General features: G+C 40.7%; 4 protein-coding genes and 1 long non-coding RNA gene across 10 annotated transcripts; 1 reads left to right on the top strand and 4 right to left on the bottom strand.

Moving 5' to 3' along the window:
- Positions 1-9,689: 9,689 nt before the first annotated feature.
- LOC103978364 (3-ketoacyl-CoA synthase 20) lies at positions 9,690-11,519 on the bottom strand. The gene is given in 2 exon segments (XM_009394134.3): positions 9,690-10,582; positions 10,663-11,519. Coding segments are annotated over 2 exon segments (1,524 nt in total). The 5' UTR covers positions 11,404-11,519; the 3' UTR covers positions 9,690-9,799.
- A 680-nt stretch (positions 11,520-12,199) lies between these two features.
- LOC135633462 (uncharacterized) lies at positions 12,200-15,037 on the bottom strand. Its single transcript, XR_010495013.1, has 3 exons — positions 13,916-15,037; positions 13,182-13,292; positions 12,200-12,648 (listed from the first exon to the last, which is right to left on the bottom strand). It is a non-coding gene; the product is annotated as an uncharacterized LOC135633462 (long non-coding RNA).
- A 15,930-nt stretch (positions 15,038-30,967) lies between these two features.
- Positions 30,968-34,768, bottom strand: LOC135583714 (uncharacterized protein At4g28440-like). 2 transcript variants are annotated; one of them, XM_065143526.1, is made up of 3 exons: positions 34,654-34,768; positions 33,875-34,100; positions 30,968-31,464 (listed from the first exon to the last, which is right to left on the bottom strand). In XM_065143526.1, exons 2-3 carry the CDS (start codon positions 34,095-34,097, stop codon positions 31,274-31,276), a joined length of 414 nt encoding a protein of 137 aa, XP_064999598.1. In that variant the 5' UTR covers positions 34,098-34,100; positions 34,654-34,768; the 3' UTR covers positions 30,968-31,273. The 2 variants fall into 2 exon arrangements, with proteins under 2 accessions (XP_064999598.1, XP_064999599.1); XM_065143527.1 differs by having other exon boundaries at positions 34,555-34,695.
- Positions 34,769-35,049: 281 nt separating this feature from the next.
- On the top strand, positions 35,050-57,624 carry LOC103978359 (protein farnesyltransferase subunit beta). Of its 5 annotated transcripts, none has more exons than XM_009394126.3 (14): positions 35,050-35,289; positions 36,531-36,617; positions 36,755-36,860; positions 47,867-47,902; positions 49,966-50,048; positions 50,143-50,196; positions 52,606-52,657; positions 52,736-52,800; positions 53,683-53,739; positions 53,858-53,930; positions 54,964-55,050; positions 55,115-55,295; positions 56,314-56,417; positions 57,056-57,624. In XM_009394126.3, exons 1-14 carry the CDS (start codon positions 35,072-35,074, stop codon positions 57,290-57,292), a joined length of 1,440 nt encoding a protein of 479 aa, XP_009392401.2. In that variant the 5' UTR covers positions 35,050-35,071; the 3' UTR covers positions 57,293-57,624. The 5 variants fall into 5 exon arrangements, with proteins under 5 accessions (XP_009392401.2, XP_064999287.1, XP_064999289.1 ...); XM_065143217.1 differs by having other exon boundaries at positions 35,152-35,289; positions 36,473-36,617; positions 36,755-36,879; XM_018824145.2 differs by having other exon boundaries at positions 35,152-35,289; positions 36,486-36,617; positions 36,755-36,879.
- A 910-nt stretch (positions 57,625-58,534) lies between these two features.
- Positions 58,535-59,875, bottom strand: LOC135633000 (uncharacterized). The gene has a single exon (XM_065141985.1). The coding sequence runs from the start codon at positions 59,535-59,537 to the stop codon at positions 58,689-58,691; it is 849 nt and encodes a 282-aa protein (XP_064998057.1). The 5' UTR covers positions 59,538-59,875; the 3' UTR covers positions 58,535-58,688.
- Positions 59,876-72,089: the final 12,214 nt, after the last annotated feature.

Below are 72,089 nucleotides of genomic sequence, written 5' to 3' on the forward strand. Positions count from 1 at the left end.
AATTAGAAATAAGCTAAGTCTCTTATACCAAGCCCTTAGGGCTTGTTTCAATCCATAGAGAGTTTTAGTCAATTTAAACACATGATTAGGGAAATCATCATTCTCAAATCTGGGCGGTTGTTCAACGTAAACTTTTTTGAAAATAAAGCCATTAAGAAAAGTACTTTTAACATCCATTTGAAATAATTTAAAATTATTACTACTAGCATATGTAAGGAGCATCCTTATGGCTTCTAATCAAGCCATAGGAGCGAAGGTTTTTTCGTAATCAATACTTTCTTCTTGATTGAAACTTTTGGTCACTAATCTAGCCTTGTTTCTAACCATGATACTAAATTCATCTTGCTTGTTTCTAAAGACCCATTTAGTACCAATAACTAAATGGTCATTTGGCCTAGAAACAAGTTTCTACACCTTATTTCTCTCAAATTGATTTAACTCATCTTACATTGCGATGACCCATGAATCATCTTTCAATGCCTCGTCAATGCATTTAAGTTCAATTTGGGAGAGAAAAGTGGTGTTTGCATAAAAATTCTTAAGAGAGGAACGAGTTTGAACCTCTTTAGATATGTCTCCTATGATTAGCTCCTTAGGATGAGCATCTACATACTTCCAATCCTTGGGTAAGGATGTTTTGGAAGTAGATGCATCCAAGTTACTAGATAGAGAAAGGGTTTCATTTAAATTCAAGGCATCAAAATTAATATTATCATCAAAATCATTTTTCTTAACTTCGGAAACTTCATTAAAAACAACATGAATAGATTCTTCTATAATGAAAGTTCTTTAATTAAAGATACAAGATACTTTAGAAATAAAAGAATATCCAAGAAAAATTCCTTCATCAGATTTAGCATCAAATTTTCCTAAGGCATCTTTTTCATTCAGGATAAAACACTTACACCCAAAAACTTTAAAATATGAAACATTGGGTTTTTTGTTGTTCCATAACTCATAATGAGTTTTGATGAGTAAGGGTCTTACTATAACTCTATTCATGACATAGCATGTCGTGTTTATGGCTTCATCCCAAAAATATTTGGGTAGGCTATGTTCATTTAACATGGTTCTTGTCATTTCTTATAAATTTCTATTCTTTATTTCTACTACTCTATTTTGTTGAGGATTTCTTGGAGTAGAGAAGTTATAGTTATATCCATTAGATTCCCAAAATTATTGAAAATCATGGTTTTGAAATTCACCACCATGATCACTTCAAATTGACGAAATTATAAAACCCTTTTCATTTTGAACAAGTTTACAAAACTGGGAGAAGTACCTAAAGCATTCACTTTTATGTCAAAAAATAAGTCCATGTATATCTACTATGATCATCCATGATGATAAATGCATATTTGCTACCTCATAGGCTTGATGTATAAATTGGTCCGAACAAGTCCATATGGATCAATTGCAAAAGTCTAGAGGTGCTTATTTGGTTCTTAGGTTTGAAGCTACCTTTTATTTGTTTTCCTAGTTGACATGCATCACACATATTATCTTTGACGAACTTGATGTGAGGAATTTCTCTTACAAGTTCTTTAGATGAAATTTGATAGATATGACCTAATCTCCTATGCCAAAGCCAAGCATCGTCATTTAAAACCAAAAAATATATTTCATTATAAAGATCATTAATGTCGATAGTGTATATATTATTTTATTTTAGAATAATCATAGATGTGTTTTTGTATGATTTTCTATAATACAAGCATTAGATTCAAATCTAACAATATATCCTTTATCACACAATTGATTAATGCTCAAAAGATTATGCTTTAAGCCATCAACTAATAACACATCTTCAATAAAAAAGTTTGATGTGTTACCTATAGTTCCTTTGCCAATGATTTTACCCTTCTAAACTATTATTATGCTCAACTTTTAATCTATTATAATCACTAACAAGAGAATCATGCTCTTTTTTTAATAATTTATATTTTTTTTACTAATTGATTTGCCTTCATCAAATAAATTATAAAAAGCATTTGATAGTTCATCAAATGATAAAATTGCACCAATTGAACTTGTTACCTCATCTCCAATGGTCATTAGTGCATGGTAAACAACTTGCTCGGTGTTGGTTGGCTCCTCTTCTTCAGATGCACTTGAGTCATCCTATATTGCTTTGAGAGCTTTCTTCTTTGGTGTCCTCTTCTTAGCTTGGGGACAATCGCTCTTTTAGTGTCCTTTGCCAATGATTTTACCCTTGTTGTTATCTCCGAAGGTGACATATCATTTGTTTAGGCTAGTGAGCTTAAAGAATTGAGATAGATCTCCGGTCATATGCCTTGAGCATCCACTATCAAGATACCATCTCTTACTCCTAGCTTGTGATGGTATATGTTTCTACAAAAGAAGATGATTTTTAGGTACTCATTTAACCTTGGGTGCCTCAAAAATCGATCGGCTTAACTTATCATTTTGCATGGAATCCTTTACGGTTCCTTTAGGAACCCAAATCAATTTGTGTGGACTATACTTCTTAAATGGACAATGATAAGCTACATGTCAAAGTTTGCAACAAAAGTTGCATTTGTTTTAGGGTGAAATATACAAGATAGGACCTTTAACAAAGGTGGTTGGATTTTGGTGAGAGCTACTCATAAATCTGATTCCACTTCTTTTATGAATGCGACCCTTATTAGCAAGGATCATGTTCAAGGACTTACTACCAACCTCAAATTTTTCTAAGGTTTCTTTGAGTAGCAAGTTTTCCTTTCTAAGTATTTTTTACTTCATAGCATTTTATACATGGATCTAAACTATTATTATGCTCAACTTTTAATCTATTATAATCACTAACAAGAGAATCATGCTCTTTTTTTAATAATTTATATTTTTTTTACTAATTGATTTGCATTCATCAAATAAATTATGAAAAGCATTTGATAGTTCATCAAATGATAAAATTGCACCAATTGAATTTGTTACCTCATCTCCAATGATCATTAGTGCATGGTAAACAACTTGCTCGGTGTTGGTTGGCTCCTCTTCTTCGGATGCACTTGAGTCATCCTATATTGCTTTGAGAGCTTTCTTCTTTGGTGTCATCTTCTTAGCTTAGGGACAATCGCTCTTTTAGTGTCTCGACTTCTTGCATTTGTAGCATATTACTTAATTTTTCTTGGATTCAAATTTATTTTTATGTCATTTTTAAATTTATTCCTTCTTATAAATTTTTTAAATTTCCTTGTTAAAAGTGGCAAGTCTTCATCAAGGTCCTCATCACTTGAGTTTTCTTTCAAGACCACTTCTTAGGTTCTTAGTGTCATATTCTTCCTGTTCTTTGGAAGGGTGTCCTCAAGCTCTTCATGAGCTTTACAAGTCATCTCATAGGTCATTAGTGACCCAATTAGTTCTTCGAGAGGAAAATTATTTAAATCTTTGGCCTTTTGAATTGCCATGACTTTACGGTCCCAACTCTTTGGAATGGATCTTAAAACTTTATTAACGAGTTCAAAATCTGAGAAACCTTTACCAAGTCCTTTTAGACCATTGATGATATCTGTAAATCGGGTGTATATATCTCTAATAGTCTCACTCGGTTCATTTGAAATAACCCATAAGCGTGCACTAAAAGATTAATTTTTGACTCCTTCACTCTACTAGTGCCTTCATAAGTCACTTCGAGTGTGTGCCAAATATCAAAAGTCGTTTCACAAATTCAAACTCGATTAAACTCGTTTTTATCTAATGCACAAAATAAGACATTTATAGCCTTGGCATTTAAAGTAAAACTCTTCTTCTCCAACTCATTCCAATCGTTCATCGGAAGTGAAGACTTTCGAAAATCATTTTCGACAACATTCCAAAGCTCAAAATCCATTGAAATTAGGAAGATCTTTATTCTAGTCTTCCAATATGTGTAATTCGTTCCATTGAACATGGGCAAACGTGTAATTAAATGACCCTCTTGGTTGCCAACAATTGTCATCTCTCTTAGGTTTTAAACCAAACAAGAGTGAACCTTGCTCTGATACCCATTGTTAGGATCAAGAGTGGCACTATGGGGGGGGGGGGGAGGGGGGGGGGGGAGGTGGGGGGTGAATTAGTGCAGGGAAAAACTTTCACGATTTCAAAAGTCTTCGTTTCGATTAAAACTGATTTCGACAAAAATCGTTTCGTAAGGAGTTTAACTTGAAAGCATATGTGAGTGTAGAGAAGGCAGTAAGAAGGTAATGTAGCTTGCAGTAATGAAACTTGCACAAATTGAAAAGCAAACCAGAATTTAGAGTGGTTCGGTCCTTGTGACCTACATCCACTTTCGGATTCCTCCTCCGTCGAGGTCATTGATATCCACTAAAGGTCTTCCTTCAATAGGTGAAGACCAACCACCTCTTACAGCGCTTTCTCCTTTTCACGGGTTTAGAAAAGAACCCTGACAAGTCTCACACCTCTCTTGAATGATCTCGAAACTTAGAAAGGGAGGAGGAGAACTCTAGCACTTGTTTACAATACTTTTACACCCCAACAACTTAAGATTATCTCAATAGTTTTGTACCCTTTAATGCAGAAAAGGGTGAGATCTTTATAGGTCTCAATGGCTTCAAAAATAGAGCCAAAAAGTGTCTAATCTTAGATTTCTGGGGTCCTGGCGGTACCACCGCCTGATAGAGCTTGGAGATCGAGCTCTAGTGGTACCATCGCCTGACAGGGGCAGTACCACCATTGGTAGCAATAATTACTGGCGGTACCACCACCTAGTCTAGGTGGACCACCGCCCAAAAATCCTAGGTGGCACTGCTTTCCAAGTAGTGTCACCACTGGCTAGGAATTCAGGATCTGAATTGGGTGCTCAATTTGGCCCAATTTAGCCCTATTAAAGGCCCAGTTGGCCTCTAATTAAGTTAGTGGGATCACCTCCCAATCCTAACTTAATTTACGCTCTAACTATGATAACTAAGACATGATTACAGTGCTGCTTGTTCCTGTGTGTCAATTGCTCTTCTGGAGTACTTCTGGTGAACATCCGATGAACTTTCGGCAATGTTCCGGTGGACCCCCGATAAGCTCCTGGACTTTACGACGATCTTCTTAGCGAGTTCTGACGAGCTTCTTTGGTAAGCTCCTAGACTTCTCAGTTGGTTTCGGTAGAACTTCCGATGAACGTTTGGATTTCCGTCGAACTCTCGAACTCCCAATGAGATCTCAATCTTGACTTTGGCATAAACCCTGCTTTATGTCTTACTACTATCATAGTTAATCCTGTACACTTTTTTCAATATATAGATTAGATCAAACAATTTACAATTGACTTCATCATCAAAATCCGAGATTCAACAAGAAAGAGTTTTTTGGGAGAATTCGATTAGAGAGAGACTCGAGTAGAAACTGTATGGGCCTGACAATACCATGCCCGATATATAGTCTCTAGGGTATTAGATAGATGAGGGACTATATATACATGGTAATTGAGGACGGATAGATCCAAATGATTGGATTCCCCTATATCGTCTAGGGACAGTGACATAGTGGCCTAGTACGTCCGCAATCAATGAATTGAGTGAATTATTATGAAGATAATAATTCACTAAGCCAAAAGGAGTTCTAATAGGTATAACTCACTACCAACTCGATATTGGACCTAGAGGGTCACACATATATGGTTAGCATTGCGGCGAGTAGATATTCAAATATGAGATATCCGCCGGACCCCCCCCTATCTTATTAAATATTCAGTAAGCTCCTAAATTATTAGATCATATGGATGAGATTCAATAGGAACCAATGAGAGATTATTGGATAGAGATCCACTAATCTAAGAGGTTTGGGTAGTTGGATGGAGATCCAATACCCAATAAGGCAGGATCCATTATGGTTAAATTGATAGGGAGCCTCTATAAATAGGAGAGAACCAAACACTCATAAGCTAGAAGTTTTCTTGGTTGCCTCCTCCTATTCTTCCCTTCCCTTCTCCTTCTCAGATAGTAGGCTTGGAAATTGAGGAGTGTCGTTGTAGCCTTGTTGTGTAGATCACCACTAGAGAGGAGGACGTTTGACCTCCTTCATCCTCTCCTACAGATCTGTATAGATTCGAGGATACACAATCTCCCTAGGTAACACAACTATCTCACTCATAGTTTTCAGTTTTACAAATTTTATGTATTAATTTTTGCATGATGACGAACACATTTTTGAAAAATATGGGGATTTTCTGTTCTTTCGCTGGACATGTGATGTCGCCCCTAGATTTCCCTACAAATTGGCCACTTCAAGAGATGCCCAGTAGCGTTGGGCTTTGATAGGATTTGTCACATTGGCTGATCCATCATCATAATTTTATAATTAGATTAGAAGAATGGGCAGAGATTCCTAGCAAATAGAACAAGGCATATGCAAGCTTTTCAAAGTTTGAGTACCGAGTCTTCGTGTCTTGTAAGACATGACTTATATAATACATTGGCCTCTAGATTTTCTCCTACTCCTTGATTAAAATGGAGCTAACCACCATTGGTGTTACAAAGAGGTATATGCACAGTTCTTCCCTAAGGGCGACACTAGACAATTGGGGTTGTGCTGCCGAGTGCTCCTTGAGTTGCTCGAATGCAGCGTAATATTACTCAGTCCACTAGAAATTCTTTGGCCATTGTAACGTCTTGAAGAATGGTAAACATCAATAATCAGTTTTTAAGAGAAAGCGAATCAAAGTTGCAATCCATTTGGTCAATTGTTGGACCTCTTATATAGATGTCGAAGGCTTCATGTTAATGATAGCTTGTATTTTCTTCGAGTCCTAAAGGCACACTTCATTGGGTTGAGTCGCATCTGAAACATCTTGAGTATGGCAAAAGTCTTAGTCAAGTCGATTAGATGAGTGTTAGATATTCGACTCTTGACCAACATGTTATCGAGATATAAAAAAACTTTCATGTTTCTTTCAATCTATGTTTGAAATATCTTATTTACCATTCTTTAGTATGTTGTCTTAGTATTCTTAAGTCTAAAAGGCATAACCTTGTAGCAATACAAGCCTGTTCATCTTCAAGCCTTGGCCCAAGGTTGCATCGACCAACTAGTCGATCCAAAGCAAAGGATAACTATTATTCTAGACAAACTTTATTATGATTAATGTAGTCAACATATATGCACCATTTTTCATTAATATTTTTTATATGAACTATATTAGCGAGTCACTTTGTGTAGTGGAACTTACGGATTAAATCAGCATACAATAGTTTATTAACTTCCTCCTCAATAACAACTTGTCAATCTAGGGTGAACCTTCGGGGCTTCTATTGGATGGACTAGTGTTCCAAATTGATGTTAAGGTGATGTTGAGCCATGGTTTGATCAATCCTCAACATATCACCAAGGGTCCAAGCGAAGACCTCTGCATTGTGGCATAGAAATTAATGAGCTTGATTTTCTTCTCTTTGGGAAGGGTTAAACAAATCTTAGTAGTTCAGTCCAACCCAGAAAAGTCCAATAAAATCTCCATAAGTGACTCCTCAACTTTGGGATGTCTTTGGGATGAGTGACTTGAGGAGCTACTTCTTTTGAGTCCAATTGTTGGATGGAGAGATAACTTCCGATTGTTGGATGGAGAGAGAAGTTATCTTCGAAAGTGAAGCTGATTTAAGGTAGCATTGTTGGAACTCATGCTAGTCACTCTTGAGCTCCGCTACCCCTGCACTAATTGAGAACTTCAGGGTCACATAGTAGGTTAAAACGATCATGCATAAATGATTGAGGGTTGGACGGCCAATGATAGCGTTATAAGCAAACAATATGTTCACTATCAGAAACTTAGTCATAATCGTCTTTGAACAGTCACTTGATCTAAAAGTGATATACAAGTTTGTCATCCCTAAGAGGGTGATCAAATCTCGTGAAGCTAATAAGTGTGGAAGAGATGAGCTATAGGTCCTTTGTACTTAATCTAAATTTTTAAAACACTTTATAGTATAAAATGTCGGTAGAACTTCTTGTATCCATCGAGACTCTCTTCACTAATACATTGACAATTCTAAAAGAGATGACTAGAGAATTATCATGGTCTAGATTTAGGTGTTTAGACTCCTCCCTAAATATAATGTGAGAGCCCAGTTAGGTGAAGTCTCTTGGCACGAGGCTCACACACAACCTTTTGTGGGAGGATGAGCTGTTACCTCCTAACACAGGCCCCCACAATTATGTCTACATATCGTTCGATGAGTCCTTGTGGTCTTGAAGATGTCTCCCAAACTCTATGGAGCTAGCAATTGAGATGCCCTTTCTGAATGAACTCCTCTATTTGTTGCTTCAAGTCATGGAAATATTCTATGTCATGCCCATGATCCTGATGGAAGTAGTAGAATTTGGATCAACGTCGCCTAGTGGGGGGAGTCTGAAGAGGTTGAGGTGCACGAAGTAAACCCTTCTCCCTTATTTGCATAAACACCTCAGTGTGAGAAGTGTTCAGTAGGAAAATTTTCTTGTGAGGGGCGAGCCCGATCCCCTCAAGGTTTGTCGTTGCGATGCCATTTTGAATTATTCGACTATGAGCTTTTTTTCCTCTCTTGCAACCTTTCTTAGACTCAACTTCTCTTTTCAATAATCATTGACTTCGATACTATATTTTGATTAGTCTCTTATAGCAACTCAAAAATATAGTAGAGGGTTGCATGATGATCGAGTAGAAGACTTTTGAAGGCTGGAGGTGTCGATATAAGTGTTGATCAAGGCGGTTGAACTTGGATCCACCACCAATCTGATTTTATTATTGAAACATTTGGTATAACTATCTAGAGATTCTTTATCCCTTATGGTTAGTAGAGAGATGGTAGGTTTCTTTGGCAAATTATAGTTGATAAAAGTGAAATCAAACTCCTTGGCTAGTTGCCCCAAATGATAAAATTGATTCACGAGGGAGTTTGAGAATCATTCCCTTGCTACCATTCTAAGAGTTGTCGGAAAGATATGACATAAGAGAAATTGTTGTCCCGAATAATATTATTTGTGATGTAAAAGTTGCTATATACTTGGTGGGGTCATAGCTCAATTGGTAGAGCTTTAAGGTTGGCATTTTGAATATACGAGGAATTGATTCCTCCGTAATGTTTTTAACAAATGAGACCTTTCGGTAGCGTTCGGTTTCAGTTTTTTTTCCCTTTTTTTTTTTTTTTGGATATTCTCTAACGATTAACCCATCTTAAATGGACTTACACATTAGGGAGAGTTGAATATACTAGATAATTAACCCTTTAGGTCCCCCTAGTTGTTAAAGAAGATTAGGTGGACCTAGAGAGGAGTGATGTGGAAAGTTATTTTCCTAAGGGAACATAACTCTTCATTAGGGTAGGGGCTAGAGCTGGTGGTGGAGTTGAAGCTAGAAAATGGTCCGCAAACCTATTGTATTTTTTCTGTTTTGGTTGGGATATTGACATCTCCAAACACTTGCGATTTTGGGACTTTCTAAAACATCAAGTCAAATAATAAAAAACTCATGTAACAAAGTCAAAATTACATGTCGACCGTGGACTCGTTAAAAGATACAACATTATAATGTGTGTATGATATGACATAACCAGATCGATCGAAGTTAAGATCGTAAAAGCAACATTCTCTTGCTTAAAGTGAGCAAAACGCATCCTCATACTACATCGATGGAGAAGCCATCTCTCCATATCAATTGCTCGAAGATGACGCTGCATTCACTTGAACTAATCAGCACTCAGAAGCCACTCGGCACTTGGAATGCAAAATACTCAAATCAATTTTATTTTTATTTTCTTTGAGATGGTTTGCATGAGAAATATTTTATTCAGATTCACAGTACAATTTGGGTCTCCTTAACTATGAATTGTTTCTTCTTCTACGTCCTAATAGCTTCCACCCTGGGCACACGCACCGGGAACTCATGAATCTCCTCCATCCACGGATTCTTCTCCTTGGCCGGATTGATGGTCCTCAATGCACGCCACACCGCGCTGTTACACTTGAACCCCGAGCCGAAGGCGATCTGCCATGTCCGGTCCCCTTTCTTTATCCTCCCTTTGGCCTCCGAGTAAGCCAGCTCGTACCACAGCGAGCTGCTCGACGTGTTGCCGAACCGGTACAGCGTCATCCTCGACGGTTCCATGTGCCGGTCCGTCAACTCCAGACTCTTCTCCACCTCGTCCAGCACCGCCCTCCCTCCCGCGTGCACGCAGAAGTGTTCGAACGCGAGCTTAAAGTCCGGAATGTACGAAGGGATCCTCATCCTCAATGCACGTCTCGCCACCAGATTGAAGACGAAGAGTAGCTGCTCCGACAACGGCAGGACCAGCGGCCCGAGGGCGGTGATGTTGGCCTTCAGAGCATCGCCGGCCACCTTCATGAGGTCCTTGGAGAGCGCGACGCCGACTTTGCCCTCGTCGTCCTCGTGCTGGAAGACGCAGTTGTAGGAGCTTTCGTCCGCGCCTTTGTGGGTGCGGACGGTGTGTATGAGCTGGTACTTGGAGCGGCGGTGGCCGGCGCTGCGGTTGGTGAGGAGGACGGCGGCGCAGCCGACGCGGAACAGGCAGTTGGGCACGAGCATGGAGCGATTGTTCCCGAAGTACCAGTTGAGGGTGATGTTCTCCGTGCTCACGACCAAGGCGTTGGAATTCCTGTGTACCTGTTGGATTCGGATGCGCATATTAGCTCTGCAAGCTGCGAATTCAGAGGAGCTCAGCAGAGTCGGGAGACTAACTAAACCTGGAGGAGTTGCTTCGCGAGATCCATGGAGATGAGTCCTGCGCTGCAACCCATCCCACCGAGGTTGTAGCTTTGGATGTTGCCCCTGAGCTTGTAGTGGTTGACCACCATGGCGGATAGGGAGGGCGTGGGATTGAAGAGGCTGCAATTCACGATCAGGATGTCGATGTCCTTCGCCTACACGCCGGTCTTCTGCAGCAGCTCGTCGATGGCCCCGAACATCACCATCTCGGCCTCCTTCCTCGCCTCCGCCATGCACAGCTTGGGCGGCGTCTCGAACATCGCCTCCGGGAAGTACGTCGACTGCCCCAGCCCCGACCTCTCCAGTATCTTCTTCTGGAACGCCAGGTTGTCGTCGGTGAAGATGCCGGTGCGCGCCGAGTGCTCCACGAAGAACTCGCGGGTGCACTTGAGGGCGCAGCTGGGCTTGTAGCACGCGAAGTCGACGAGGTAGACAGGGCGGGGCCGCTTCATGAAGAGGAGGGTGGCGAGGAACACCATAAGGGCGTAGCAGAGGACGAGGGTCGCCGGGTTGCTCCGAAGGGAGTTCCGGAGCAGGAGCAGGTCACCGAAGGTGAGGCTGGCGAGGCGTGTGGAGACGACGGCGAGGGCGGGGAACAGGAGAAGATACAGGGAGTAGGAGATGAGGTAATGGTATCCCAGCTTGACGAGCTTGAGATTGACGGTGTGCTGCAGGGGAGCTGCTGAGACTTGTGGGGAGTCGGAGTTTTCGCCCGACATGACTGCAAATTTTGCCCAGCTCGGCAGAAGCGCAAATAGCAGATCAGGTTTGAGGTAGAAGAAGAGTCTAGGAGGAGAAAGCTTTGATGGGAGGTGGGGAATGGAATGCCACTACAAACGATATGGCTTGAGAGATTTAAAGCAGAGAGAGAGAGAAGGTTAGAGGATGCAACTGCCCCAGCGACTTACTTGCATTCAACCATGTAGATCTGACGGCTAAAGCGAGGCATTCATTTCCACAGTTGGATGTCGATATAGCGGTCACAAATCGCAATAGTGACAAAAGTACCGCCAGATCAATTCAGAGCGGACAAGTTATGGCGGCCACCATTTCTATCTTCAATTTTAAGATAATGAAGTTTCATCTACTTTAATTTATTTTTTTTCTTTTGAAATAAATTAATTATATATATATATATATATATATATATATATATATCAAAAGTAATCCGTCACATAAAGCTTTTAACATAACATATCTCAAACATTGATCGGATAATATTATGTATATATATATATATATATATATATATATATATATACATATATATATATATATATATATATATATATATAATCATTAGACACTCATGTTAAAAATTTTACTTACATAAAAATGTTCAACAAGCTTATCACATTTTGATCTCAAAGCTGCACATATTGGTTGGATCAGGTAAAATTAGAAAACTTAATGATACATCTTAGTCTAATTTTGATGGTTTATATGTTACACCAAGACAAATTATAGAAACTAATTAACCAGAAATTCAATCAAAATCATTGTACTCAAAAGAAATTTTCAACAATTTCACACTGCCTCTTTTTTCCTTTTTATAATAATAGAGGGTTTGTTTCTCTGGAAAAAATAGTCCTTGATTTAACCATACAACACAACAACAAGATTGCAACCATACACAACAATAAGATCATTCCTTAACGACCATATGTTTACTAGTAAACTCGATCCCTTTCTTCCATTATTCGATCGGAGCGTTGGAGGTCGCCAAGAATTGAAGCATACAAGCTATGTGGAGAAGGCGTGCATGCAGGGGATTAAGCTGGCTTCTCTTGTCTTCCTCTCAGAATTGGTTGGTTGGGTGGTTGTTCTCCCCCAACAACACTTTCTATTGCCCTCACCGTGTCTGAATCATTTCTCTTGCTGCTCCAACCCATTCCAGTTTTGTATGCCGGCAATGTATTTCTTGGTTGGTAGAGTGTTCTTTGACACACATGCTGTGCATTTCCCTGGAAACAATTATAATCTTTTGTAAATTGATAGTTATAGGCAAAAACAGATACTGTAGGTACAACTGTTGGGATACTTGCATGTATAATTGCTACCTAACTATAACTAAGTTAGAGCAGAGATGACTAATGGTCAAGGACAAGGCAATATATGATTGAAAAAGAGGTATTGTAAGTCCAGCAGCATAAGAGTTTAGTTGCATGTACACATGCCGCAAATGACTTGCATGCCATAATCAAGCATTTACACATGGACTAAAAGACTGCCAAGAACTCCCAAAATGAACCAAGAACTGAAAGTGACAAGTGTCATGAGATATGATTCACGTTGGGCATCCTACCTTTCTGATCAACTAAGTCCTTTCTTGTGATAATTGTGTGATCGATGTGTTTAACAGAGTCATTGAAGAGGTTTTTGACATCCAACATATAGTAGTGTATCTTCTTCATAAGAGGGAGAATAATAAGAACAGGTTTTGACCAACATCTCTCTGGTAAGCTTTCTTGTAATTCCAGAATCGTTGAAGTCATACCTTAAATGAGAACAGATGGCACCTTTGGTGGGAGCAAAAGATGGTCAGCTGTGCATGCTTGGTCTCCAAGGTGTTCTGCGGATGGTTCAACTACTTCCATACAAAAATAACCTGCACCAATTCAACAGGGATTGGAAGAAAAATTAGGATTTCAAAGCAGCGGCTGGATGATCAAATCTCTTGTAAGGAGAGGCATTAACATCTGGATTATCTTCCAATACTCTTAAAAGCTAATATGTTGCTTGTGGTTCTCTCACGATTGAAAAGCCACAATTTAAGTTCAGAGTAAAGCCAACCGAATATTTAAAAAGATTTTATTAGAAACTATAATATTAGCGGTATAAGGATCTAGTGAGTGTCTCAGATTAATGCTAGTGGTACGATGAGAGGTAGAAAAAAACCTAAAATGACTTTAATAAAAACTATGAATAAAGATCAAAGTACTCTGAACTTAAGTAAACATATGACTCTTTATAAATCTTAATGGGGGCAAAAGATCCACATAGTCGATCCCAAATAGTTGAGACTTACGACTTTGTTATTGTTACCTAGAGTAAAACCAGTAATCTTCACTGAATTAACATATTTCACTTCATGAACATTTTCAACTTATGTAAATGCATTTTTAAGAGCGGAATGAACAACGGTATCAGGTTGAATCTTAAAGCTAACATTTTGTTAAAATGATCTTCTGCCATTTGTAATTTGCCAAGCTTAGCAAAGCTAGTCATTACCTGAATACAGAATGCAGCCACTTTGCAAACCTCCCTCTTGCAGTTTTTTTGATATAGCTCACTGCTCTATGAGGTAGTTCAGCAGTGATATCGTCTGTATTAAAGAACCATAAGTCCACTTTTTTGACACAATTGCCATGCCATCAAACTTTTCACCAGCCTTAATGCAGTCCACTCGTGTCCTTTAAGCCTTTATCATCAAATTTATTTAACACACAACAGTCAGCTTTTGCCTGGATAAGCAACAAGAAGAAGCTTTTTTACAATCATTTGTCATGAACTTTTCAAACCAAGACCACCATTTGTCAATCATATCCACATTTATGTACATCGTAGTCAAAGCTGGTTGTGTGTACTCATCCAGCAAACTTCCTTGCTTGTAGAGATCACTCAACCAAACATCAGTCACGCCTTCTTTTGCAGTAAGCACTAACAAACATACCATAAGTGGAGTTCATGAGCATTATCCTGTTGGATCGCATCTCCAGGCTGACCCAACAAGATCCAATTTTTGAGCTTCCTCGTGACAATAAACGTGACATTGTAGTATAATCACGTCGAGTTCATAATATCCCTTTCTCTTTAAACCGATTAAAGATCTCTAGAGCCCTTTTCCCACACCGTATGCGCTTTTAGAATCATAGTCATCGTCCTCTCCTCGCTGTTGAGGCCCTCTTCCCAAGGCCTCATCAAGATCTTCAGAAGTTTCCAGCGTTGCAAGACCGACCTGATGAACCTGCCGTAGGAAACCGACTTCGACAATTTCTTGACTTTCGTTTTCACACGCAAAGCTTCGCCATCAACACTTGAATCCACGCTTTGTTGCTGATGGAGGAACAAAGTTACCAAAAAACTCGGCTTCCGCCTTTCCTATGGCTCAGAAACCCCAGCAGCGTTCGGCGTTGCTAAAATCCGACTCCCCAACATGCCAGGTCTACTGGCCCGATTTCAGCAAAACGTACAGATACGGAGGAAGATAACAACAAAACAAATCGATTCTTCAGCTATGAACATCGCCTTCTGAACCCGAACAAAAAGTGCAGAACCCCGAAGCCGAAGAAGACTCACCGTACTCTTCCAATCGCGGGATTCCAAGGCCGTTACCCCTGCAACCCTCGTCTTCCCGGAGGAGCCGTCGAAGTGCACTGCAATTTATCGTGCCTGATCCGAGATCGACCAAACTAATAACGGGCTCAGCCCGTTTTAGGGCCCAGTTAATTACAAGCCCTTATCGGATTGGATTTGAACGCGACGGAGTTAATAGCGAGCCCGTCTCCGGCCTAACTAATCACAAGTCTTCACAGGATCTTTTGCGGTTCACCAAACCCCAACCGATCTTAGTTGGTCGAGCCGCTTAGGAGGTATTTGGGCGGGTCACGAAACCCAAATTGGGCCTGTTCGTCTCGAATTGGTTCCTAGCTTGATCTCGGCTTGATTGTAGATTCCCGGCTTCACCAAACCCAATCGGTCTGTGGTGCCTGTTCGCCTAGAATCGGATCCATGCCCGATTTCGTTAATAACGGGCTGGACCCGTTTCGAAGCCTAGTTAAGTACGAGCGCCCCGTCAGATATTGGACTTCGACCCTGGGCGCCGGGTAACCGAAGTGGCCAACCGTTCTCCGACGGACGCTGTAGCCGGCGGGTGCTAGCAGCAGCTCTCCTTCTCACCCTCGTGCGCCGTCTTGTAGTGCTTTATCTTAGCTTCTCCAGAGACCCTCACTGGTAGAGTCACGGTCGGCGGAGGAGGATTCTAGTCGCCAGTGTGTGGAGTAGGGTGAGTGCGGCGAAGAGCCCCCGCGACAGAGAAGTAGACGAGGACGAAGGTTTCGACGGTGAGTGGATCCTTCCTTAGTGGTGGAGTATATGGTTTTGTCCCTCTGATTTCGGCAAATAATAACCTTCCTCGTCTGCGCTGTAGGCGCGGCTCATTTAGGGTTTCTCTAGCGACTGCTGAGTTATTACTGAAATCATATAGTATCGAGTGTCACTTAGTGTGAGATATAATGTTTAGACATGATTTTGATGGAGAAGGAATGAAACAAAACATGGGGACTATGTGAGTGGAGAACCTTTCTGTTCTAGTCTGAATTTTCTGTCATCTTCTTTAATGATCCAGAGATGATTAAGAAACAAAGTGAAGGAATTTAGAACAAGGATAACAATGTAAATCTGAGACGGAAAAGCAGACATCATTTGGTGTTAGGTGTATTTTTTAATATCTTGCTGCTGAGTCAAACATAGAAAGGATAATTTCAAGTTTGAAAATGATATGTTGAGTTCAACTTAATTTTACTACAAATTGCAATACTTATATGACTCCAGGATAAGAAGTTATAGGACATGGAACTCAACATTGATCTTCCATAGCTTAACAAATTTGGACCTTGACAAAACTGGCTGCTGATCATGTAACTATCTTGACTTCACGTTGATGTCAAATCTGATATCAGTGTGTTTAGGATAAGTTTTTAAGTACAACTAGATGCATATGGTTTGGTTTTTCTGTATTTGCTTGAACTCCAAACTATGCTAGAAAGAGTATCGGAAATTGGGTTGTCAAATTATGTGCTCTAATCAATGTCTTTATAATATATAGCAAGCTTTGAAGTTTTGGATACAAGACCCATACCAGGACAGGTCCAGTTTGTAATGACACACGGTAAGGCCGAGGCAGAGTCAGAAGAGGAAGACAAGTATCAAAACTAGGCAAGCAGTCTGATAATGGCTGAGGCGAGTGATGGCGTGAGGCACAAGAAAGTAAACAAGGCTGCGGACATGTCACCCTAAGCCTGCTGTCAGTTTAAAAAAAAGAGGGGAGACCAGACCACCCAAAAAGGGTGGTCCATGTGCCAGTTCCAATTAGGACCGGAATATACCATCAAATACATGCCAATCCAGGTGAAATTAGAAACCGTAATTTGTAGTATATGTTGGTCAATTAGCAGTGTTATTTATCATGAGGAGCCTGTCATATAATCTCATACAATTTGCCATAAAGAATTCCTCTAGGATATTATGCTTCTTGAAGACGTGGCCAGAATGTCTATTCTTTTGATGCCACTGACTACATTTGACACTGCTACAGAAGAAATAAGTGGAACCTTGCTTTTCTAACTTGATACTCGAGTTCCTTGCACTCATATTATGAAGTTCTGCTATCACTTCTTTAAGTTCTTTATATGTAGGAATCTAAATTTAATGTGTGACACTGTATTCAGCAAAATATTCTCTATAAGAATTGTGCACTTTACCAGAAGTCCTTGGTGCTGGGTGACACATTCTATATTGGTATAATACTAACTACATGCATAATTCATCACAAAGGCCAAGCCAACACAACATTACACTGGCATGATACTTGTAGCAGCCAACACACCTCCTGTTGTAACCGACTTGCACCATGCTGGCACATAACCCATACCCACACGAGCAATGCCATGAAACAAATATGTGTAGCTAAGAAGAAAGGATATGAGCTTCATTAAAACTATTACTATTCTCTATTATAGTGACTGTGTATTCTTTTGACTCATTCTATACCTGCATGCCATCATGAACACTATTCGATGCATGTCATTGTTTTGCTGAGCTTTGCTTAAGCCATGTTTTCTATGGCACAATGATTCCCCATATCCGAGGAATCAACATGGTCGTACAAAATTGATTTTCATCCAATAGGATATTATTTAATTAAAGGATGTAATTCTTTTTTATTATTTCCTTTTGCAACATCATTATAATATTTGACATTTTTAGGCCTTCAAGTTGTTGTTTTTCAGTAGTGTTATGTTCATGAAGCTAGATACTAGGTCTTCATGTTGAAACACATTGAGGAAGGAGAAACGGTCTTCTATATTCTCACTCAGGAGATCGACTCTGTGAATGAACAACATGAAACCTTGTGCTTCCTCTTCATATAATGTCATTTCTCTCTTAATCTCATTCAACTATTTCCACTAGGATGAGATTTGGTTAGGACATCATAGGTTGTCAATCATTGCCAGCTGCATTGTGTATCTTATATAGTTTACTGTGCTGAATCTTGTGCCATGACTTAATCATATGGCTTTGTGATTTGAGTACTGTTATTTTAAACTTTGCAGATGATGTTTGTATATCTAACATAACCCATATATTTGACCAAAGGGATCAAACTTGGAATTAGTTTGGTCTATCAGAAGGTCAAGAATAATTATACCATTATAGATCACACATGATGTTCAAACTAAAACTTAAAGGTAGGGAAGCTTGCTTAGCCAATTAATTGGCATTTAGACACAATACTGTGGCAGCATAGTATTAGGATCCCTTTATTTTATGAGCTTTAAAAAATATTTTATTGAATTTGTTTAGTTCAATAAGAGTTGGATAGGGGTTTATTTGATATTTATTTATTATTAAGAGTCCAAGTCCTGGTGGACTCTCGGTAGAACTCTATAAATAGGGATGTATTTGTTTCTTTTCAACAAGCAATGAAATATAATTTCAGTCTTTTGACAAACCCTAGGAGGTCGATCCTCTTGAAGTGATCATCCCCTTTTCTCCCCTTCCTTCTATGATAAAACCCTAGGGTCTTATCATTTGATATCAGAGTAGCGATCCTCGGCGTTCTCACTGCAATTTCTCACAACACCTGTCGCAGTTATCATTATCTCAAAAAAGAAAAAAAGGAAAGAAAGAAAGAAGTTGTAGCATCCCATTAGTCCCTCATCGTAAGTGGGCAATGTATATGATTGGCTTATATGGGTCTGATGAGTGTACTACGTTAACTCCTACTTAAGCATTTTGGTCCGTGGTTGAAGGACCAAAATGAAGTTATTAGCCAGTTGGCTCATCAGACTCGGGTCGCGACAGAAGTCGGCAACCACATCAATCTCGAGTGAGAAAGAAGCCCAGCCAAAGTCCCTGCTGTCACGAACGGTCGTCGCGCACCCGCAACAACTCCGTTCAACGAACCGTTCGTCGCTCACACCTGCATGTACAGCTGCTTGACAGCAGGTTTTCTCTTGATTTTGGGTCATTTTGCTTGTAAATATGTAAGTTCGAACAAGCTGCAGCGTTGCAAAGCGATCGCTCACCGAACCGAGCAAAACAGCCCCAAAACAGCCCAAAACAGCTCCGTTTTCGCGTGTCGCGAGAGGTGAGCGGAGAACTGCCTCCGCTCACCAAAATGTCAGCCATCTCAGACCCCAGGAACCCCCCGGGTGGCACAGGGCTGGATGGGGCTTCGGTTATATACCGGGCGTTGAGATCTCTTTCATAAGTTCACACGTGACCTTTACGAGAACTTGTCTTTGCGCCCGGGACCAGGTGAGCGGCTGTTTGTGGGCTTGTAGCTGTTCGTTCATCCTTGAAAACCTTGTTTTTCTCCCTCTCCCTCTTTTCTCTTGTGCACACAGGGTGTTCGTCGAATTGCTTGTAAAGCTTTCCTTTTTGCGAGACTTCGGGACTTGTCCGTTGCTCGTTCTTTCGAACTAACTTCTTTCTCTTTTACAGGTCCTTCGGGACCTGCGAGAGGTTACAAAGTGGGCTGATCCTTGCGGAGCAAGATCGCAAGGGCGAAGCGCGACTTAGGCAACGCAAGCTAAGTTCGCGTCTTTGCCACAAGGGTAACTCGCGACTTAGGCAACGCAAGCTAAGTTCGCGTCTTTGGCTGCAAGGGTGCCTCACGCCTTAGGCAATTCCAGCTAAGGTCGTGACATTGTGGTATCAGAGCGGGCAAGCTCTTCGATCGAATAGCGAACGAACTTCGCAACTTCGCCATGGCAAAGCATCGTGGCAAATCAAGCAAGACGGGGCAAGCCGGACCCTTGCCCCAAGCAGCCGCAAGTGGGCTGCACGTGCACACTCGCTCTCATGCTGTTGGAGCTGCTCAAGAGGAGCGCGGCAGCGAACAGGATGAGCGAGAAGTTGGCCACTCTCCGCGAGCGGAGGAAGCGCAATCTGGTGCGCTAACTGGAAAAAAGAGTCATAAGGAGAGACTCACGATGGCGGAAACCCGCCTGGATGTTCTTGAAGCGAGCATGGAGGGACTCTACCATGACCAACAAAGACTTGTTGGGGTAGAGAGCTCGCAAGAGGAAGCGGAGTCTAGGATCGACAAGGTCGAGGCCCTAGTCGACCGACTGTCGGATGACACCAAAGACTCCGTGCAACACTTACAGGATGTTGTGGCGGAACTCACTGCAAAGGTGGCTATGCTCACAAGAACACTAAATGCGGGAGGAGGCAACACCCGCGTTGCACCGCCACAAAATTTAAGGGCACCTAAGCCTCATGGATATGGAGGGGCCAGAGATGCCAAGGAGCTCAAGAACTTTCTGTTCGACATGGAGCAATACTTCCGAGCTACGAGGCCCGATTCTGAAGATACCAAAGTTTCTATAGCAACGATGTATCTGAACGGAGATGCGAAACTTTGGTGGCGAACTCGTTGGGAAGAGATCCAACAAGGTCGGTGTCGAGTCGACACATGGGAGGACTTGAAGCGGGAGTTGAGAACTCAGTTCCTACCGGAGAACACAGAGTTCGTCGCAAGAAGGAAGTTGAGACAACTCCGCCAAAGCACCACCATCCGAGACTATGTGAAACAGTTTTCTGCACTAATGCTGGACATACAGGACATGTCCGAGAAGGACAAGTTGTTCAGCTTCCTCGATGGTTTGAAACCATGGGCTCAGTAGGAGCTAAATCGAAGGAATGTTACCGATGTAGTCGGGGCAATTGCTACTGCAGAAAGGCTCACCGACTTTGTTTCCTCTGAAGACCCAGCGAGAAGGAAACAATCTTCAAGCAATCGCCCTCCAAAACATTCTCGAGGGAAGGAGCTCGGGGGCGAACAAAAGAAGAAGAGCTCCCACAAAGGGCCGAACCCAAAAGGCAAGGCCTCAAAACCTGGAGGATGCTTCTTGTGCGGAGGACCGCACATGGTAAGGGAGTGCCCATAGAAACAGGCACTCAATGCTTTGACGGCTTCCATCCACCCTCCCCGATCGGACAAGGGCAAAGCTGTTGCTCTTAGTTTGACCAGTTCAGAATCCAGCAGCGACGATGAGGAGTCGCAAGGACCCCGAATGGGAGCAATGCGTCTGTTGAACGCTATGCGGGGTCAAGTGGGGGAGAACATGAAGACGAAGGCACAAAAAGCAGGAAGTAGCGAGCTGATGTATGTGGACATTAAGCTAAATGGCCAAACGACCCGTGCGATGGTGGATACGGGCGCTACCCACAACTTCATAGCTGATCGTGAAGCACAGCGACTTGGGTTGACCTTGGAGAAGAGCCCAAGCCGAATGAAGGCGGTGAACTCGGAGGCCAGGCGAATCTCCGGGTTGGCGAAGTGTGTTCCTATCAAAATCGGGACTTGGAGCGGAAACACCAACATGATGGCCGTGCCACTGGACGACTTCCAAGTTATTCTCGGAATAGAGTTTATGCACGCGGCAAAGTTGGTGCCGATGCCGTTCTTGAACTCCCTATGTATGATGGGAGGCGATGACCCCTGCGTGGTTCCCGTCTCTCGGAGAGGAACTAAGGAGCCCCAACACATTTCGGCATTACAATTGAAGAAAGGGGTGCGAAAAGGCGAGTTGACATTTCTGGCTGCTATGAAGCTAGAGCCACTCAACGAGGAGGTCATTCAAGAACCTGCTGCTGTGGCGAACGTCCTAAAAGAGTTCAAAGATGTTATGCCACTCGAGTTGCCGAAGAATCTTCCACCACGCAGAGGCGTGGATCACAGTATCGAGCTGGAGCCAGGAGTGAAGCCTCCAGCGAGACCACCCTACCGCATGCCCCCGCCAGAGTTGGCAGAACTCAGGAAGCAGTTAGGTGAACTGCTAAGCGGTGGTCTCATCCGCAGCTCTAAAGCACCTTTCGGAGCTCCAGTTCTCTTACAGAAGAAACAAGATGGGAGCCTCCGATTATGCGTCGACTATCGAGCCCTTAACAAAGTGACAGTGAAGAACAAGTATCCCATCCCGCTCATTGCGGACTTGTTCGATCAATTGGGCAAGGCAAAGTATTTCTCAAAACTCGACCTTCGGTCGGGGTATTGTTATGTGCGCATTACTGAAGGCGACGAAGCAAAGACTACCTGTGTGACCAGGTATGGAGCGTTTGAGTTCTTGGTGATGCCTTTCGGCTTAACCAACGCTCCGGCCACATTCTGTACTCTCATGAACCAGCTATTCAACGAGTATTTGGATAAGTTCGTAGTCGTCTATTTGGACGATATCGTCGTCTATAGCCAAACGCTCGAGGAGCACATCAAGCACCTGCGGACGATTTTCAAGGTTCTCAGGGAGAACACTTTGTTCGTAAAAAGGGAGAAATGCTACTTTGCTCAAACTGAGATTCTATTCTTGGGACATCGAATCGGTGATGGCTCCATCCGGATGGATAAGTCGAAGGTACAAGCAGTTGCGGAATGGTGAACTCCAAAGAAGGTGCCAGAGTTGAGATCCTTCCTTGGTTTCGTCAACTACTATCGACGCTTCATTGCGGGATATTCGAAGCGGGCAACTCCACTGACGGAGTTGCTGAAGAAGGAGCAGCCTTGGAAGTGGTCGGACAAATGTGAGATAGCATTCCAAGATCTGAAGGCTTCTGTTCTGGAAGAACCGGTGCTCAAATTGCCGAATTATGGAGAGCCCTTTGAAGTCCATACAGATGCTTCGGACTTCGCTATTGGGGGAGTACTCATGCAGGAGGGTTATCCGGTGGCCTATGAGAGCTGCAAACTCAACGAGACCGAGCGGCGGTATCCAGTGTATGAGAAGGAGATGACAGCAGTGATCCACTGTCTACGAGTTTGGCGACACTACCTCCTCGGGTCGCGATTTGTGCTGAGGACAGACAACATCGCCCTGAGCTATTTCCAAACTCAGAAGAAGCTCTCCCCAAAGCAGGCGCGATGGCAGGACTTCCTGGCTGAATTCGATATGGCAATGGAGTACAAGCCCGGGAAGGCGAACGTCGTGGCCGATGCACTAAGTCGGAAAGTGGAAAGTGTGAATGCCGTACAACTGGAGGGCAGAGGCCAAGCAAGTCAGTTGCACTCCAACTTTCTTTCCCGAATCAGGGATGGGTTGTATAGTGATCCCCAGGCAGTTATCCTTATGCAGCTCATCAAAGAAGGCAAGACACGACGATTTTGGGTCTAGGAGGGACTTGTTTACACAAAAGGGAATAGGGTTTATGTTCCCCGAGTAGACAATTTAAGGCGTGAGCTCTTAAAAGAGTGTCACGATTCCCTTTGGGGTGGACACCCAGGCATTCACAGAACATTGGCTCTCGTGGAGAGGGCCTTCTACTGGCCGAAAATGGGGATTGATGTGGAAGAATTTGTTCGAACATCCCTTACTTGCCAACAAGACAAGGTGGAGCAGCGGAAGCCGGTGGGACTTTTGGAGTCGTTGCCCGTACCAGAAAGGCCGTGGGAGAGCATTTCCTTAGACTTCATATCAAGCTTACCACCTGTAGGGGGACTCGGATCGATACTCGTAGTGGTCGATCGGTTTTCAAAGTATGCAACTTTCATTGCTGCTCCCCTACACTGTTCAGCAAAGGACGCGGCCAAGCTGATGATGAAGAATGTAGTGAAGTATTGGGGAGTCCCGCACAATATCATTAGCGATCGAGACGCTCGGTTCCTGGGACGATTTTGGACCGAGCTGTTCAAATTGTTGGGGTCAAAGTTATACTTCTCTACAAGCCTCCACCCCCAGACGGATGGCCAGACTGAAAGAATAAATTCGCTCTTGGAGCAATATCTTCGGCACTACGTGAGTGCCAATCAACGAGATTGGGTGAAGCTGTTGGACATTGCCCAATTCTCCTACAACTTGCAGCGGAGCTCTGCATCCAACAAGAGCCCATTCGAGATTATCACAGGACAACAACCGTCGACTCCGCATACCATGGCAATTGGGTATACTGGGAGTAGTCCATCAGCCTATCATTTCGCAAAGGAGTGGCATCGAAATGCCGATATTACGCGGGCTTACTTGGAGAAGGCGGCAAAAAGGATGAAGAAGTGGGCAGACTTGGGAAGGCGACCGCAAGAGTTCAAAGTTGGCGATTTGGTGTTGGTAAAGCTCCAACCAGCATCACTCCAATTCTTTAGGAACAGAGTCCACAAAGGATTGGTGCGCAAGTATGAAGGACCCTTCCCAATTATCAGCAGGGTAGGCAACGTCTCTTACAAGTTGCAGCTGCCGGCGTGGTTCAAAATTCACAACGTCATTCATGCCAGCAACCTAAAAGCCTACCACTCGGATCCGCAAGATGCTTCCCGAAGTGTTCCAACTCGGCTACCTCCCATCACAGCCTCCTACGAGAAGCGAGTGGAAACCATTCTAGCGGATGGCAAGATAAAGCTACCCAACGGAGCTGAGCAAACAGAGTACTTGGTGAAGTGGCGAAAGCTTCCTCGAACTGAAGCTAGTTGGGAGCCTGAAGACGCCCTGCGACATGAAGAAGAAGTCATCAACAACTACCAACAAGCGTCGACGAGGGCGTCGACAGTTTAAGTGGGGGAGAATGTCACGAACGGTCGTCGCGCACCCGCAACAACTCCGTTCAACGAACCGTTCGTCGCTCACACCTGCATGTACAACTGCTTGACAGCAGGTTTTCTCTTGGTTTTGGGTCATTTTGCTTGTAAATATGTAAGTTCGAACAAGCTGCAGCGTTGCAAAGCGACCACTCACCGAACCGAGCAAAACAGCCCCAAAACAGCCCAAAACAGCTCCGTTTTCGCATGCCGCGGGAGGTGAGCGGAGAACTACCTCCGCTCACCAAAATGTCAGCCATCTCAGACCCCAGGAACCCCCCGGGTGGCACAGGGCTGGATGGGGCTTCGGTTATATACCGGGCGTTGAGATCTCTTTCGCAAGTTCGCACGTGACCTTTACGGGAACTTGTCTTTGCGCCCGGGACCAGGTGAGCGGCTGTTTGTGGGCTTGCAGCTGTTCGTTCATCCTTGAAAGCCTTGTTTTTCTCCCTCTCCCTCTTTTCTCTTGTGCACACAGGGTGTTCGTCGAATTGCTTGTAAAGCTTCCCTTTTCGCGATACTTCGGGACTTGTCCGTTGCTCGTTCTTTCGAACTAACTTCTTTCTCTTTTACAGGTCCTTCGGGACCTGCGAGAGGTTACAAAGTGGGCTGATCCTTGCGAAGAAAGATCGCAAGGGCGAAGCGCGACTTAGGCAACGCAAGCTAAGTTCGCGTCTTTGCCACAAGGGTAACTCGCGACTTAGGCAACGCAAGCTAAGTTTGCGTCTTTGGCCGCAAGGGTGCCTCACGCCTTAGGCAATTCCAGCTAAGGTCGTGACACTGCGGCCACCACAGTCGCTGTAGCCACCGCGACTGCCAATTGCCACCATCGCCACTGCTGCTTCCCAGCTAGCGAGCCAAAAAAAAGTCCCCTTCTGCGATACGGTAGAAACAAAGCACTCTCTACTATCGCAGTCGTCGATTGCCATCACCTCTTCCTCTTCTCCACCGACATCAACAACAACCGCCGATTGCCATCACCACTTCCTCTCCTCCATCGGCATTGACAACAGAGCATCCTCTGCTACCACAGTTGTCTGACCCCACACAGCAACAGAAATAGAGCAACAACCTTTCCTCCTTGTAGCGACCACAGCAAGCCTTCACGTTGCCCTCAGCGTCCGCTTCCTTGGCAACCTCGCGTTCCCTTACGCCCTCAACGTTGCCCCGGGCCAAATTTCACAACAGCTGCACCGAATAGTACAGTACTGATGCCCTTGACCTGACACCGAAAACAGGAGTTGGAGATTACAGATCTGCAGTCTTACACAATGGCTACTGACAACTCAGTGAAAGCCCGATTAGAAGCCTTAGAAACTAGAATTGAGAGCCAACTGTAAGAAACCCATAACGATTTTAAAAAGAGTCTATTAGAGAGCTTTTGCAAGTTTCAACAAGATGTAAGTTCAAGTCTTACATTGAATCGATATGGAAACACAGGAAAAAGGAACCAAGAACAGGACACAAGCTACCCATGCTTGAAGGTGGAATTCCCAAGATAGGAAAATGAAGATCCGACCATCTGGATTTCTAGAGCAGAGAAATTTTTCCATTTTCACAGAACTCCAAAAGAATCCAAGGTGGAAATAGCTTCAATCCAACTAGATGGGGATGCAATAAAATGGTATGATTGGTACGAAACTTGCTATGGGGTTCTCTCGTGGGAGCAATTCAAGAGAGGGCTTCTCGTTCACTTTGGACCATTTGAATATGAGAATGTTGATGGGTAGCTTGCTAAAATTCATCAGATTTCTACAGTGCTAGAATATCAGAACAGATTTGATCGATTGTCAAATCAAGCCAGAGACTAGTCCGAACGATAACTAGTGGGAACATTTATTGAATGACTTAATCTAGATATCCGATGTGAAGTCAAAGCTCACCAATCCTGCACTCTGACAGCTACAATCTCATTTGCATGTTTGCATGAGAAAAAAATCAGTAGGGAAAATCGTCAAAACAGAAGTGACAACAAACAGATGATCCGCAAGCCACCCCCCTCATCTATTCCCAACCGAAACCCTAACACTCAAAGACTAACCCGAGAAGAACTCAAGGAAAGATCAACGAAGGGTTTGTGTTGGCACTGTAATGAAAAGTGGAGTAAGGAGCACCGATGTAAACAAGGGCAACTTCTGATTATTGAACCAATTGGGGAGCAACTGAAAGCTAATAATGTGGACTCCGATCATGAAGGTATAGATTCTGATGAAGATGTTGGACCTATCATACATACAGTGCATGCATTAGCCGGCTACTCTAACCCACAAACTATGAAAGTTGGGGTAACTCTGGAACATCAGCATGTTACAGTTTTGATTGATACTGGTAGCACTAACAATTTTATGGACAGTAAGGTTGCTAATCGATTGGCCTACCACATTGAAGGTTATGACAAATTCAAAGAAAAGTCGCTGATGGACGGATTTTAACTTATGATAGCAAATATTCGAAGATAAAATTGATTATACAGGGCCAAGAGTTGCTTGTGGATTTCTTTTTGCTATCCTTGGAAGACTCCGAAGTGGTACTTGGAATTGAATGGCTATCAACCCTAGGTGATGTTTCTTGAAATTTTTCTAAACTAATCATGAGGTTTTTTATTAATGGAAAGCAAGTGATCCTAAAAGGAAGACGTGGAAGTAAGGTCACAACTGCCACTAGTCATCGGATGGAGAGGGTCCTTCAGAAAACTGCAATGACTACTACACCAAAAGGCCGACCTATTGCTTACACTATCAAGAAGTGGAGATCGTACTTATTTGATCAACGGGTTGTGATGCGTTGTAGATATCCTGTGATTGAAGTGCTGAAAGAGAAACTCTCCGAGTTTGATACTGCTCAGCCTTGAGGACAAGGTTGATTTGAAGGGGGAGGAATTGTTAGGATCCCTTTATTTTTTTAGCTTTAAATAATATTTTATTGAGTTTGTTTAATTCAGTAAAAGTCGGATAGGGGTTTATTTGATATTTATTTATTATTAAGAGTCCAAGTCCTGGTGGACTCTAGGTGGAACTCTATAAATAGGGATGTATTTGTTTCTTTTCAACAAGCAATGAAATATAATTCCAATCTTTTGACAAGCCCTAGGAGGTCGATCCTCTCGAAGTGATCAAGGAGGCCGATCCCCTCGAAGTGATCAAAGAGGCTGATCCCCTCGAAGTGATCATCTCCTTTTCTCCGCTTCCTTCTATGATAAAACCCTAGGGTCTTATCACATAGTTATTTCTACAGTTTGCTCTACAAAACTTTTATTAGCCACTACTCTATAAAGAACTAATTCACTCCAAAACTCAAATATATTTTTTTCTCATAATTTTTCCTTTTATTTTTTCTCTTGATATCGTGCAAAATTGTACATTCTGTCTATCCTCTTGAATGGCTGTACAATTATGCTTATGAGCATTGATCAAATAATGCCCAGTCGTTTTTCCATGTTTCTCTTTTTCTCAAGATGGTACCGTATGATAAAGAACCTGAAGAGACTTGATAGTAGACAACATTAAAGAAATTGTTGATGAAACAGAGTGGTTGTTCTTGTCTCACTAGAAGGTAAAAAATATCAGTTGACTCCTTTGATTGAATAATCATCCTAGACTCTATTTAGAAGAACCCAAGTTAACAGCTACTTTTTTTACCTTCCCCTTCCCTTTGTGATCATTGAATTCGTCTCATTCTCAAGACAAATAATCTGCAAGATTTTGTTGTTTCACTAAAATAAGTAACAACTTTTTTGTCAACCTGTACCTAGCGTCAAATCTGCAACATCTCAACAACTTTTACCTGCTTAATACTGACTCCCATACACATGTTACAATAGAGCTGTGATGCCCACATTGTACTAACTCCACTAATGTGATAGTTCTTTTAGGGGCGTAGTGACTTACATTTCACCAGCGTTTAATTAATTATCAGACTAAGGCCACAATGAATGCAGCCCAACTAACTCCACTAGATGCATTAGCACACATCATTGCAAGTGACTATATAAAGTTGTTCAGGATCTATATATGAACATGCAAGAGTATCCCTTCCTGTGAATTCTTCCTCTTGTGGCTTTTTTTTCTGGGGTTGTAGAGCAGTGCTGAGGTCAAATCACATCCACTTATATATGCTTTTTCTCAGAATAGAGTTGCTTTGGAAAAACTTGCCTATGTCTACATATCTACATATGAGGTTGTTTTCCCTCAATTCTCAGAATAGTGTAGAATTGACCCTTCTCCACCATGTCTACATATGAGGTTGTTTTCCCTCAAATTTGTTGTTCATCCTATCCACAAGGTGTCCCAAGGAGCTAGAATAGTCATCCTAGCTTCATTTATTATACATCACAGGAGGAGATATTTTGATTCATTTATTCAAATTTTTTTAATCAGACCGATATGTGGCAGGTTTTAAGCATGAGAGGGAAAGATGGTGTTGGCTCTGTAGCAGAGCTGATGTCTGGTATATGGAGCCTGTTACCTGAGGTAATAATATAAAACATTATTTGATGTTCATTAGAGATGCAAGATAATTTGTTAGACTTGTATACAACTTGTAAATCCGCTTGTATTTTGGTGATGCATTACATTACTTGCTAGTTGGTGGAACCTGGTTCTCCATGTATTTGTTGATTATTATCCATATTATTCTGCCAAGGACAAATGCCTTGGCTGCTCTTTGATCAGTAACCAACCATTATATTGCAATCAGGAGATTATAGTCTCAAGTGCATCTTTGTTTTAATGGGTTCAAATGATTCCATTCATCTTATTTCCACATTACCTGCCAGAACAAAATTCTTTTAATCTGGTGTTTTTCAAACTAATATTGATATGCTACACTGGCTTTTGTCAGATGTGCTTTTATTATGAATTTGATCAAACTATTCTCCCACTTTTGATTAACACTGAAGCAGATGATTGTGATATTTCTGTTGGTTTTGTATTCACAAGGTATGATCTTTGCATGCTATTCCAGTATTTATTCGCATTAGCAAATCTGGTGTTTTTCTCTTTTTTTATCATTTTATGTGCACATGTTTGTTGCCTGTAACTTATGTTCTTGCAAGGGTTACAGGATTCTTCTGCTTATGGTCTGATCTGACATCTTAGTTTTACGTTCTAGCGAAGGCGCAAGGATCTTAGTCTTAACTGTTCCTTTAAGCTTGCAAGCTCTTCTTGTTATGCTGCTTGTCAGCCTATTTCTTTAGTCTGCTTTGGTGCATGATATAAAATGCCAACTAGTTCAATATGCTCCGCATTCATCTTAGCCACAGGGGGAGGAGGCAAGTAAAGATGATATGCTCTTTCGGGATGACACTGAGGGTCAAGGGATGGAATTCGTGAAAGAAGATACTGGAGCAGTAATGCAGTCGCTGCACCTGAAGCCCATCGGCGCAATGCTAATAAACACTGCCACTACTATCCACCGCTCACCAGAGGCTCTCAACTTTAAGCTGAAGCTCGATGCCCCTTCGTAGTCCTGCCGGCTTGTCTGCACGTGCCCATCAACAACTCCTACATATCGGTCCAAGTTAGTACATCAACTTTGTTCCTGCATAACTTGTCATCGCTCTGAAGATGCCGCATCGCTGCCATTTTGGTCTCTGCTTACTATATTTTGTCAATGAAGATAGCAGTTGCAATAGCATATCGAGCCTGCATTGGAATTCTTTGTTCTTTGGAATTTTTTTGTTCTTGGGAACTAAACGGGGAGAAGTATCATTTGCGTGCTCGTCTTTGTTTCTGCTGGTGGTTCCTCTTAGTTGGTTGTAGAAAATTTAAGGTCACAGATCTGTGTATTATAGACTGTTCTATATTATGCAATTGGAGAGGAATTCTTTTTGGTTCTTTTGGAAGTAGTCGTCGTCATTTTTTAGCATTCAATTTGAATATGCCGATGATAAAGCATATGCCATTTGAATATTTTAATAGAGATTAAAAAAAAAAGTTTTTGATTATATGAAATGACATGATGCTGACTCGAAATGAACACATTTTACTTATGCTGCATTGAGACAGTAATTAAATTGAATGTCTTAGCATAGCCTAGTATATAAATAACAACAATGCACTAATTAGTCTTGACATAGACTAGCATATAAATAAGCTTCTGGCCGTAGAAGCGCATTTAGGAAACTTGGTATTTATCTATTGGTCTTCGATTAGGGGTAGGGTTGACAATGGATGAGACTATGAAGAAACTATATGCATAAACACTTACATATAGATATATAAATATGGCTTTACCTATGCTAGATTTTGAAACTATATTTGCTAAAACATATAGAGCAATTGATGGATGAAAAAAACACAGATACAATTAAGACACATGTAGATGGAAATTGGACGTGGTCGATGACTGTTGTCCAATAACCTTATGTTTTTTCCTCTAAATACCATATAGTGTCCGTATTAGGAGAAGCTGATATTATTACCTATAAATAATGATATCCTGACTGTAGAAACAATTCCATAGGATTTAAAGTTTGTTTAATTAAAAAAAAAAAGAAAAAAAAGAAAAATTGTCATCATCGAATTTAAAACCATGAGTAACTGACATGAAATTCTAAAATACACAATATCTAGATAGGAGTGATATTATGCAATTACCAAACCTTCTCCCCAGATTGGTGATCACAGCGAGCAGTACCTCCATTGACAGGGTTTGGGTTTTATAATCTCCAGATGGTAACTTCATCATGATCTTACCCAAGTCTTTATCGTATGGCCTAAAGAGACTTCAGCAGAGCAACCTCAACAAAGCATCAAGAGAGAAGAGACACTCTGCCGAAACTGGCTCTGGTAGCCATATCTTGGTCACTCTTCAACAACGGTCACCAGTTCATACTCGATCAAAGACAGATTGTTGTCCTCTTTCACTGTGAAATTGGCTGGATCTGTGACTTCTATACGGCCCCATTTGTCCACAGCAAGCCTCATCGATCCTTTAAACATGTCGATCTTTGCATTCCTGAGTATTACAGTTGTATCTGGCTTCATCAGATCCACTGGATTTATGAAATTCCAAGAATTAGTATTCAAAAACAGCATAGGTAGCATATGTAATATCAAAGAAAAGGAAGCTAGCCGACATGTACCAAGCACCTCACATCACTGAAGACACTCATAATGAGCTGTTAATCGTAGATAAGAGGAGTTAACCCTTTCCTCCAATTACAGGTTCAAAAGAGGCAAAATAATTTTTTAAAAATCTTGAAAGTGATATGAATTTATAGTCATGTCTAAATGATATTAATATCCACCATCCTTCTTTGTTGGTTGAAAGTTCCCAAATATTTTAAATCCATTCTAAAATTAATTGAACACAAGAGCTTGTTAATGGAGATTTCCAACTTTAACCATCTAAGATCGATCACCATTATCATGCGTGTGATGATTATCATAAGTACCTTAAAGCCAGAACATGGTGTTATTGGTGAATGGTGAAGATCACCAACTGGAGATTTCCAACCTTCAACCTCAAACAACAATCTAAAATCAACCGCCATCTATTATCCGTCATGGTTTGAAGTACCTTTAAGCCACAGCTTGGTTTTTCTTTCTGATAGATGACTTTAGGTGATGATTTGGGCTTAATTAGCTGATTTATTTGTTTGTGCACTTCTGACAATGTAAATTAGTATTAAAAACATCCTGGCTCCTTACTGAATTGATATATCAAAGTAGATATTAAAAAAAAAATTATTGTTATCCCATTGCATTCACTTCTTGATCCTTTTTCCTGGTTACGAGGCGACTTGTATTTCTAAGTATTCTCCTGAAGACAACTAAGCAAGGGCTGTCAGGGTAGCCCAATTGCTGTGTGTCTGCACCCTGAACTCTCCTAAATATTCTCCTAAATATTCAACGTATTCTAAGAATAACATGTCAAAGGATCTTATCAGTTTTTATATGACCTAGAAACTCGTTGTTAAAATAGCTCAAACTTCTGGTTACAAAAATATTTCCAATGTTAAACATGGACTTGCAAGGACAGATCTGGGTGAAATATTTCAACTATCAGACCAAGCATTCACATCTACAGTAATACAAGCATACAAGTTTCCTAATATGAGTCTCCAAAATTGGTATTCTGTTCAAAAGCATGCACTAACATGAGAACATCAGAGTGAACATAAATAAGCCAAATTCTTTAAATTAACAAGCAACATCCTGAGTACCACAACTTGAAGACAAAAATATAACAACCAAATTTGTATCAGAAAAATATTTCATCCAAATTTATTCTCTTTCTAATAACACGATGCCTGGAAATAACTTTGTATGCCTTACCTCATAATCTGAGATTGTTTCCACCAATATTCTAAATTCTAACCAACAAAATTAAAAAAAAAAAATTCTGCAGTTATTATAGATTTATCTCCCCATATTCTTTCCAAGTAAAAGTGAACAAGTCACACAGACTCCTTGTATTTGAAACAGTCATTTCCCTCAGCTTTTCATGTAGTAGCAGTCACACTTTAGATTCTGAAGATGTAAAGAATATGCACAAGGTCATGCCAACTAACTGAGCCATATAGACACCATAATCTGGGTTTAGCAAAAGGATCTCTATTCATGGGTCTTGTAAAACTAGTTGCTGCCAATTATTACAGCGATCCAATTGTTTGTAACATAGCAAATCCCACATTATTGACAACAAAAAATGATCAACAGTCAGATTTAGATACGGTAATAGAGAAGTTGATTATCACAGAAGTATAATGCAGAGATAACAAAGACACAACATACAGAATGATAATGAAATAAAACTAATAATTTAGGGGAAAAGAATACACCATAATCAAACTAGAACCATTAGCAGCAAAAAGCTTGGGAGCATCTCCAAATATGTATGGCATTAAAGAAAAACTTCTATGGCCTCATAATGATATTAAAAACCAATTCTTTTCATAATATAACTTTTAGGAAAGATTTCTTTGTCATCTCCTAACAGAAGCTCCTGCAAGCAAATATCACCTGCAACATGAAGTTAAAAACTACAACTATTGGAGATATCTAGTATCATGGACCTTCCAAGTCAAATATTTAATTGATGTTACCATGAATAGGAGCAAGAACTAGCTCCCTGCATTTAGCTAACTATCACACTGGGAGATTCCCTTGCTGTCCTTCCCTTTAATTTCTTAAGGATAATGAATGAGCCCCTTTAAAAGCAGCTCAAACGGAAATTATTGTTTGCCGGATCAAATTTTACAGTTTGGCAAATTTGAAGTAAAAGCAACCATCATAAACGAGACAAGGTAGAAGCAACACTATGTCAAGAATCTCACACTTCTCATTTTTTGCTCAACAATTTTCTTTTTTTGTTTTTCATTTTTCAATCTCAACCGCAAAGTGAACTTACTGGACCATAAAACATGCATACGTACATACACATAATATAAGAACATCTACCTTGTTCATTCCTGGCTGTGAAGACAATCATTCCAGTTTCATCCCCCACCAGACATTCTGCTAGACGCATCTGACGAACCTGGGAACCGGCGGCACGCCCCTTTTGCAGCACTGTCTTTGAACTCACCACCTTCACTGTGAGCGTATGGCCACTAGTACCAGGCCTAAGCTGGTTAACCTTAGTAAACTCCGGTTTTCTCATGGCAGGCTTTGATTCAGCCATTTTCTGCAAATTACCAACCCATAACTCGATCAGACCTGCAATTTTACTCAATAACCGGTAGAATATCCTTCCTTGCAAGTGATCCAAAGAACAACATGCATAAAATCACAATTTAATCCTTAGATAACCTTTGCTTTAAAACAATCACCACAACCACTTCAATCATATAATGATGGTTGTTAACACATTTTGTATTAGACGATCTGATCCCGTGTAAGCAAACACCCAACAAATAGCCGAAACATGAAATCAAGAAAGAAAGCACACAGCTTTCTCTCAAATTCTTCAACGATGTTAATCTGGAATTACCGAAAACAGAATCCCCATAAACAAATCCGAAACCTCAATGCATAAGAACCGTCAGGCAGCGCAATAGAAGAAACAATTTATCAAATCCAGTGCCAAAGCTCGCAATGCAAATCAAACCCGGGAAGAAACAACAGATTGTAGGAATTACCCATCCAGAGATTACAGATTCACGTGAATGCAGGAGAAGAAGATGCACTGGGTGAGAATTCGAGGAGGGAATCGGAGATTTAGGGTTTCAGGGCCTTACAATAGCTTTGATCGAATCCTTCGCTGAGAACAGTGGGCGGCGATCAGACCCTCGGCGATTTGGGATCGGCCGTGGCTACGGGCTTAAATAGCCATAGGAAAAGCGCATCAGAATCGTCCATTGAGTCGAATACGGAGGGGGAATCAACGGTGGCAAAGAGTGGGCCGTGTCGGGTCGGGTTTTACGCTGGAAACAACTATTGCAGCCTTACAGGCAAAATTCCGAATCCGAATCCGATAATCGCCGCCTGGGTGGGTTATCGGATCCAATAGGTAATTATATTGAGGTTTTATATAATATTATAAACAATTATCTGAGCGTTAATAGTATCCGTCGGATCTAATAAGCGCGACATTTAAAGCGACAGTGACGCAGCATCCAAAACAAAAGGTCGGCAGAATTGTGCTACCCACTGGCGATGAGCGAAGCAGCCGGTGGTTCTCTTCCAAGAAGCGATAGTTCCGTTGCCATGGAGTCTTCTCCCCCCTCATCGTCAACCTCTTCCCCGCCTCCCTCCCCTTCGGACGGGCCGAGAAGGCTCACCGTGACGCAGCTGGAGCAGCTTAAGGTGGAGGAGGAAGTATTCGAGATCTACCGGATTCTCCGTGGCATCGCCCCCCACACCCAGTCCTTCATGTAAGTCCTCCCCACTTCGATCATTGCTAGGAAACCCTTATTTCTCTTCCGCGACCTGGAATCCTTTTTCCCATACAGGTGTGATTGCTCGAGAAAGTTCATAGGTCATCCGTTGCTCAGACTCTTAACCCTAGTACGTTCGACCACAACGACAAAGAATTTAGCCACATTTCTTTGCCCGTTTCTTTATCTTTGCATGAAAATGTGAACGTCAGATCAAATAATACAAGATAATCTTGGTCCAAGGCTATTGTCGCTCGAAGGTTGCAAAAGATTCATGGTCGGAAACAAACCAGCAAGATAATTCTGGTTGAACGAACAACATCTTATGTTAGCCATTATTACTTGAAATAGGTTCTTGTGGTGGTTTCTAATGTTTAAGATTCCTTAACGGGAGAATAGATGGTTCATTCCCAGCGTTTTAAGAAGAAACTAGACCAATAAGTCTTACAAGGTTGTAGGGAAGCTCCTACCAGAGTTAACCTAGTGTTGAGCACGATGAGAGGCTCGAATTGGAAAGGGTTACTTGAATAGTCCTCGCGAGCAGTCTAATTCCAAGCTATGACTAGCACATTAAGACATTAAGTGGAGAAGATTGTAACCAAAGTGCTGGCTTTGCATTAAATATACAGGTTATTTATTCTATAATACTGACATAAATAACCAAAATCATCTTGTTGGCAACTATTGATATTTGTAAGGAAATGGAAAATAATCAATATACTTGTCCTATGTTTGAATTAAGGCTTGAAGAATTTATCTTAGTGAACACACCACAGGTACTATTTGCTATCAGATTAAGTCTTTTGTGCTCACTGCTTGACATCAAGCCTACCTATAATAAAAAGAAAATCAGCTTACGTGCATTAACATGATCTGCCTATATCTGAAGTCCCATGCTTCCAGAGAACTACATTATAACCCGAAATTCACACATCTGCTGCTGTTTACTTACCAGTGTGGTGTGTATGTGGCATGTATTTGATGTAAATATGCTTATGAAACTCAGCGCACTTCAATGTAGAAAAGGACTTCCCACCTTTTGTCCTTATCTTTATTTTATTTGAACAAATTGAGGACGTCTAACTTAAGAAGAGAACATGGTAGTCAATGCTTATTTAATGCTTATAAGTTTTTTGCATGCATCAAAATTTCTCTTTTTAATTTGAATGTCCTAATTCAGTCCTTTGGTCTAGCAAAAATTTGGAAAGAACCTTTCAAGTAAATCAGTAGAAGTGCAGGCTAGAGCTTTGGCATGACACACACATCGAGTTTTTAACAAGAGGACTCGGACTTCTTGGACCGAGCTATCATGTGCTAGATGCCAAGTAAGATGGATTTTTCTGTGTTGGTAACATATTTATGAATGTTTTTTTTTTCTACATAACCATTTCCATTTGAATAGCATTTGATTTCTTTATTTTTTTTGTTTTCATTTAAATCATTTTATAATTGATAATTGCAGTCGACCTTGGCTATGCTACTGGATTATTCACTCAATTGCTTTACTGGGAGAACCTCTCCACTCAGAACTTGAGGACAGTGTGGTGGAATTTTTGTCCCACTGTGAGGTCTAAGATTCTACTTGAGGTTTCTTTTTGGCATAAAATGACTTTATCTTCTGAGTTACTTATGTATCAGTGTCATTGATCATCATTCTGGAAACCTTTTTAGCAAAAGTTCATGCATGTTATTTATTACTTCTACATATAGATAATTTTTTATTGACTTAATGAGTCAAGTTATGAGCTTCCATTATAGTCCTCCTAGAAATCAGTCATAATGAGATAAAATCTGTTACCTTTTGAAAAATTATTTGTTAATGTTATATAAAGAGTTTGTTGCTACAATTGCACTTTTCAATGAAGTTGGATAAATCCTATACAAATTACAAAAACTAGTTATATTCCAATCTGTTATTGTGGGATAACATGAAAGTATCTAGTACAAAATCTCAACGATTATGATCTTGACTGTGTTGTGAGGATTGAAGTTCAAAGCAATACTAAGGTTTTCTTAAAACAATTTGAATACGTTTTGTTTATGTTTGTAATTTGATATCTTGTTGTTACACTAAGAAATCCTCATAGGGTTATTGAAAAGTGGTTTAAGTGAAGTTTGTTTATGTTAACAAGGTCAAAGGAGATGAATTGCTGACATTCTTTGAACGTATTGTCATAGATTTAGTTGGAATTGCCTAAGTCGTAAGGCATTTTTGCGGCAAATTCACGAACTTAGCTGAAGTTGCCTAAGTCGTGAAGCACCCTTGCACCAACTCCTCGGACTTAGCTGGGATTACGTAAGTCACGAGGCGTCCTTGCGACATATGCGTCCGCAAAGGTTTAGCCTAGTTGCAACCTCGTATAGGTCCCGAAGGACCTGTAAAACAGAAAGTTGATTAGATTGAAAACGAGCGACGGACAAGTCCCGACGTCTCGTGGAGAGGGAAGCTTTACAAGCAATTCAGCAAGCACCTTGAGTGCAAGAGAAAAAAGAGAGGAAGGAGAAAACAAAGACTTTAGAAGGTAGAACGAACAGTTGCAAGTCCACAAACAACTGCTCACCGGGTGTCGGGCGCGAAGGCAAGTTCCCGTTAAGTTAACGTGCGAACTTGTGAAGATTTTTCAACGCCCGACAATACACCAAAGCTCCATCCAGTCCTGTGCCACCCGGGGTGTTCTAGGGTGCTGAGATGGCTAACGTTTCGCATGTAGCTGCGGCTTGTAGAAAACAAGCCGTTGCACGCGAAAACGAAGCTATTTTGGGCAGTTCGGCCCGGCGCGACGAGCGGTCGAGCTGCAGCGCTACAACCTATTCGAACATGCATTTTTACAAGCAAAAACACACAAAACTAAGGCAAAACATGCTGCCATATCTCGGTAAAAGCATGCAAAAGCCACGAACGGTTCGTTGAACGAAGTTGTTGCGGGTGCGCGACGACCGTTCATGGTATTCTCCCCCACTTAAACTGTTGATGCCCTCGTCGACGCTTGTTGGTAGTTGTTGATGATTGCTTCTTCATGTCGTAGGGCGTTTTCAAGCTCCCAATTGGCTTCGGTTCGGGGAAGCTTTCACCACTTCACCAAGTACTTGGTCTACTCAGCACCATTTGGTAGCTTTATCTTGTGATCCGCTAAAATAGTTTCAACTCGTTTTTCATAGGAGGCTCTGGTGGGGGGTGGTCGAGTTGGAACATTTCGGAAAGCATCTTGCGGATCTGAGTGGTAGGGTTTCAAGTTGCTGGCGTGGAAAACATTGTGAATTTTAAGCCACGCCGGCGTTGCAACTTATAGGAGACGTTGCCCACCCTACTGATAATTGGGAAGGGCCCTTCATACTTGCGCACCAATCCTTTGTGTATTTTGTTCTTGAAGAATTGGAGTGATGCTGGTTGGAGCTTTACCAACACCAAATCGTCGACTTTGAACTCCTGCGGTCGCGTTCCCAAGTCTGCCCACTTCTTCATTTTTTTGGTCGCCTTCTTTAAGTAAGCCGCGCAATATCTGCATTTCGGTATCATTCTTTCGCAAAGTGATATGCTGACGGACTACTCCCAATATACCCAATAGCCAAGGTGTGAGGAGTTGATGGTTGTTGTCTTGTGATGGTCTCGAAGGGGCTCTTGTTGGACGTAGAGCTCCGCTGCAAGTTATAGGAGAATTGGGCTATGTCCAACAGCTTCACCCGATCTCGTTGGTTGGCATTCAGGTAGTGTTGAAGATATTGCTCAAGGAGCGAGTTTATCCTTTCAGTTTGGCCATCCGTCTAGGGGTGTAGGCTTGTGGAGAAGTATAACTTAGACCTTAACAATTTGAATAGCTCGGTCAAGAATCGTCCCAGGAATCGAGCGTCTCGATCACTGATGATATTGTGCGGGACTCCCCAATACTTCACCACATTCTTCATCATCAGCTTGGTCGCCTCCTCTGCTGAACAGTGTAGGGGTGTAGCAATGAAAGTTGCATACTTTGGAAATCGATCGACCACCACGAGTATCGATCCGAGTCCCCTACTGCCGGCAAACTTGATATGAAGTCCAAGGAAATGCTCTCCCACGGCCTTTCTGGTGCTGGCAACGGCTCCAAAAGTCCCACCGACTTCTGCTGCTTCACCTTGTCTTGTTGGCAAGTGAGGCACGTTCGAACATATTCCTCCACATCAGTCCCCATTTTCGACCAGTAGAAGGCCCTCTCCACGAGAACCAAGGTTCTGTAAATACCCGGATGTCTAGCCCAAAGGGAATCGTGACACTCTCTTAAGAGTTCACAACTCAAATTGTCCACTCGAGGAACATAAACCTTGTTCCCTTTTCTGTAAATGAGTCCCTTCTGGACCCAAAATCGTCGTCCCTTGCCTTCTTTGAGGAGTTGCATCAGGGTTACGGCCTGAGGATCATTGTATAGTCCATCCCTGATCCTGGAAAGGAAAGTGGAGTGCGACTGATTTGCTTGGCCTCTGCCCTCTAACTATATGGCATTCACTTCCACTTTTCGGCTCAATGCATCGGCCACGACATTTGCTTTTCCGGCCTTGTACTCCATTGCCATATCAAACTCAGTCAGGAAGTCCTACCATCGTGCTTGCTTTGGGGAGAGTTTCTTTTGAGTTTGGAAATAACTCAAAGCGATGTTGTCTGTCCTCAGCACAAATTGCGATCCGAGAAGATAGTGTCGCCAAACTCGTAGATAGTGGATCACCGCTGTCATTTCCTTCTCATGCACTGAATACCGCCGCTCGGTCTCGTTGAGTTTGCGGCTCTCGTAGGCCACCGGATGACCCTCCTGCATGAGCACTCCCCCAATAGCGAAGTCTGAAGTATTTGTATGGATTTCGAAGGGCTCCCCATAGTCCGACAATTTGAGCACCGGTTCTTCCAGAACAGTAGCCTTCAGATCTTGGAATGCTATTTCACATTTGTCAGACCACTTCCTAGGTTGCTCCTTCTTCAGCAACTCCGTCAGTGGAGTTGCACGCTTCGAATACCCTACTATGAAGCGTCGATAGTAGTTGACGAAACCAAGGAAAGATCTTAACTCTGGCACTTTCTTTGGAGTTCGCCATTCCGCAACCGCTTGCACTTTTGATTTGTCCATCCGAATAGAGCCATCACCAATTCGATGCCCCAAGAATAAGATCTTCGTTTGGGCAAAGTAGCATTTCTTCCTTTTCACGAACAAAGTGTTCTCCCTAAGAACCTTGAAAATTGTCCGAATGTGCTTGACATGCTCCTCAAGCGTTTGATTGTAGACGACGATATCGTCCAAGTAGACGACCACGAACTTATCCAAATACTCTTTGAATAGCTGGTTCATGAGAATGCAGAACGTGGCCGAAGCGTTGGTTAAGCCGAAAGGCATCACCAAGAACTCAAACATTTCATACCTGGTCACATAGGTAGTCTTCGCTTTGTCGCCTTCAGCAATGCGCACCTGCCAATACCCCGACCGAAGGTCGAGTTTTGAGAAATACTTGGCTTTGCCCAACTGGTCGAACAAGTCCGCGATGAGCGGGATGGGATACTTGTTCTTCACCGTCACTTTGTTGAGGGCTCGGTTATCGATGCATAGTCGGAGGCTCCCATCTTGTTTCTTCTGGAAGAAAACTAGAGCTTCGAATGGTGCTTTAGAGCTACGGATGAGACCACCGCTTAGTAGTTCACCTAACTGCTTTCTGAGTTCTGCCAACTCTAGCGGGGGCATACAGTAGGGTGGTCTCGTTGGAGGCGTCACTCCTGGCTCCAGCTCGATGTTGTGATTCATGCCTCTGTGTGGTGGAAGAGTCTTCGACAACTCGGGTGGCATAACATCAGTGAACTCTTTCAGGACGTTCGCCACCACAGCAGGTTCATGAATGACCTTCTCGTCAAGTGGCTCTAGCTTCATAGTAGCCACGAATGTTAATTCACCTTTTCGCACCCCTTTCTTCAGTTGCAATGCCGATATATATTGGGGTTCCTTGGTTCCTCTCCGAGAGATGGGTGGTTCCTTGGTTCCTCTCCGAGAGATGGGAACCACACAGGAGTCGTCACCTCCCATCATACACAGGGAGTTTAGGAACAGCATTGGCACCAACTTCGCCGCGTGCATGAACTCCATTCCAAGAATCACTTGGAAGTCGTCCAGTGGCACCGCCATCATGTTGGTGTTCCCTCTCCATGTTCCGATCTTGATGGGAACTCCCTTCGCTAACCCGAAGATTCGCCTGGCCTCCGAGTTCACCGCCTTCATTCGACTTGGGCTCTTCTCTAAGATTAGCCCAAGTCGCTTTGCTTCTCGATCGACAATAAAGTTGTGGGTAGCACACGTGTCCACTATTGCACGGGTCGTTTGGCCATTGAGCTTGATGTCTACGTACATTAGCTCACCACTTCCTGCTTTTTGTAGCCTTGTCTTCGTGTTCTCCCCCACTTAACCCCGCATGGCGTTCAACAAACGCATTGCTCCCACCCGGGGTCCTTACGACTCGTCGTCGCTACTGGATTCAGAACTACTCGAACTAAGAGCGACAGCCTTGCCCTTGTCCGATCTGGGGGGGTGGATGGAAGCTGTTAAAGCATTGAGTGCTTGTTTTTGTGGGCACTCCCTCACCATGTGCGGCCCTCCGCACAAGAAGCATCCACCAAGTTTCGAGGTCTTGCCCTTCGGGCTTAGCCCTTTGTGGGAACTCTTCTTCCTTTGTTCGCCCCCGAGCTCCTTCCCTCAAGAATATTTTGGAGGGCGATTGCTTGAAGATCGTTTCCTTCTTCCCGGGTCTTCAGAGGAAACAAAGTCGGTGAGCCTTTCTGCGGCAGCAATTGTCCCGACCACATCAGTGACATTCCTTCGATTAAGTTCTTGTTGAGCCCATGGCTTCAAACTATCGAGGAAGCTGAACAGCATATCCTTCTCGGACATATCTTGTATGTCCAGCATTAGCGCAGAAAATTATTTCACGTAGTCTCGAATGGAAGTACTCTGGCGGTGTTGTCTCAACTTCCTTCTTGCGACAAACTCTGTGTTCTCCGGTATTGTTTCATGTCGAACAGAAAATTCTCGAGCTCTTTGGCATCTCTGGCCCCTCCATAACCATGAGACTCGGGTGCCCTCAAGTTTTGTCGTGGTGCAACGCGGGTGTTGCTTCCTCCCGCATTTAGTGCTCTTGTGAGCATGGTCACCCTTGAAGTGAGTTCCACCACAACTTCCTACAAGTGTTGTACGGAGTCTTTGGTGTCATCTGACAATTGATCGACTAGGGCCTCAACCTTGTCGATCCTGGACTCCGCTTCTTCTTGCGAGCTCTCTACCCCAACAAGCCTCCGTTGGCCATAATAGAGTTCCTCCAAGCTCGCTTCAAGAACATCCAAGCGGGTTTCCGTCGTTGTGAGTCTTTCCTTGTGACTCTTTTTCCCGGTTGGCGCTCCAGATTGCGCCTCCTTCGCTCGCGGAGAGTAGTTAACTTCTCGCTCATCATGTTCGTCGCCGCGCTCCTCTTAAGCAACTCCAATAGCATGAGAGTGAGTGTGCACTTGCAGCCCACCTGCGGCTGCTTGGGGCAAGGGTCCGGCTTGCCCCGTCTTGCTTGATTCTCATGATGCTTTGCCATGGTGAAGTTGCGAAGTTTCTTCGCTGCTCGGTCAAAGTGCTTGCCCGCTCTGATACCACAATGTCGCGGCCTTAGCTGGAATTGCCTAAGGCGTGAGGCACCCTTGCAGCTAAGACGCGAACTTAGCTTGCGTTGCCTAAGTCGCGAGGCACCCTTGCGGCAAAGACGCGAACTTAGCTTGCGTTGCCTAAGTCGCGCTTGGCCCTTGCGATTTGCGTCTGCAAAGATCAGCCCACTTGCAACCTCTTGCAGGTCCCGAAGGACCTGTAAAAGAGAAAGTTGATTAGTTCGAAGAACGAGCGACGGACAAGTTCCGACGTCTCGCTAAAAGGGGAAGCTTTACAAACAATTCAGCGAGCACCTTGCGTGCACAAGAGAAAAGAGGGAGAGGGGGAAAACAAGGACTTTAGAGGGTTGAACGAACAGCTGCAAGTTCACAAACAGTTGCTCACCGGGTGTCGGGCGCGACAACAAGTTCCTGTTAAGGTAACGTGCGAACTTGCGAAAGGTTGTTCAATGCCCGACACTATACCGAAGCCCCATCCCCCATGGTGCCACCCGGGTGGTTCTAGGGTGCTAAGATGGCTGACGTTTCGCGTGCGGTAGCGGGCTACAGAAAACAACCCGTGGCATGCGAAAACAGAGTTGTTTTGGGGCTATTTTGCTCGGTTCGGTGAGCGGTCGCTTTGTAGTGCTGCAACTTGTTTGAACTTACATTTTTACAAGCAAAAGGACTTAAAACTGAGACAAAACATGCTGCCAAGCAGTTGTACATGTAGATGAGAGCGACGAACGGTTCGTTGAACGGAGTTGTTGCAGGTGCGCAACGACCGTTCGTGACAAAAAGGGAAAATACTTCTAAACCAAAAAGTTCAATTTAATCCTGCTTAGAGTAATTCTTTTATCATTGTATAAGAAGTAGGATTGGAGTTATGTGGTTTTCAGCATTATCATAAATTCAGGGTACTGAAGCAAAGGCAAACTACACTTTTAAGCTGGAATCAAATATTTAATCATTCATTACCTTCTAGTAGTGCTTGTTCTGTGGCTTTTCAGTAGAATACACTTCCCTCGTATGGGTAATTGTTTCTCCCTTTTGTTCTTCTGCAGTATCCCAGTGATTTAAAAAGCGCTAGGCGCCAAGGTCCAAAAACGCCCGAGGCATTAGGCGCTCGCCCGAGCGAAGCAAGATGCTAAAATATAAAAATATATAATATAATTAATAAATATAATTATTTAAATTTTTAAATAAAAATATGCTATTAAATTAAGAAAATCTAAGATACAAAATCACAATGTCACATTAACAAAAAGTTTCAAAATTCAAAACAATAAAATTTTATATCAAAGTCATTCATCATAATCAATATTATCGTCATTTTCACACAAATCATCTTCATTGAATTCGTCTTCTTCCTCTTGTCCTTCGACTCCTTCCTCTTCATCAAGATATGTTTCATTCTCTATGTCTTCAACAATAGCAGGAGCCGAGCTTGATGCTTTTGCACTCATTTTTCTCTTTGACATCTGTCGTGTATATGTTTGTAATTCTCCAGCACGTGAAGCTCTTGTCATATCTTCCCATGTCAATCTATCATCTTCAAATACAAGCTCGTCTTCAGCATCTTGCAAGTTAGCACCCATTTCTCCTATTAACCACTCATTTGAATCATCCATATCTTGCAATGAAATTGAATCAAATCTATTTTGCAAATCATGACGAGCCTTCAAAGCTTGATTATACTTTATGTAAATAAGATCGTGCAATCGTTGATGTTCCAACCGATTTTTTTTCTTCGAGTGAATCTGTCATGTCATATAATTTAAAAATATATTAATACATCTATCTAAATAAATTAATTAATTAAAACAAAAATATTTAGTGATCCTTACATGCTCAAAGACACTCCAGTTTTCTCACAACCCGAAGCACTACATGTCAAACTAAGTACTTTGAGAGCAAATTGCTGTAAGTTCGGGGTGGAATTTCCAAATAGACTCCACCATTCAGCTGCAAAATTTATGTTATTATTAGCAATATCATAGTAACATAATATATATGAAATTAATTATATCAAATTATTAATACCTGGAGACGTAGTTGTCCTCGATCGAACAACAATTGAAATTTCAAAAAGACCTTCGGCATTTTTATATAAAGATAATTCATGAATAATCTTATCTTGAACCTCAAGGCTGGGAACTAATCTTGCAACACACTAATATAACCCACCCAAAACTTTTGCATCAAATCCAACAGATTTAATCTTATAAAAGAATTCAGGGTTCAAATAATATCCTACTGCATGTAAGGGACGATGAAGTTGACAATTCCATCTTTCGTCAATGATTGTAAAAATTTTCTCATATTTTTCTTTATTTTCATTAAAAGATTTTTTAATCGTCTCCTTTGCTCTATCAATAGCTTTATAAATATATCTCATTGCAGGTTTATTTTCATTATCCACCAACCGAAGGACTCGAACAAGAGGGCCCATTACCTTTAATATATAAACTATATAATTCCAAAAGGATGGCATTAAGATGATATCAACAGCCCTCTTGTCTTTTGCTTCTTTTGCCTATTTGCTTGTCACCCATTTCTCAGAGATAAACATGTTTCTCAGAGTATGTTTTTGACGATGCACGCTCTGTAATGTCAAGAATGAAGTAGCAAATCGGGTGACACCATGTCTCACTAATTCTTTATTCCCTATAAATTCTCTCATCATATTCAAAGCTCCAATGTGATTATAAAGAAATCCAACAACAAAAATTGCCCTTTCTAAGGTTTTCTTGATTTCTAAGATCTTTTCAATATCCTCCAACATTAAATCAATACAATGTGCTGCACATGGAGTCCAATACAAGTGTTGTTTTTTTATTCAAGCAATTTACCTGAGACAAAGGATAACAAAAATGATAAGACTTAAGAGTTTAATACACTTAATTGAAGATAAAATAATTAACAAATTCAAAAGATGAATATTACCAGCTAAAACATAGTTGCTTCCATTGTCGGTTATGATTTGAACGACATTTTGTTCTCCAATTTCTTCCACGAAGTTATCAAGTAAATCATATATCTTGTCTCCAGATTTTACAAAAGATGAAGCATCTATTGACTTCACAAACATAGTCCCTAAGGAACAATTAACCATAAAATTAATTATACTCCTACGCCTCCTGTCAGTCCAAACATCTGACATAATAGAGCAACCATGTGTTGCCCATGATTCTTTATGACCCTTTAATAAGTCATTTGTATAATTCAACTCTTTTTGCAGTAATGGAACTCGCATCTCATAATAACTTGGAGGTTTTAATCCTACACCATATCTTCCAATAGCTTCAATCATATCCTTAAAACTATCTAAACGAGTTATACTAAGGGGAAGACCAGCCTGATAGAAGAAGCGAGCAATATGCTGAATTGTTCTTCCTCTTATTTCTTTATCACAAGCATCACTTATATTTGTTTGTCTAAATTTTGAGCCTCCTGCTTGCCCTTGTTGTTTCTGGGAACCTTGAAACATATATAGATCCATCGGTCCTTTTTTACCCTTCTTAGTACTCATAACTTTTTCTTTTTTATTGTATATTTTTTTTCCACTTGGGTTAATACTCATAGAATAATCTTCTTCTTTATCCCTGAGATGTTCAACATTGTCTTCTGGTAAATTCTCGTAAGATTCATTCTTTTGTGTCTTCTTTTTATTCATATAACTCAGCAACTCTTCTTTTACCTCAGGTGGATACTTTTTGCAAGCTGCTGCATTCTTGAAATTTCCTACTAGATGTTGTTTTGCACGAAAAATACCAGCTCTAGTAGTTTTATCGCAGAATATGCAAGTTACTGCATTAGGATCTTTCGGATCCTTCAAATAATTATACTTTCATGCAGGATCTTTTTTTGATGTCATTGGAGACTCTATTGAGTTGCTCTGTACACTTGTCATTTATGTTGAAACCTAACAATAATTTCAAATAAATGAAAATTAATAGTATTAAAATCAAAATAATATATTATTAATCTATTAACAGTATTGAAAATTAATCATTTCAAATAAACTTAATAATATTAACAGTATACAGTATACGTATACTATTAAAGGAAGTGTAAAAGGGTGCTGAGCCTGCTGACTGAGAAAAGAGGAAGCGGCAGTGGCGAGCGGCGGCGGCGTCAGCGGCAGCGGCGACAGCAAGAGCGGGAGCGGGAGCGGCGACAGCGGCAGCGTTTACGAGCAGCGACAGCGACGAGCAACGACAGCAGGAGCAGGAGCGGGAGTAGCGAGCAGCGGGAGGTGCGAGCGGCGATAGCGGCAGCATTTGCAAGCAGCGACAGCGGCGAGCGGTGACAGCAGGAGTAGGAGCGACGAGCAGCGGGAGGCGCGAGCGGCGACAGCGGCAGCGTTTGCGAGCAACGACAGCGGCGACAGCGGCAGCGTTTGCGAGCAACGACAGCGGTGAGCAGCGGGATCGGGATCGGGATCGGCAGCGACGAGGGTTAGGGTTCGGTTGTCACTTATATCAGTTTTAGTTGGTTCGATTAAACCAATTAACCATCATAGACCGAACCAGGACCGAACCAGACCTAAAATCCTGGTTCGGTCGCCTTGGTTAACCCAAGCGCTCGCCTGAAGTGCCCAGCGCCTGGGCTCGGGCGAGCGCCCAGGCGGCACCTGTTTGAAGCGCGCCGTCTGGGAGATTAGCGAGGCGCTCGGGCCTCGCCTCGCCTCGCCCAAGCGCCTTTTTAAATCACTGCAGTATCCTAACCTGTTATTATGCTAGTAAAGAATTCTTCAATTATTAGCTCTAATATGAAGTTAATGGCACTTTATTCATCGGTATCTATGAATAAATACAATTTAGTTGTTGGTGAAAGATTGAGTGTTCTAATTGTTATAATGACTCTATCTTCAAAGATCAAATTGTATTGCTTGTTTGGCCAGGTTGCAAATGCCTTTTTAAAATTGTTACTCTGAATGGTTTACAGGACAAATATGGTGGATATGGTGGTGGACCAGGGCAGGTTTGTTCTTGCTTATTTCAATTGCTTCTTTGTCTATCGGATGTACAATCACAGTTAAAATTCTAAACAGCCAGTGTATTTTTAGCTTATGCATGATGAAATGAACTCTAGTATAATTTATGAGTTGTACTGCAGTAAAAATATCTATTATAATTGATAAGTTGCATTGTATGCACATAATATGTAGAAAATTATTGAATATTATGTGAGTTCCTTCAACCATGGCAAATATCTAATTAGCATTATGATTGAGAAAGTTGTGATTCAAGAAATTGTGAATGAGGAACAATTTCAGGGCATAGAAAATGTCATCAGTGCCATCCTTGTATAATATTGACCTCAATTAAAATCCTGACATGTATGGCTTGAGCAAGATTCAGTGCATTCTTATTACAAAGGAACAATGCATGCTTTACTGTAAGTCTGTAACACTGGGAAAGATAGCTGAACTTGACTTTCATACCTTGTATAACTGAAATTCATCTTATTTATTGCAATTGAATGGACTAGCCTATTAAGCAGAAGGAAGCATAAATTTAAGAAATGGGTGGAACATAATTATATATTTTGGATTGAGCGTAGAGTATGCTTTTGTGCAATTGAGTCACTGATGATTGGATTGATTTATCGAGGTCTATTTCTCTTTAGACCAGGGGCATTGTTCTCATTTTTTTGGTCTAGTCTTGCTAGGACTTTATTTATACATGTATTCAGAATTTAGAAAATGTTTTCTTTTATGGCCTTTTGGAGTCTAAAGGATAGGATCAATGTCTACTTTTAGACTTGCGATCAGTATAACTTGGTCTTCAAGTGAATAGATTGAAGATACAAGAGACTTACTGAAGACATTAGGGATGTTACTTGAGGCCATAGATTTAGACTGCTACTAAAGTTGAAGTTTGCTGCTTCCATGTTGTCCCATATGGAGACTTTTTATTGCCTAAGAACTTCAGCCCTTGTAAGAGAAGGTTTGCGACTTGCAGTGAGGTCTCATCTTGATAGCAGCAGACTAATTGGTGTTCATAACTTCATATTATGTGTATAGAACTCATATTCCATGATTTTTAGGGTTGTTGCTCAAGTGCAATGAGAAAATTAAACAAGCAGCTATAATCAGGAGCAGTAGAACACTTTAGGAATGTAGGGATAAAAAAACAATAGGAGATGCCCTGTTGTCAGTAATATTAATCAGTTTGAGGATAATGGACTTCCCAAAGGATGAAAAAGAAAAGAGAGCATTTGTATAGTAACCAAAAATAACATATCAAAAGAGAGTTTTTTGAAATTTAGGAATCCCACATATTTCTATCTGAAGAATGGTGTAAATTTTCTGGACATGTCATTTAATGGCTTATGGACCCTGTCAGCCTTGTTCATAAACCAAAATTAGGACTTCAAATAGGTATTTAACTCAAAGTATGTTTCTATACATGATCTAAAATAGTGATGAGAAATGGGAAAAAAATACATCTAATAATAATAGGAAAATACAATGTAACTGAAAGGCCCTTCTGTGAGCTGTCCAAATGTGGGAGAGCTGCTCTGCATCAACTTCCTGCTCGTCAAACTCATGGAGCCATCAGAGTGGCTGGCTGGGATCATGTTGAAGCATCACTTTGAGCTTTATCATCTTTCTTTTCAACTTCACGTGTTGAGGTTGGGTGAGAATGTTGCAGATCGTGTTCCTCAAATTGAGGAACATAGCAGTGGAAACTTTTTGGCTTTTACATTTATCCACAAGGCATTGACTGACTCTTCACAAAATCTATCAACAAAGTACTTTTAGAATCTTGAAGGGCAGAAATTTTCCAGAGAACAATTTCCTAATTATGAGGGAGATTCAGGTAAAGTTGGATCCCAAGATGAACTTTTAGTTAATCATCAATTATTTCATTGTTGTCTGTGATGAATCTGAAACAGATGATTAATCTGCAATTATTGTGAGGCTCATCATTGATGTCTTGATTATATCTGTGACAACTTCATGGACAAATCTATTTCTATTTTCAGAATCACCATTATTTTAGATTATCTGAGCATTAACTAAATGCTTACTTCCTTAGATGCCTCATCTTGCAACAACTTATGCTGCTGTTAACACACTTGTTACTTTGGGAAGTGACATGGCATTGTCATCTATAAATAGGTCACGGATCTAACTCTACCGCTTCTGTTGCTTTTTGTTCACATATGACATTTAAGTAGAATCTAACAGAATTCAGAATCTTTTGTCTGATCAGAGCAAATCTGCTTAAGTTTTTGCTGCGGATGAAAGATTCTTCCGGTGCATTCAGGTTTGGTTCATTTATAATTTCTCAGTCAGACTTGGATGCAAGGAAGTAATTTGCATGACGTGTATATGAAAGAGAACATTGAAGCTTGTGTCAAGTGATCTTTTCATTCTCTTATTGTACAATTTACCCTTTTGGCAATTGGTTGGACTGGTGTACCTAGATATTAAGTGCTATTCTGATTTGCATTGCCTGGTACCAGTGAAAAAAGAACTAATATGATGTACTAAGTAGCTCCAGGCTTATGGTTCTCGTTGTTGGTGCTTGGTTGGCCCAACAAATATAGGTTGTACATACCAGCAAGGTTCTTAATCTCGTATCGTATCGGTGTATCGAGCTTTGCTGAGTACGATCCGCCTAAAATAGGCATAAAACCCTCTGAAAATACCTGAATAATAAAAAAAAGAGTTAAGATAGGGTTTTTAAGTTAGAAATAAATATACATTTATTATAGTTTAAGCAAAACTAATGTAAATTAGGTAAGAATAGTGCCACATATTTTTTTCAAGTTTTGAAGAGTAGTCTTGTGCAAGGTTCACAATTTCGGTCCATTCCGGATCGTCCTTCCGTTAATATTGAATTATCTACAGAAAAATTATTTGAATTATCATATTATTTTGCATACAACTTGAACTCTAAGATTCAAATGAATTAACTAACTATATATGTAGATATATCTTATTCTACCACCAAAATGAACAACAAGCCTCCACGAGTGGTAGATCGGGGTCCTCGATCCTATGTATTTGTATATCAATATGATATGTTTGTCGGACCTAATCCTGAAATTGATCCCACGACATAGTGTATTGATACACTGTATACCATTGGTGCATCAATGTGGTAATGGTCATATATTGATCGTCATGAATCATATATGTCCGAGGCGGCTCCTGAGGCATGTATTAGTGAATGTCAGAACTACTTTTGCTACTGGTCTGTTGCTCCGTATCATACTATTGCTCGGAGAAGTATGACCGACTATCACCGTACTACTATTGGCCGTAAGATTCTCCATAATATAACGGCTGTGAATACAGTGAGCTTTGTTCTGTGTATACATCGTGTAGGCTCTATCGCATCTGCTCAAAATCATCCACTGGCTTCCCCTTCCCCTTCCATGCATAAATTTGACCAGTATTTCGTTGAGTACCGATCGAAAGTATATCGTCAAGTATCTTGTTGAAATCGATTGGTACCAACCAGTACAGGTAGGTAATGATCAAAATTTCGACTGTTACTGCTCGGTACAGCCCCGTATCGTCCAACATGGGACCAAATGCATGATACCATCCGGTAGTGAGTGGTCCGCGTGCCAATTTGCTGAGGGACCAGTACAGGCGGTACGGTACAATATTATTGCATGCCGGTATGATTGATATGTTAAAACATGGTTCAAATGTTTTTTTTCTCTTAAAAAGCTATTGCTGAATCAGCATTTTGATTTTGAGTTACCCTAGAAACACCCTTGTACATATATTCACTTCAGTCCTGTACAAGCAGATTCAACAATTGATATCATATGTTTAAACTGTACACTGAAGTGTTAAATATTTGGTTGTAATAGCAGAAAAAATTTTGGGTTTTACAAGACATGAAGATTATTCTAAATGATTTGACTTGATGGCAGCCTCTATTGTCAATCTCATATTCTAAAAAAGTTGTGTTTTCATGTTATGTGGCTTATGCTCTTTGGATCTTGCAGTCTATGGCCCCAAATTTTCTCGCCTAATTATTGAGGTGTACCTCTTTGCACTAAGCATTAAATGTATGGTAGAAACAACAAAAATGATCATTTTTGGATTAAAAACATCCAATCAAGTCGAACTTTGGTGTCATGTGCTTAAGAACTTTGGATGAAGTGCTTTAGATACTCAATCTCTATCGGTTGAGTATTGTGGTGCAATGTATCTGTAGGAACCATACATACTGTCCCAACATAGTCTCTGTGACAATCAAAGGGTATAGTATTAGAAGTTATTCAACTGTTAATCATGATCCACAGTCTTCATTCCAAGGTGCTTCTACAATTTATAAACTGGTTTCTTCAGAATTATTTTGTTTTTATCAATTTGTCCTGGTTGGTAGAAATTGAAATCTGCAGGAGATCATGAACAAGTCACATTAAAGCAATTTCTCTATATATATTTGAATTATTTCCTTTGAATCTAGGTTCTCTTGGGTAGTTTTGATGTCTTGAAATCAATTGTCATCTTGCACTTTGGTATTGCAATTTTGAGGAACAGGTTCTGGAGTTTGATATTCTGATGTGAAATTTTGCCATGAATATTTTGGAAAACAGTGGACAAACAAACTGACTCTTCTTTGGTTATGTAATAATCTGTTTGCTTCGTTATTATCTATTACTGATAATTTTGTCTATTCTAGTGACAAGCATTTTTTATTTGTCAGAATGCATGATGGAGGTGAAATTGATGTTCGTGCTTGCTACACTGCAATCTCGGTTAGCTTCAGCAATGCGTACCTTTTTTCGTTCCACTGTCCTTCGTCTGAATCACTTCTCAACTCTTTGTGAAACCAGGTTGCTAGTATTCTCAATGTTCTGGATGTTGAGCTGGTAAAAGATCTCGGAAATTACATCTTGAGGCTAGTCCTTTTTACTTGAAATTTTAAGGAATTAGATTGTATGCATTGGGGTTTCCTTTGGGGTTCTTTATGGCTTTGATTGAACCTTTTGATGGCTTTCATGTCTCTGAATATTACCTTATAGGCCGCAAATGACAAGAACCTAAAGCCTCTAGGAAATCAAATGTTGGTTCTTTGTTCGAACTTGTGTCTATGTGTTTATTCTTTAGTCATGTCATCAATCACACTCAGTGACTCGCCACCATATGTTTGAAAATTTTACATCTATAATCAAAGTAGTTGATGCTATTAAAAACTTTATCAATCTTTAGACATCAAAAATAGGATGTGTTGCCTTAGAGGTTGAAAGTGCAAACCAATTAAATAATAAATGCTTATGGTTTATCACTCAATGAATATATGCAAGATAGTGGTGCTTCACCTTATAAATAAGTACAATTACATCATTGACTTGTGGATGGAGTTTTAAGCAACAACAGAAGTGATGAGGCATAGATGCTGTGGCCTCTGTTTTGTTGGGTTGAAGTGCCTCTTAGGAGAATAGCAATCATTATATGCATTGCTAACTCATCTATATTGCGAATCAAGGTACTGATTTTTCATGCTTCAGTCTGTGTTTTCAAAGTGATTCATAAGTCAGGACCTGCACATGTATACTTGTAAAATATTGAAAGCTTCATGGTAATAACACCTTTTTTGGACATGAATATTGTGATGCACCATTAATTTGTCACAGCGATACCATAATCAAGTACTTTACCAGTTCCGTATTCATAACAAAGCTTTTTGCCTTTTAATTTTTGGTTTTTTTACTGTTCTATACTTCTATTTTCCCCTCAATTTATGGAAATGCAGTTGCAATCAAATTTCTGTTTGTTTCAGCTGTCAAACATATGAAGGTGGTATTGCTGGAGAGCCTGGTTCAGAAGCTCATGGCGGGTATATATCTTTTATAAGTTTATTAGTTTTAGTTTTGCCTATGCCATTTTGTGTTCAGAACCTTTTAGAACTTTTTGTATGTTATATATGTGTCCCCAACGCATTGTTTTTCTTAAAGGTACACATTCTGTGGGCTGGCTGCAATGATTCTGATTAATGAGGCTGATAGGGTGGATTTGCCTAGTCTAGTTGTAAGAAGTTTCTCATTTGCTCTTGATGCTTAATCTCAATTTATGTTGCCATGCATTTTAGTCCAGAATCTTTTTAATTGTAAATTTAGAATAATGCCTGCCATTTTTTTGGTTTATCTGTCAATTTAGTACCTTAGGGATTTAGCCTATGTGTTGTGAATTCTGCATACTGCCAAAGTTTTTAATTATGCATCTCCACTATGTCAAGTATGTAATTAGTAATAAATAACTTGCAACAAATGTTCAAAAAGATAAATGATCAGAATTCATTATGAGATTGTACTTCCTGGATGTGGCTTATGTGAAGCTCAAGAGATTACTGTGAATTTTATATCATGTGCATACAAACATACAAAGATAAATGACTAGGGGGTGTGCTTGCAGCCATTATTTTAACATGCATGCCTTGGCACATGTCCTAAATTATGCCTATGCATGCTTAGCTTGATAAGATATTTACTGCCCATGCCATCGCTAATAAGTGGCACATGGTGGCATGGAGCAAGCTCTCCCTGCAATTCATGCTATATATCTTATCCTAGTATATGAAGTTGTTAGAAATCTATACACCATTATAAGCTTCAGTAGCTATTCTCATATTCTAATTTCTGAGAATATATATATATATATATATATATATATATAATCTATTGCTTGACCTTGCACCATCTCCCAGCATCCGTTTCTGGTGTTGGTAATTTACTAATTATTATGAAATGGTTCCCTATTGATAAATGCAAATGCATGCTGATTCTGTGATCAACTTATAAAGTTTATCCAGGAATAGAAGTGTTAAATATTTGTGCCTTATTTGCACACGATTTAGCTTAGTGAAATTTTCTTGTAGTCGTAACAGATGTCATCCACTATATTGTTCCCAGAAACTGAGTCACAAATTCTAGTGTCATATCTGTTAATTGATATCTGTGAGCTTTGATTTGAGTTCTTCATTGCATTAATCTTATCTTTTAGGCATTGATGCTGCTTTGAAACTTTCGAGTCCTAAGGGTATCTGTATGTGATGTATGGTTAGGACTGGGTAGCATCTCGTCAAGGAGTGGAGTGTGGTTTTCAAGGGCGAGTAAATAAGTTGGTTGATGGTTGCTACTCGTTTTGGCAGGTAATTATCTTACTTTGCGGTTCTTAGTCATCCAATTTAGAATTCAGAAATCAAATTTCTCTAGGGAGGTGCTCTTGTTTTGGCACAAAGGCTATCGCCGATTCTTCACAAACAGCTGGAGTCATCTTTTATCGGCCGAGTGCAGGCATCTGTTGCGTGTAATAAATCATGTAACTTCACTACTGAGGAAACTGGTTTAGATGGGAACTTATGCGGAGCTGGGACTTCTCATGCTAAAATTGAAGGTAGACTTTGCAAAGCTGTTGAAATTGCAGGTGTTCTTATTTGTAGCTGCCTCGTTTATTTGAATCGAATCTCTTTAAAGGGCTATGTGGGTACTTAATACACCAGAAAAACTTGTGTTAATGATTCAGATGACATGAGGTAGAAATGGCTGGTTATCTGCTAGTGCTATCTATATTATAGTGATCAAGGACTATCCTGGCTTTTTCGGACCAGAGTAACTTCTAATTTGATCCATAAAATTGCTGATGAAATATGGAGGTCATGTTATTGATGGATATAACTAGTCCAGGTCATGGAAGCTGTAGACTATCAGGAAAGTTTTTCAGTTTTGTTGTTGGTTGAAACATTTCTGTTGTTGATTTGGTAAAAGATTGTGGTTATTTTCTTTTGAGATGATCAATGGTTTTATGGAAATTATGAGTCCATTTAAGCTATCGAAAGTGCAAGGAGAAGAGATATAGTATCTACTTATCTAGTGCTTTGCCACCTATTATTTTAACATTTAAAGTTTTCACAATCTGAGGAAATTTTGAGCTGTCAAAGTAGTGGATTATAAAGTTGACTGATAACATGAAGTAAACCTATTATCAAGATTGTTCCTGGATAAGGTAAGTCAAACTGTGTGGGTTCATCTGAATCGACAAAAGTAGGGACAAGATATCTTTTGTTCTTGCAGCACAAAAGTGGAGTTCGGGGTAATAGTATTTAAGGAGAAGAAGACACACAAGTGAGGAAAGATGAGTGGTCTGCAACTAAAGACCAATCTAGTGGACAACTTGGGATTTAAAAAGTTTTGAACAATGACTTCCTGTCCTTTCTGTTTTCTTATTTTATTACAAGACTCACCTGTTTCTTCAGTATTGAACTTATTTATATATGTGCTGTGCAATGGAACAGATACTGATTCTCTAGTTGTATTTTTTTTTTTTAAATATATGCTGGTGCTTTGCTTCAACTGCATTCCTGTACTCTAGGCATTATTGTTGTGCTGATTTTTATAAAATGATCTTGAAACAGGAGGACTTTCAGATTTTGGTTTTTCATTCATAGAAAAACAAACTGAATGTGGTCCATTATTCCAAAGTATTGCCTTGCAGCAGTATATACTCCTATGTTCACAGGTATGTACTGAATAATGAAGAAAACTCTGTTTCAAGAGTATTCAAAAGTTTGATGCCAAAAACTATGAGATTTGAGAAATATTTCAGGTGTTTGTGCTTATAGAACTTGAGGGACTTCCCATTAGTTAGAATACAGTCTTAACATGTCTTTTATACATCAATCATCACCGCTGGTGTTGCCAAAAGGATTAGCCTGATGTTCCAATGTCGTCAAGAGGATTTGATGAGCTTAACATAATTTATCTAATCTAAAAACTGAGGATTCAGTTGATGGTTTTATATTTTAAGCAAAATTTGAAGACAGACTGAAATAATCTATATTTGTCATGTAATTTTTGGTCTTCATTTTAACATATTCTGGGATATCCTGCATGAATAAACTATGGTTTTGTTAGCTTTACCTGGATACAGCATTATAATATTTTCTTCTAGAATAGGAGGGAAGTGTAAAGTTCATTTATACATGTAGGTTGACTTTGTTTTAGATAGTTGTGTAACGTAATGCACTGTCTTATTCTTTTCATGTTTACAGCAGCTGAACTTATCGCATAGTTTTGGTTACTCGTATACTTGTTGATCACCAGCACTTTTTGTTCATCATTTCAATAGTTAAAGCACCTAAAACATTGTGTCTGTAGGTACTCGAGGGAGGGTTCAAGGACAAGCCTGGCAAACAACGGGACTTTTACCATTCATGTTACTGCCTAAGTGGTTTGTCGGTGTCTCAGTATAGCTGCTCAAAAGATGCTAGTGTACCACCACCAACAAGAGCAGTGTTGGGTCCTTATGCTAACCTGTTAGAGCCCGTGCATCCTCTCTACAATGTTGTTCTCAATAAATACTACAAATCACATGAGTTCTTCTCCTGCCTCTGATAGCAGCTATTTTATCTCAAAATGCAATCGATCCTTCCTGAAACTAATCTCTTTAGACTCCATTCTGAAGAGAACTCGTAGTCCTTCAATCCTGCCAAAAGGATGTGGTGTATAGCAGATAATGATATTGATTATTTTACCTGGAATGAAGAGTATTGTCTCTACCGGTCATGTATGCGGTGGCTAATTACCTGTTTGATGTAACTTCACAAGAAAATGAGACTGCAGAGAGAAGAAAACCTCGAGCATGGAGGAAGAGGTAGCTAACTGTAATGTAATTGCACATGATTCCATTGAATCCTGGTGTAATGAGAAGCGTCGTTTGCTTTCCATTTCTTTATCATGGCCCCAGCAAGCACCGCTGTTAGTAGTGCAATTTGACATTGCCAATCAATTTCCACATAGCTGATGTTGAAGCACCAAACCAGATCATTCCAGGTTAACAGCAGTGACATCAAGGGTGAAAACGACACACCTGTGATTGGTTTTTTTCCCATGATAAATTGTTTTAACAAGCATTTGTTTTTGTTCTAATAAGTACGCATAGTTCCTTAATTCATGAGCAGGATTTACATGGATATCCAAGATTTAATACAGTGCAGTCATGGCTGCTTCCAGCAGGAGCTGCTCGCACCATTTCAGCTTGGTCTCTTGACGTATCCAAGGATCAAACACATGGAACTTTGTGGTGTCAGATCCATCATCATCGGTCTCCAAGGTCTCTTCAGGTACATGACCAGCCACTGATATCCTAATAATATTTCACCGTGTTCATTAGCTTTTTTCCCTTAAAGAAATGCCAAGGTTCAGCATGCACACAAAGTTTGGCAGCACCATGGCAGGGACCACTCGAGCATATCAATTCCATGTCTCCATTTCTTCTTTGTGTGACTTAGATGTCCATTTTCTTACTTTCGATTTCATCTTTTGCTTAAGTCTACGAAACTAACAAAGCAAGCACCGCCAAGTGTAAAGCAGGTGTCACTGTCTGGGACCACAAATCGAATCAATTCATGATAATTACATGATGGGTCATTTCTCTTCGATTAGATTATATATTTCATGGAGGAGTTGTTGCAAATTATCGTCTTGTCATGTCACTAACTTAGGGTTTAGTAAATATGATTACACACCACCATTGCCATCAACGTGCACTACCCTACGAGGCACCATGGTGGTCAACACTAGTCAATGACAGAAGGTTGACCATTCCCCCATCCCCACACACACACTAGCACAACAAGTGTAAAGCGGTCACACTGGTACTTCCATGTCAACACGAACAAGCTTCACACGGCCACAGTAAAAAAGAAGAAGAGGTCTTCTAGCTAAGAAATTATAACCATTAAAGATAGGAACAGAAAGAGAGAGATTCAAAAAAGGGCGATGCCTCCGGCTAAATCCCGTTCACATTAGCAAAGTAGCCAAGCAAGTCCTGCTTGTACGGTAGGACCGACCTCCGGGCGCCGCCGCGGCTCCCGTAATAGATCCGATGAGCGGTGGCTATATCCACCTCGGTCGCCTCACCACGCTTCCCCTTCGCCTTGTCCTCCTTGCCCTTCCCCGTCTCCTCCGTCTTGGTTACACGGCAACGGCTTTCCTTCTCCTTGTCGTTGTCCTCCCCGGCTGCGAGAAACACGAACTTCTCCTTCCCGTCGCTGTGGCTCCGCCCTACCACCAGGTCCCGGAACCGCCACCGTAGGGAGGAGGACCCCGTGGATCGGCTCTTCTTGCACCGAGTCGGCGTCAGCGCCGCCGACCTGGGGGCCCACACGCAGTACGTCCCCGGCGGGACCCCAGCGAGCTCGTCCGCCGCCAAGGACGAGGACGACGATGACGCGCCAAGGTTCTCCTCCCGCTCCGCGATCAAGAGGTGGCGGAGGGTTCCCCGCACCGCCGAGGTCGCGCGCTCCTCCTCCAGCTCCGCCGCCGCTCTCCCGCGGCGGCGAAGGCCGTCGTCGTCGGCGAGGAGGAGGGCGCGGCCGAAGACGGGGTAGACGGGGCGGATCTGGCCGTCGGAGAAGATCTCGTCGGCGGTAATGTCCTGACCGCCCTCAGGGTCCTTGATCACGAAAGCGAATTCGAAGTCGTCGTCGTCCTCTGACTCGTCGCCCCCGCCGTCATCCAGCTGTAGCGACTCCTGTGTGCACCGAGGAGCGGCGGGGATTTGCTGCGGGGACTCGTGGCGGACGGCGGAGACGAAGCCATCGTCCGTCTCCTCTTCATGGAAGCTGGAGGAAGCCATGATGAGAGGTACGTGTCTCTCTGTCTTTCGATTTATATCTCCTCTTCCTCTGGTATGGTCTGCTATGGCTTCTTCGTCGGTGTCGCCATGAGAGAGTGGAGGAGGAGGAGTTAATAAACCAGAAGAGGAAGCGGTTGAGCGTTGCTTGGCTTAAGGTTAGGGGGGGGAGTGTTTCCAATCAAGCGAGAGCAGTCGCACGGCTTTGAGATCAAGAAGGGCAAACTGGCCCCGTCGGGTGGGCTGCCAAAATGATGCCTCCATCCATCCACCAGTCCTCCGCCATTAGGGAGGGGGGCGAGGGTCGGTTGTCAAGTGAATTCACCCGTTCCTTTCCGGGAAGGGCCCCCACCCGCCCACCGGCTTCGCACCCTATCTTTGCTAGACGCCCGTTAGAAGAGAAATATAGAATTGAAATTTCAAGGATGTTTAGATATATACAAATCTTCTTTTTTTTTTTTTTTTTTGTCATCTCTTACATGAAAATAAAAAGAAAGATAGTTTTCTCAGCACATTACAATCGACTAGAAAAGAAAGAGATAAGCATCAGATTCCTTGATCGTTCGCTTTTTCCTCGACGTCTGTTGGCAATAATTATTATTATTATTATTTTTACGTAACCTAAAATGTAAAATCAACTTGTAAATAACACCTGATGAATAAATAAATAAATATAACACGACTATCCGTTGCGACGAAAATGCGCGAGGAAGAAAGTGGTCATCGTGAAAGCGACAGTCGTGGTGTGGGGATGCGTCGGTAGTCGTGGTCGTACGTCGTCGTCTTGGCTTGCCACTTGACTTGGGTGGTGTGCCCCAATTCCCTGTCTCACAGGGTATCATCATCATCATCATCATCATCATATTATATATGTACATAGATATATATAATTTAAGTTGAACCGAAGGAGGATTTTACGGTTTATTTGGATAGGAGGTTTGGCCCAAGATACTTAATAATACTTGATTCTATTTTTCCGGTGTGAAAGAAAACTCAAGGTAGTATAATTTTTTTTTAACACACTAAACATCCGATAAAATTCATAATCAAAACCTCTCATGATGTACATGAGATCCTCTCTGTTCTTAATTTGATGTGAATCATATCATTTGATTTAGCCATGATAGGAGAGTATCTCTCTAACGAAATATAAGCAAGTTGAGGATGCCAATCATCCTTCCAACCCTCCATTAAAGATAGCATACATCAGAATTAAGCTATAGATACACAGCCCCCAATCTTATTGTGATACACCTCTTAGTCTTGTCATCACGTTGTTTGTAATATATATATATATATATATATATATATATATATATATATATATATATATATATATATATATATATATATGTATATATATATATATATATATGTATATATATATATATATATACATATATATATATATATATACATATATATATATATATACATATATATATATATATACATATATATATATATATATATATATATATATATATATATATATATATATATACATGAGAATGTTGATGATATTTCATGCCACCGTAAAGAGAAGAGCAGAGCAGAGCAGAGCGTCTCTTAGAAATGTTAATATTCTATTTTGTGGATAACGATATATTGTATTAAGTTGTCGAAAAGAAGGTAGCCATCGTATCAAAACAAAATTATTGAAATCAATGTATTTACTTAATTCTTTAATACATTTGAAGCAGCGATACTTGACATCAATGTATTTACTTACTTCTTTAATACAAAACAAAAAATTATTGAAATATTTGATTGCAGAGCAATTATCACAAAAAAAAATTGAAATGGTGTCCTCCTCGTTCAAAATGAATCTCCTTCAGAATTTTCCTCGACTATATATATAATAATATATATGGCTCGACAAATGAATGTTGTGGTTGATAAGACAGACAACAAACAATCGATTGCTATTTTAAAAGCCATAAAATAGCTCTACAACCAACCAAACCAAGCATTAAAAACTTACACTGGGTATACTTTTTCATTTTCTATCATCAATATCTCCTCCTGCACGGTCACTGTTTGTTGAAGCCAATTAAATCTGACTTATCATCTCCCATTCTAAACAATAACCCGAATTTGATACTGCTCGTAGATATCAATAAATTCTCTTCGTTGCCAGAAGAAGATGATGATGATGATGATGATGATGCGCCCCTATCGTTTCGGAGTTTCTATGTTTCTACTGATAAGACTTTTCGCATGCATTATTATATTACTAGTCAAATACATTAAACCTTCTAACCATTTATTAAAAGGTGTGTTGTCAATCTTTTGTTAGTTTCCAACTCAAATCAGTTGGAGTTGAAATAGAAATACAATTTGTCATCTAAAATCTATCCAAAATTACTTAGTGCATATTTCTTTTGGGAAATAGAGATGTCAGTGTAAGATTGCACTATCATTTCTACTATAAATCAGATCATCTAGCATATAATATAAGAACCATTTTTCCTCCATCTTCAACTCTAATAAAAAAAAGTATATGTTCATATAGGTATTTCTGAATTTTCTTTTTCAAAAAAAATAAGAAGAATCTATATACCAACTTTTGGAGTTTGTTTTAGTCCATATAGAACCTTTTTTTTTATTTATATATTTTATGCTCATTTTTAAGATTAATTGATATATATATATATATATATATATATATATATATATATATATATATTGTTGGGCTGGCAGTCCACAGATTCAGCCGATAGTGGGCTTGGGCAGCCCATACCCCCTCTTAACCTAACCCTAATTAACATCAGGGGTGTGTGGTGGCTGCGTTTTGGAGGCAAAAAAAGGCATAAATAGGACAGCAACGTGGGAGAAGAAAATAGTCATGGGATTCTAAAGAAAATGAAGAAAACAAGGTAGAAAAGGGAGAGAAAGAAATGAAAGAAGATAAGGACAACGTAGAGAGACTGTTCTCAATCATCTAACAGTGTTCTATCTCAGGTTAGATCAAATCTATAGTAGACTATTACTGTGATTACTTGGGGAGGTTTTAGATATTGTGGACAGTGACGTGATTCTTGTATCCCAGTTATTCTCTTGAGATTGTTGCTAGGGTTTAGGGCAAGAGATTGAGATTTGTATATTCATTATTCTTATAGTGGATTATCTCTAGTTTGCCCCATGGTTTTTACCCTTCACATTGAAGGGGTTTTCCACGTATATCTTGGTATTCTATTTGATTGTGGTTCTATTTAATTCCGTTGCATATTATGGTCTTCTAGTATTTGTTCATATACAAATGTTATTCCTGTGTATATCCCCATCCACTGGTATCAGAGCGAGGTTTTGGTGATTTAATTTTTGTATTTGAACATAGAGGCCAGTAATGTTTCTCGCATGATTAGTTTAAATGGAAACAATTGAATGATATGGAAACCAAGAATGGAAGATCTCTTGTATTGCAAAGATTTGTATGGACCTTTGCAGGGGGATAGCGTAAAACCCATAACTATGACAGATGATGAGTGGAAGAGGTTAGATCGAAAAATAATTGGATTTATTCGACAATGGCTTGATGATAGTGTCTTTCACCATGTTTCTACTGAAATTTCTGCATATTCTCTTTGGAAAAAGTTGGAAAGTTTCTATGAAAGAAAAACAGCTAGCAACAAAGCTTTTTTGATCAAGAAACTTGTGAACCTAAAATATAGAGAGGGTGCTTCTATTGCTAAGCATTTGAATGAAATGTAGAGTATTACTAACCAGTTATCCTCTATGAAAATGTCTCTTGATGATGAGTTACAGGAATTGTTACTTCTCAGTTCATTACCAGAAAGTTGGGAGACATTGGTGGTTTCCCTTGGTAATTCTGCGCCAGATAGTGTTATCACTATGAGTCAAGTAACAAGCAGTTTGTTGAATGAGGAGTTGAGAAGAAAGAGTTCAGCAACATCTCAGAATGATTCACAAGCACTTATCTCAGAGAATAGAAGAAGGTCAAAATCTAGAAGCAGTTCACGCATGGGTAGAAGCAAGTCAAGATCAAGAAAATATATTATTTGCTATAATTGTGGTGAGAAATGACATTACAAGAACCAATATAAGCAACCTAAGAAGAGCAAGAAAAGGGGAAAAGAAGTGGAGTCTATAGAGTCAAAAGATAATATCACAATTACATGTAGGGTGGTGATTATTTATTTTATCTCCTTCTGATGATATTTTTTCATGTGTATGTCAGGATCTTGAGTGGGTGATTGATACAGGTGTTGGGAAATCTTGGGGGTGACATCACATGCGCAGCGAAAGAACAAGAAAACAAAATCCCCGATTCCCAAAAAGATGTTCGTCGTCGTGTGAAGATTGGTGCGCAAAATCCGCAAAACTTAAAACTGTGTATAGAGTATATTGCGTTACCTAGGGAGATCGTATATCCCTGTTTCCTTGCAGATCCTTATGAGAGGGTGAAGGAGGTCAAGCATCCTCCTCTCTAGCGGTGATCCACACAGTAGGGTTGTGACGACGCTCCTCAAAACTCCAGGCCTACTCTGAGGTGAAGAGGGAGAGGAGAATAGGAAAGGCAAGCAAAAGCTCTAGCCTATGAGGCTCTGAATCCCTCCTATTTATAGAGGTCCCCTGTCAAACCCTAATGGGTCCTCCCCTAGTGGGTATCGGATCTGCATCCAATAAGACAAGGGCTCCGTCGGATATCTCATATCCGAACATCTACTCATCGCAATGCCTACCATATGTGTGTGACCCTCTAGGCTCAATATCGAGCTAACCGTTAGTCATACCTGTCAGAACTCCTTCTAACTCAGTGAATTATTATCTCTGTAATAATTCACTTGACTCATCGACTACGGATGTACTAGGCCACTACGCCGTAGTCCCCAGACGATATAGAGGAATCCAATTCATTGGACCTGTCTGTCCTCAGTTACCGTGTACCTATAGTCCCTCATCTATCTAATATCCCAGAGACCATATATCGAGCATGGTGCTGTCAGACCCATATGATTTCTACTCGAGTCTCGCTCTAATCGGATTCTCCCGGAGAACTCTTTCTCTCTCAACCCGAATGACCCTGGCCAGGGATTTATCTGAGCAAGAACACATAGGATATTCCTCTCATGACGTCAAGAGTGGATGATCCTCTATCGACACTCAATAGCCCTCGTAAGGTCGACTACCACTCTCAACGACTAGCTGTACTAGATCTGGGACAACCAAACCTATAAGTCTGGTATCAAAGAGTGGAGCACTCATACAAGACATCCTTGGTGTCTCAAGTCTAAGGACCAGATATACCACTAGGACTACGGAATCGCTGTCTAACAATAAGGTATCATCAACCATCCAGCATTTCGTAAGTGGATCAATCAGTGAACTCATTCTCCAATAAGCACCTATACTGTATCCCTAGTGTCCCTACACGAGCAGCTATGAGACCAGCTGCATCCATCATATGGACGGGTATACAGTATACCAGTATGTCCGATTATCACGATGTCCCTCTCGAGTAACTTATGACCGGGATTATTTAGGATATGTGTTTAAAGGTGAATCGATCTCATTATCGTGATCTCATCACGATCCGATTCCCATTGGACAAATCTAAGGACATCACAATATATATATGCACATATGCAACCCCGCGGGAGAAGCGACCGCAAGCGCCTCTGCCCGCGGGCTGCCAGCCCCGCCGAACGCAAGCCTGCTGCAGATGCAACCCCTATGCTGCCCGCCTTCGGCTACGCTGCGCTGCACGCAGATCGAGGGCAGCAACTGTTGCTGCCCTTCCTTGTTTTTGCGTCAACGATTTTGACGTCAAAATTCTTCCTAAACACAACACACGCAGTTCAAAACCAATCATTCGCACGAAAAACCTGGCTCTGATACCACTGTTGGGAAATCTTGGGGGCGACATCACATGCGCAGCGGAAGAACAAGAAAACAAAATCCCCGATTCCCAAAAAGATGTTCATCGTCGTGCGAAGATTGGTGCGCAAAATCCGCGAAACTTAAAACTACGTATAGAGTAGATTGTGTTACCTAGGGAGATCATATATCCCTGTTTCCTTGCAGATCCTTAGGAGAGGGTGAAGGAGGTCAAGCGTCCTCCTCTCTAGCGGTGATCCACACAGTAGAGTTGTGATGATGCTCCTCAAAACTCTAGGCCTGCTCTAAGGTGGAGAGGGAGAGGAGAATAGGAAAGGCAAGCAAAAGCTTTAGCCTATGAGGCTCTGAATCCCTCCTATTTATAGAGGTCCCCTGTCAAACCCTAATGGGTCCTCCCCTAGTGGGTATTGGATCTACATCCAATAAGACAAGGGCTCCGTCGGATATCTCATATCCGAACCTCTACTCATCGCAATGCCTACCATATGTGTGTGATCCTCTAGGCCCAATATCGAGCTGGCCGTGAGTCATACCTGTCAGAACTCCTTCTAACTCAGTGAATTATTATCTCTGTAATAATTCACTCGACTCATCGACTACGGACGTACTAGGCCACTACGCTGTAATCCCTAGACGATACAGGGGAATACAATCCATTGGACCTGTCTCTCCTCAGTTACCGTGTACCTATAGTCCCTCATCCATCTAATATCCCAGAGACCTTATATCGAGCATGGTGCTGTCAGACCCATACGGTTTCTACTCGAGTCTCACTTTATACGGATTCTCCCGGAAAACTCTTTCTCTCTCAACCCGAATGACCCTGGCCAGGGATTTATCTGAGCAAGAACACATGGGATATTCCTCTCATGACGTCGAGAGTGGATAATCCTCTATCGACACTCAATAGCTCTCGTAAGGTAGACTACCAATCCCAATAACCAGCTGTACTGGATCTGGGACAGCCAAACCTATAAGTCTGGTATCAAAGAGTGGAGCACTCATACAGGACATCCTTGGTGTCTCAAGTCTAAGGACCAGATATACCACTAGGACTACGGAATCGCTGTCTGACAATAAGTCATCATCAACCATCCAGCATTCCGTAAGTGGATTAATCAGTGAACTCATTCTCCAATGAGCACCTGTACTGTATCCCTAGTGTCCCTACATGAGCAGCTATGAGACCAGCTGCATCCATCATATGGACGGGTATACAACACATCAGTCTGTCCGGTTATTACGATGTCCCTCTCGAGTAACCTATGACCGGAATTATTTAGGATATGTGTTTAAAGGTGAATCGATCTCATTATCGTGATCTTATCATGATCCGATTCTCATTGCACAAATCCAAGGACATCACAATATATATATATATATATATATATATATATATATATATATATATATATATATATATATATATATATATATATATATATATATATATATATATATATATATATATATATATATATATATATATATATATATATATATATATATATATATATATATATATATATATGCACATATGCAATAGTTATAAAGTGATATACGCCAAAATATAATAAGCAAAAAGATTCTGTATCAAGTCACACGTGCCATCACTTACGTGATTGGCTTGCTGGGCAACTATGACTAGCAACAGGTGCTTCTTATCATGCTACACCACGAAGGGAGTTTTTTGCTACATACAGGTCTAGAAATTTTGATGTTGTCAAGATGGGCAACTATGGCACAACAGACATCATTGGCATGGGTGATATCTATTTAAAGACCATCCTTGGCTGCAAGTTGGTGCTTAAGGATGTGAGGCATGTGGTTGACTTGAGGCTGAATCTAATTTCAGTTGGAAGGCTAGATGATGAAGACTATGATAGCAGATTTCACAAAGGGCAATGGAAGCTTAGTAAGGGTTCTCTTGTTATAGCTAATGGAAAGAAATGTCATACTTTGTACAGGTTGCAGGCTAAAGCTTATGGTGAGCAGTTAAATGCTATAGAAAAAGACTTCAGTATAGAGTTGTGGTATAGGCGATTGGGACACATGAGTGAGAAGAGGCTGCAAGCTCTTTCCAAGAGAGAGGTATTACCAGACCTCAGAGGTATACATCTGAACTCTTGTATTGATTGTTTGGCAGGTAAACAACATAGAGTTTCATTTACTAGTGTTGTTTTAACTAGAAAAATACATGCCTTAGACCGTGTTTATACAGATGTATGTGGTCCTTTGAGGATAAAAACTTCTGGTGGATCTATTGATGTTCTTGGTATAAGTTGTGCACTTTATTTTATCACTTTTATAAATGATTTTTCCAAGAAAGTTTGGGCCTATGCTTTGAAGACCAAAGATCATGTTATTAATGTCTTCAAAGAGTTTCATGCTAGGGTTAAAAGAGAGACAAAAAGGAAATTGAAATGCATAAGATCATATAATGGTGGTGAGTATACAGGATTGTTTAATGACTATTGCATGTCACATGGGATCCAACATGAGATGATAGTTCCTAGTACACCTTAGCATAATGCAATTGTAGAGAGGATGAATCGCACCATCATGGAAAAGATCAGATATATGCTTTCATAGGCCAAGCTTTTGGTTTGGGATGAGGCTTTGAGGACTGCAGTTGATGTGATCAACTTATCACCATGTACAGCCCTAGATGGTGTTGTTGCAGAGCATGTATGGTCAGGAAAAGATGTTTCCTACAGGCATTTGAGAGTATTTGGTTGTCGTGCATTTGCACATATTTCAGACAATGAGAGGTCCAAGCTGGATGGTAAGACTAAAGAATGTATTTTTCTTAGTTACTCACATGATCATTTTGGTTACAGGCTTTGGGATCCAAAAAAGCAGAAGGTGTTCAGAAGCAGAGATGTAGTCTTCTTTGAGGATCAAACCTTTGAGGCTTTGAAAAAGAAGGCACTAGCCAAGACTTCTACAGAAGGATTAGCAGATTGTGACCCAGTTATTCCTCCAGTATATCAGGGTGATGGGGGAGATATGCAGGAAGATGGTGTAGAGCCTAATGTTGATCTACCTGCAGGACATGTTGAGCAAGAAGAAGTAGGAGAGTAAGTTCCAATAGAATCTCAGTTGAGAAGATCTTTTAGACAACCTCAACCTTCTAGAAGATACTCTACAGATGAGTATGTGATGCTTACTGATGCAAGTGAACCAAAGAGTTACCAGGAAGCAGTTGAAAGTGAGCAGAAAGAGAAGTGGTTAATTTCTATGCAGGAAGAGATGGATGCTCTTCAGAAGAACCACACTTATGATTTGGTACTGCTACCAAATGGAATGAAGACCTTACCAAAAGAAAGGTAGGAGATATGCCGACAGTTGATCGGTATGCCTTCACATTGAGGAGTCATGGGACAGCCTCCCTTATGGGCTAAAGGGGGAGGTTGTTGGGCTGGCAGCCCATAGATTCAGCCCATAGTGGGCTTAGGCAGCCCACACCCCCTCTTAACCTAACCCTAATTAATATTAGGGGGGTGTGGTGGCTACGTTTTGGAGGCAGAAAAAGGCATAAATAGGGCAGCAACGTGGGAGAAGAAAATAGTCACGGGATTCCAAAGAAAAGGAAGAAAACAAGGCAGAAAAGGAAGAGAAAGAAAGGGAAGAAGACAAGGACAACGTAGAGAGGCTATTCTCAATCATCTAGTAGTGTTCTATCTCAGGTTAGATCAAATCTACAGTAGACTCTTGCTGTGATTACTTGGGGAGGTTTTAGATATTGTGGGCAGTGACATAATCCTTGTATCCCAGTTATTCTCTTGAGATTGTTGCTAGGGTTTAGGGCAAGAGATTGAGATTTGTATATTCATTATTTTCATAGTAGATTATCTTTAGTTTGCCCCGTGGTTTTTACCCTTCACATTGAAGGGATTTTCCACGTATATCTTAGTGTTCTATTTGATTGTAGTTCCATTTAATTTCGCTCCCGGTGTTATATATATATATATATATATATATATATATATATATATATATATATATATATATATATATATATATGTTCTTGCATGTCTCCATACAAGAATTGTTGATTTCACATCTAATTGAAACATAAACCAAGTGTTTTGTGATGTTAATGTAATAATCATTTGTGGAGTAAATACCTATTAGTAGTCAATGCTTAAATGAGCTTTGTATTTATTAACTTCATCACATACTTATACCAATTATCTTCTAGCCCTTAGGAAGATCTGTTAACTCCCATAATTTTTTTTAATTATTATAATTTCATCATCTATCGCCTTTCCAGGTTATGATTGTAATGTTATAAGATCACAATATGAAAATTAAGCAAAATGCATTAATGGATCTTTAGACTGGTCAAGTTCATATATCCTATAATCCTTCTTATCTATGAACTGAATCTTACGTCTATAGTTTCATTAGTTTTTACTCCTATCGTTAAGCCTTGTGGAACTATGATATAGGCTAATGATCTTGAATAAGAGGATGAATTCTTCATCTTTATCAAAATTTGTTAATGCTGATTGTTCAATAATATTTTCACCCTGTATTCAGAATTTTTTTCATTATAAATAATATCACAATTAATATTTTTTTTTACAAAAGAATTATATAATCTAAATACTTTCACTTACCCTAAAAAAAAATGCACCTTTCTACCTTGTCATGGTGATTTATAATAAAACGAAGAATGAAGTGTAAAGGCAAAAAGTATGCTTCAATTAGCTTGATACGATGTCTATTTATACATATTGAAAGAAAGGATTTTCCATAACTAAGCAGCAAGATTTTCTCAGGGAAATATCATCTACTATGCAATTAAGAAAATCTCAATCTGTTATCATGCCCCCACAAGATTGAGCTCCTATTAAGGATGCCGACCTTAGACCGATGCAATAAAAATAGTTTACGGGCGAGAGACTTTGTGAGTGAGTCTACTAGTTGATCAACCGTATGTACATAAAAGACACGTAGCTGATATCTAACAACTTGATCTCGTACGAAGTGAAAGTCAATGGCAACGTGTTTCATGCGTAAGTGGAACACTGGATTGACACATAAATATGTAGCTCCAACGTTGTCACAATATATTGTAGGAGTAAGGGTAGAACTGATGTTGAGTTCCTTGAGGAGATTTGTAACCCAATTGAGTTCAACAGTAGTGGTAGCGATGATATGATATTCAGTTTCAGTTGTAAACTATGCGACTGTCTATGCTTCTTAGAACTCCAACTAATTGAATTAGATTCAAAAAAGATAATATACCCTGACATAAATGTTCTATCATAAAAGTTTTTTGTCCAATCAGCATCAGCAAAGGCATGGAGATGAAGTGGGGTGTGTTTGCGGAGAAAGAGACCATGATTGAGGGTCTCTTTAAGATACCACAAAATTTATTTAATCGTAGACCAATGCATAGTAGAAAGCTGGTGCATATATTAAGATAATTTATTGAGCGCAAATGAGATATCCGGACGGGTGAGAGTCAAGTACTGTAAGGATCCAAGTACTTATCAATATTGAGTTGAGTCCGTAGTAGGGATGCTATCACATAATTTGAGTGATTCACTAGTAGAGAGGGGAGTTACAACCTCTTTTGCATCTTGCATATTTGTCTTTGATAATAAGTCTTGAATGTACTTACTTTGTGATAGGAGGAAACATGAGGATGTAAATGTTGCTTCCACTCTCAAAAAGTAACTCAAGGATCCTAGATCTTTGAAAGAGAACCGATCAGCCAATTGCTTTAGAAATGCCTGAATCTCCAAGGGATCATTGCCTATGATATTGTCCACATATACTAGAAGATATATTGTGTTTCCATTTTGTTGTCACAGGAATAATGAGGTATCAGACTTGGAGTTGATGAAACCTGTTGATATCAGAAACGATCCAAGTTCAGTATACCAAGCTCTTGGAGCTTAACGGAGTTCATAAATGGCTTTTTATAGTTTGCAAACATTCTTGGATACTGATGATGAACGAAGTCATAGGGTTGTTGCGTAAAGACATCTTCAATTAGAGTCCCTTATAGAAAGCCATTATTAACGTCTAATTATCGTAAGTGACAGTCTTTTGAGATGGCTAAACTTAGGATAAGCCGAATTAGTATAGGTTTAACAATAAGACTGAAAGTCTCTTTGAAGTCAACTCCAAGTCATTGATGAAAACCTTTGGCTACTAGACATGTTTTATATCTAGTAACGGACTTGTTTGGGTTCCGCTTAATTCGAAAGACTCATTTACACCCGATGATATTTTGTGTAGAATGAAAAGGTACAAGGGTCCATGTAGAGTTATGGAGTAAGACATCATATTCTTCATACATGGCTTTACGCCAGTGTGGAGATTTTTGGGCTTGAATAATTGTGGTAGGTTCATTGGTCTCAGGAGAGGATTTTATGATAGCATGTAGGTCGAGAACCTTACGTGGTTTAAAAATACCACTTTTCGAGCGTATTGTCATTAGATGTCTAAGAGATGTAGGTTATGTTATTGGTATGGGTGGTGGAAAGGCATTGACATGGGTTGGGGTAGGCTGACGTATATCAGTGTCACTGGGTCCAAAAGAGGGTTAAGAAGATGGTTATGTTTCTGAGGACATTACTTCAGTAGTAGGTGAAGCTTGTGAAGAAGGGAGAGGAGAAGCAATGGAGAGAGTAAGGAGCTACTAAATCGAGAGAATAAGAGAATGTGGATCCT

Source organism: Musa acuminata, chromosome BXJ3-3 (assembly GCF_036884655.1).
Source record: "Musa acuminata AAA Group cultivar baxijiao chromosome BXJ3-3, Cavendish_Baxijiao_AAA, whole genome shotgun sequence".
Lineage (NCBI taxonomy): Eukaryota > Viridiplantae > Streptophyta > Magnoliopsida > Zingiberales > Musaceae > Musa > Musa acuminata.

What these genes read in the sequence shown, in the direction of transcription:
- LOC135583714 (XM_065143526.1), bottom strand. Translation starts at nt 34,097, where the DNA reads ATGGCTGAATCAAAGCCTGCCATGAGAAAACCGGAGTTTACTAAGGTT. An exon ending in CACAGCCAGGAATGAACAAG is followed by an intron (nt 31,465 to 33,874) that starts GTAGATGTTCTT and finishes TCATAAATCCAG; the next exon opens with TGGATCTGATGAAGCCAGAT.
- LOC103978359 (XM_009394126.3), top strand. Translation starts at nt 35,072, where the DNA reads ATGAGCGAAGCAGCCGGTGGTTCTCTTCCAAGAAGCGATAGTTCCGTT. An exon ending in GATTCTTCCGGTGCATTCAG is followed by an intron (nt 50,197 to 52,605) that starts GTTTGGTTCATT and finishes TTTATTTGTCAG; the next exon opens with AATGCATGATGGAGGTGAAA. An exon ending in TGGATTTGCCTAGTCTAGTT is followed by an intron (nt 53,931 to 54,963) that starts GTAAGAAGTTTC and finishes ATGTATGGTTAG; the next exon opens with GACTGGGTAGCATCTCGTCA.
- LOC135633000 (XM_065141985.1), bottom strand. Translation starts at nt 59,537, where the DNA reads ATGGCTTCCTCCAGCTTCCATGAAGAGGAGACGGACGATGGCTTCGTC.